The sequence below is a fragment of the Lampris incognitus genome, chromosome 4 (genome assembly GCF_029633865.1).
Source record: "Lampris incognitus isolate fLamInc1 chromosome 4, fLamInc1.hap2, whole genome shotgun sequence".
In the NCBI taxonomy this organism is placed as follows: domain Eukaryota; kingdom Metazoa; phylum Chordata; class Actinopteri; order Lampriformes; family Lampridae; genus Lampris; species Lampris incognitus.
Genome location: NC_079214.1, coordinates 25,512,153 through 25,573,052, shown reverse-complemented (window position 1 = coordinate 25,573,052; position 60,900 = coordinate 25,512,153). Strand labels below are relative to the sequence as shown.

The 60,900-nt window shown below is 42.0% G+C and overlaps 4 protein-coding genes and 1 long non-coding RNA gene across 6 annotated transcripts; 2 read left to right on the top strand and 3 right to left on the bottom strand.

Moving 5' to 3' along the window:
- Window positions 1-11,062: 11,062 nt before the first annotated feature.
- Window positions 11,063-13,740, bottom strand: mibp2 (muscle-specific beta 1 integrin binding protein 2). 2 transcript variants are annotated; one of them, XM_056278344.1, is made up of 8 exons: window positions 13,486-13,740; window positions 12,976-13,066; window positions 12,672-12,720; window positions 12,282-12,468; window positions 12,121-12,192; window positions 11,907-12,013; window positions 11,401-11,495; window positions 11,063-11,309 (listed from the first exon to the last, which is right to left on the bottom strand). In XM_056278344.1, the coding sequence occupies exons 1-7, from the start codon at window positions 13,509-13,511 to the stop codon at window positions 11,410-11,412; spliced, it is 618 nt and encodes a 205-aa protein (XP_056134319.1). In that variant the 5' UTR covers window positions 13,512-13,740; the 3' UTR covers window positions 11,063-11,309; window positions 11,401-11,409. The 2 variants fall into 2 exon arrangements, with proteins under 2 accessions (XP_056134319.1, XP_056134320.1); XM_056278345.1 differs by lacking the exon at window positions 12,672-12,720 and having other exon boundaries at window positions 13,486-13,534.
- Window positions 13,741-18,410: 4,670 nt separating this feature from the next.
- LOC130112003 (hyaluronan and proteoglycan link protein 3-like) lies at window positions 18,411-21,311 on the bottom strand. Its single transcript, XM_056279312.1, has 5 exons — window positions 21,176-21,311; window positions 20,571-20,793; window positions 20,193-20,338; window positions 19,439-19,741; window positions 18,411-18,694 (listed from the first exon to the last, which is right to left on the bottom strand). The coding sequence occupies exons 1-5, from the start codon at window positions 21,309-21,311 to the stop codon at window positions 18,411-18,413; spliced, it is 1,092 nt and encodes a 363-aa protein (XP_056135287.1).
- Window positions 21,312-21,817: 506 nt separating this feature from the next.
- LOC130111148 (uncharacterized) lies at window positions 21,818-24,469 on the top strand. The gene is made up of 3 exons (XR_008810146.1): window positions 21,818-21,916; window positions 24,012-24,145; window positions 24,399-24,469. It is a non-coding gene; the product is annotated as an uncharacterized LOC130111148 (long non-coding RNA).
- Window positions 24,470-26,046: 1,577 nt separating this feature from the next.
- LOC130111714 (lactadherin-like) lies at window positions 26,047-38,573 on the bottom strand. The gene is made up of 10 exons (XM_056278981.1): window positions 38,462-38,573; window positions 35,792-35,917; window positions 35,556-35,687; window positions 32,717-32,830; window positions 32,339-32,520; window positions 31,923-32,078; window positions 30,654-30,798; window positions 29,209-29,411; window positions 27,631-27,786; window positions 26,047-26,775 (listed from the first exon to the last, which is right to left on the bottom strand). The coding sequence occupies exons 1-10, from the start codon at window positions 38,535-38,537 to the stop codon at window positions 26,632-26,634; spliced, it is 1,434 nt and encodes a 477-aa protein (XP_056134956.1). The 5' UTR covers window positions 38,538-38,573; the 3' UTR covers window positions 26,047-26,631.
- Window positions 38,574-40,341: 1,768 nt separating this feature from the next.
- Window positions 40,342-57,277, top strand: LOC130111740 (monoacylglycerol lipase ABHD2). Its single transcript, XM_056279009.1, has 11 exons — window positions 40,342-40,402; window positions 41,744-41,815; window positions 42,654-42,869; window positions 46,718-46,893; window positions 47,490-47,657; window positions 47,856-48,039; window positions 49,355-49,447; window positions 49,666-49,767; window positions 50,685-50,754; window positions 52,100-52,184; window positions 56,344-57,277. The coding sequence occupies exons 3-11, from the start codon at window positions 42,661-42,663 to the stop codon at window positions 56,550-56,552; spliced, it is 1,296 nt and encodes a 431-aa protein (XP_056134984.1). The 5' UTR covers window positions 40,342-40,402; window positions 41,744-41,815; window positions 42,654-42,660; the 3' UTR covers window positions 56,553-57,277.
- Window positions 57,278-60,900: the final 3,623 nt, after the last annotated feature.

Below are 60,900 nucleotides of genomic sequence, written 5' to 3'. Positions count from 1 at the left end.
TTGGTGTCCCGATAATTCTTTACCCATAGTGTTTTAAAATATTGTTGAGTCTTTTATTTTTAATAGAATTGTCACAGGGCCAACTCACAACAAGAGCCACACCCTTGATCAGGAATCAGGAACATTTATTTGTCATGTACTTGTGTACATGAAATGAAACGAAATATCGTTTCCCCCAGCCCACAGCAGTGCAACACAGACAAAAAACACATATCCAAAACCTACAAGAACACATATATCCAAACTACATAAATTAAAATAAAAAAAAACCTACAAAAACACATATATCCAACGTAGCCAAAAAAAAAAATCCACTGTCCAACAGAGCGACTGCCAGTCAGGATGACTGTCGGAACTGCCGGTCTGCATGGGCTAGCAGTTAGCTTAGCCTGCCCCGCATCCTGTCAGACTGCCCTTTCTGTTTCCTTTTCATGTGAAGCCCCGGGCAGGCCATAGTACCTGGGCCCACTGGACGTGGCAGACCAGGCTCCCTCAGCCGATCCAATGCCAGCTCTCCCAGCCAGACACCCTTGACACACCTCTCCGTACTCCACATGAATTCACTAAAAACACAGTCAATGCTAGGCAAGGCTGCCGCCAGACTGCCCTCAGTGTTATCGGAACTGCCGGTCTGCATGGACCAGTTAGCTTAGCCTGCCCCGCTTCTGCATCCTGTCAGACCGCTCTTGGTGTTTCATCTTCAGGCACAGCTCTGGGCAGAGCCGCGGTCCACGGGCCCACAGGACGCAGCAGACCAAGCTCCCCCAGCCGATCCAGCGCCAGCTCTCCCAGCCATCAGACGCAGACGCAGACACAAACCCAGACGCAGACGCGGACAAAGACACTGCATGGACGGCACTGGGTGAGGCTGCTGCAAACGTAAGTTCACGCCGCCATCTTCCCACACTGGTACTGGGTGAGGCCGCTGCAAACGTGAGTTGGTGCCGCCATCATGTCCTTTCACATAATGTTGTCTTTACTACAGCGTAGAAACTGCAGCTATCCAACTAGCTAAACTTTCTTGCAGAATGATGACTTGAGTTGTAGTAAGCTTTACTCACTGTTTACTGTGGCTCTTTACACCATGTTACACAGACAGAGTGAAAACTTGAACAAAAACAGTATAAACAATCACCATTTTGTTGGTAGCATGCGTTTTTTCAAAGGTTAATACATGTAAATAAAACCCTTTTAATTACAAACAAATCAAATGCTTTTGCATGTAAATAACTTTTCAACATTAACTTATAAGTATAACAATGAAATTATTTACTTACAACACTGCCTCTGTGGCATTTACAGTGTGGGTTGTCTTGTATTTCCTTGGGTTTGTAACTAAACGAACACAAACTAGACAAATTCATCCGGCTTCCGCAACATGGCTGACAGGACGTTTAGACTCACACTTATCAAAATAAAAGTCTTGTCAAAATAAAAGTCCATCCATCATTATGCCTCAAAGGCAACACACTCCCTGCCTGGCCTCTGTGAGGTCACCACTTGACCTGTAAACTAAGTGGGTTTCTGAACATCAGTCTTTAGTCAGAAGTAAGACGACTTCAGAGATTGGTCCTTGATCCAAGGTCTTTAATTCCACCTTTCTCACTCTTCCATCTTCTCCAGGGAAGGTCTTTGTGATTATGGCCATTGGCCAGTTGTTGCGAGCAGCTTGAACGTCTTTGAGAAGGACAATGTGTCCTTCTTGCAGATTTTGGTGGGACTTGGTCCATTTCTTCCGCCTTGAAAGGTGTACAAGTACTCTCGACTCCAGCGGTCCCAGAATTTGCTGGCCAGAGCCTATACTTGTCTCCGCTGTTTGGTGAGCAGGTCTTTGTCTGTGAAGTCTCCTGTTTAGGCTTCTTTGGAGTGATGCAAAGCATTTGACTGCTTGTTCTTGGTTAGTAGGCAAGCGTCATCTTGACTGTCTAAATGGGAGTGGGGCTACCCAACAACGTGACTCATTCCTGTAGACTTCTTCATCCATCAGGTTCAAGAAGATTTCATCTTCAACTGAAGATGCCAGCTTGTTGTCATGTTCAGTGTGATTGAATACTGTTTGTCCCAATATATTTTCTGCAACCTTACTGGACTCTGAGATCCTGTCTTACACCTCCCTGCCATGATGAATCTTTCACCTCCCTGCCATGATGAATCTTTCCTTTGATATGTAAAAGGCTTGTGTAAGGTTAGGGGAGAGAGGGACGGACATAGTCCAGCACAGTTGTCTTAAAGGTGCTGACTGTTGGCTTGTGTGCGTTCCCCAAACAAACTTCTCCAACTAGCACCAAGACGTTGGGCGACGGGGGCATTGTGAGGACCATTGTCTTGTTCCCATACTTTGTGCACTCTAATTAGGTCTCAGCCAAGCAGCACGAGAATCTCAGCAGCAGGATCAAGCTCTGGGATGTGTTCTGCTACCTTCACAAGATGTGGGTGATGTAGAGCTGCATTCGGCATTGGGATTTCGGACCAATTGTTGAGTATGTCATTACACTCAATGAGTGGAGGCAGAGGGATTGTGACCTTTTCATTGAATGACTCAACCACATAGTCTTTAGCCCGTCGGTCAGATGTTTCCATTGTGCCAGAACACATTCTCAGAGAGTAAGATGTATGTTCACACTTGATGTTAGACAGCTCTAAAAAATTGTACCTTGCAAGTGACCAGTTACATTGGTCATCCAGGATGACATAGGCCTTGATAGCTTTGTCCAGTTGACTGTTTGGTATACTTTCAAAAGGCAAATCTTAGAACATGACCAGCTGAATTGTCCTGTTCAACAAACTTTGGTGCAGTTTGAGTCGACAACGGTTGTGACATTGTTGCTTTCTTCTCCCTCCCCGCCGTTGTGTGGTGCAGTTGAGGAAGCTTTGACTTGAGTTGCAGGGCCTGGATGCATAGCAGAGTCATTGTAGGCACGATCACACTGTATACTTAACTGCAGTAGCACCATTCTTCGCTAAGTGAGTGGTTGAGCCACAACACTTAAACCAGATTCCTCTTTCTTTGAGAAAGGTCTTTCTGTCCTCCAGATTTTTGGCTCTGAAGGCTTTATATAGCTTGAGGGGGTGTGGCTTGCCATGTATTGGGCAGCTTTTGTTTGGGTCGTTGACACTTCTCACAAGACTGTTTATGCTCGAACCTGGTGAGGAAACATTTGTGTTGTGAACCGAAATGGGGTTCCTTGTGCCTTGATAGACAGGGTTTTCAGGTAAGCCACTAGCACTTGGAAGAGCAAAATTGGGGTCATCCCTCCTCCATGCATCATAGCATACGAACCTGGTGAAGAATTCAAATGGTGGAAATTGTCCTCAATTTTCTTCTTTGTGCCTCAAACCAGCAGAAATCAAATTTTCTTGAAGCACATAGGATAGTTTCGCAACTATGGGTTCAATCCCGCGTGCAGTATCCAGGACAGGGCTGGGAGGTATCCATCCTCCTTGGCACATTGTAGCTCCATTACCTAGTCTGCTAGTTCCTGGGGCTTCATATGGTCTTTCCCTCTTAGGAAATTGTCAAGCCAGCTGAAAAGAGCCCTTTTGATTATTTCAGGTGCTGCATAACATTCCTGGAGACGTTCCCAGGCCTTTTTGAGTGCTATGACTGGAATTGCCACATGCACTGACCACAGATGTTTGACATGGTCGCTAGATTCTCTACTGAGCCATCTAGTCATCAAGTCTAATTCCTCATTAGCTGTGAGGCCTAACCCTTGAGTGGCATTAATGTATAATGATTCCCACGCACGATAGTTTTCAATCTGATCATCGAATTGATATAAACTTGAACTCACCAGGTCACGCTGAACTAAGTACTATGGTAGGTGTTCAGTTGTGGGTGCACCGTGGTTAGCTATTGGCATATGGAAGGGCTGTGCAGACTCATTCAAATCAGTGTGACACATTTTTGAAATTCTCCAATGGTCACTTTCTCCATGTGGAGCCTGATTTTCCACTTTGTTTGTTGATGGCACATACACATCATCAAAACTGTCTTGGGTTAGTGTAGGGTGGCTAGTGTTATTAGCATTATAATGGTTCATTTGGAAAAACAGAGGGCTGCCATCGTGAATGCAAAAGATTATTAGGACTTAATTGAAAGGGTTCATTTGCAGGGGGCTGGCATGTTGAGGGGTTAGCATTAATGGCTGATTGCGCTGGGGAGTCAGTAGGTGGATGGTTTTTCTGTGAGTGTGGGTCAAAATGAGACTGGACGAATTCAACTGTCTGTTCCATTTTGTCATCCTCTGATGGGCCTGTTTCATCCAATAAAGATCTCGCTACAAGAGGGAGAAGTGGCAGCCACACACGACACCAGCAGTACTCCCCGACTTAAACAGATATAAAAGGGGGCAAGAAAACAAAAAACAATAGCACTGCAGACATTGATTTTCTGTAGGGATTTACTGTCGTAGCCTATTCCTCTCCCGAGGTATCCACTAGACAGTGGCACTATTTAACCCATAGCTGGGGGCTGGTTCATGGGCATCAGGGAATATCCACACACTGGTGGGCCTGCGTAGGGGGCCAGACCTCCTCCGAGTCCCTTGTAGTTCAGCCAGGGTCCAAGGTGTAGCCAGTTACCGTCTGTCGCCACGAGGAGGCACTACATAGGGCTTGCTGTTAGAATGGCCGTGTACTGGCAGGGAGAGACTTACGTGCTCAGCTCTCCTGTTCGCATTTCTGCTAGCCAGCGGTTTGAGAGTGAGACGTGACAGGCACAGAACACTACACCAACACACTAGATGCTTCACAACAACCCGACTTCTTACAGAAGAATGCCAGGCACAATTCTAAATAATTTTAGTAATACCTGCGCCATGATCATGGACCAAATTGCACCATTTAAGCAGAGAAAACCCTTTAATGTTTTCCTGCCATGGAGGATGGACAGCATACGTGCCCTAAAAAGGGACTGTCGCAGGACAGAGCAGAAGTGGAAGACCTCTAAACTAACAGTACCTTGATATTTTAAAATATTCTATGAGAAATTTAATACAGAGGTTAAAAATTCCAGGACACAGTATTTTTCAGCCCTTATCGAAAAGAACCGACACAACTCCAGGAGAAGTATATGGATCTGTCAACCCCTATTCTCTACATAATCAACATGTCACTATTGACTGGTTCTGTCCCTGCTTATTTTAAGAATGTGATCGCTCACCCCCTTCTGAAAAAACTTCTCTTTTGACCCTATCGCTGGATAATTTCAGATCAATTTCCAAACTGCCCTTTATTTACAAGGTTCTTGAAAAGTTGTTGCTGAACAAATGATTTTTTTTAATAGAAATAAACTGTGAGATTTCAGTCAAGATTTAGGGCAAACCATAGTACAGGCACTGCACTCTTTAAAGTGATGAATGATCTGCTAGAAAAGCAATATATAAATGCAATCCATCTGTCCATCCATCTGCTGGTTGTCGCTGATGCTGGAAAATCTTCAGTTTAAGTTCTGTTAAATCTATGCGCTACATTTCACACTGTTTATCATTGATTTATTGGAATGTCTCAAACACTGGGTTGGTATCTCTGGTTGAGTTTTAATTTAGTTTTATTCATATTTGCAACATAGATCTTTTAGGGTAGCCATTGGCGAGTCACGGTCATCCTCTGTAAAGATGACTTGCGGGGTTCCCCAGGGGTCTGTCCTTGGACCATTCTTGTCCTCTCTCTGTGTTACCTCTGGGGCCACATTTGCGTGTATAATGTGAGCTTCCATTCCTATGCAGATGACACTCAATTGTACCTCTCTTTTAACCCTAATGATTTTAATGAAATTAATACATTCCATGACTGCATGCATGGCCTCAGATGCTGGATGACCCAGAACTTCCTGCAGCTTAAGACTGAAGTACTTATTATTGGCCTTGATAGTAGAATAGAATAGAATACACTTTATTTGTCATTTGTATATACATACAATGACATACACTCTCTGCATTTAACCCATCCTAGCTGTGTAGCTAGGAGCAGTGGGCAGCTGCCCTGCAGTGCCCGGAGAATGGTTTACCCTTGGTTTACCCTTTCCAGGTACTGACAGCTGGGTAGACTGTGCCCGGAGATTTGAATCTCCTAGCCTTTGCCTAAACAGGCATCAATCTACAAGGCAGCAGGTGGTTTTGTTGTCAGAGTGTTTCCTTTTCCTAGCCTTTGCCTAAAGAGGCATCAACACACAAGGCAGCAGTTGGATTTGAAATCAGAGTTCCCTTCTCCTATCCCAATGTGTTGGTTGGACTGGGCATTATGGGAAGTACCATACAGGTATGCAGGAGGACCAGATCTATCAGTAGGGACATCATCCTTAGCCAAAGGGCCCTTGCTTAGGTAAGGTGCTACCCCTCTACAGCCTGCAGTTGCAGTTTAGCATCTTAGTTTATGCTAATTCTTCACAAAAAGTTGAATCAGTTCATCTGGACACAACGTCTATTGGGAGAAATGTTTCATCGCTCATCCAAGTGACCTCTTCAGTCTCAGCTGACTGCAGGTATCCCCGCCCTTATAAAAAGCACAGTGGCATAATGACCGAAAACAACGATTGGTTTCATATGCAAATTGCTGTGACCATTAACTAGTTACAATGGCCACGTGTACTATTTACAGAGGATTGGGGAATAGTTGCAATCACAGAACTGTAAGATGACGACAGATGTACTCTTAACCCCCCCCCCCCACACACACACACACAGGCTGTTCAGGGATGGTCGTTCCCTCTTCAAATAGAGGGCCTCTTTGACTCCCCATTGAAACCAGCATTCCTCCCTGTCAAAGATGTGCACATCCTCATCCTTGAAAGAATGGCCACTGGTCTGTGGATGGGTGTAGACTGAGACGAGGAAGCTCTTTTGTGTTGTGCCATCCTCTTTGCCACTGACTGTTTAGTTTTCCCAATGTACAAGTCACGGCAATTGGCTGTCACCCAATCGAAGAGAGGAGAAGGACAACAGCTGCCTAAGTGTAAACTAGTGGTGATTACGTATGTGGTGGGAGAGTCGGAACAGTTGAGATGGGTATTTTCCAAACTCCGCGTCTTAGTTGCTTTCAAACCCCAAAACATGCTGTCCCACAGATTGGTCCACCCCAAGGATCGGGTCCCCTGGCGCAAACAGAGCAATATAATTTACACTGTTAAGTGCCACGAGGATTGCCATGCCTTGTACATCAGGGAAACTAAACAGATGATGGCCAAGAGGATGGCACAACACAGAAGAGCTAATGCATCAGGCCAGGACTCTGCAGTCTACACCTATCTACAGGCCGGTGGCCACTCTTTCAAGGATGAGGATGTGCACATCCTTGATAGGGAGGAAAACTGGTTTGAAGTCGGGGAGTCAAAGAGGCCATCTATCCCATACAGCAGCTGACAATGGACTGGATCCGTCCACAGTCCGACAGATCCGCATAGGAATCACATCCGCCCTTAGACCGCCCCCGCGCCAATTCCGGCAGATCATTATAGCAATCACATCTGCTCCTAGACTGCCCCACACCTCTGGCCAGAGTGTGACCTCCTTACAAAAGTCGGAACCCATTTTTAAATTAGGCCTTGTGCATCTAAAATGAGTCATGAGTCAGCCCCTGAATTCCCTATTTCTCACATATATTTTTTATAGAAACAGATTTCAGTGGACTGTTTAAGAGAAAGAACGCTTACAATCATTGAATATGCCGCTATGCATTTTTGTACCAGCGTCATGGCAGATCCGTTTTGTGGATCCGCCCCAGATGCTATGATACATCCGGCCCAGTTTCATTTTGCTGTCAGGGATGTGAAGAGGGAATGACCATCCCTGAACTGAGGGGGAGGCCTTAGAGTACATCGGTCACCATTCTACAAGCTGTTCCCCAGTCCTCAGTGAATAGTACACATGGTCATTCTAACTCTAGTTAATAGTCACAGCAATTTGCATATGAAACCCGTCGTTGTTTCAGTCATTATGCAACTGTGCTGTTTATAAGGGTGGGGATACCTGCAGTCAGTTGAGATTGAAGAAGTTACTTAGGTGAGTGATGGAATGTTTCTCTCAATAAACGTTGTGTCCAGATGAACTGATTCAATTTTCTGTGATTTCCTTACCTGGATTATTGAGCATGCATTAAAAAAAGATATGCTAAAATTCAAAATATCTGGGCACTCTGTCTCTGTCTCAAAATATAACCCAAAATTGTAAAAATCTTGGTGTTATCTTTGATAACCATTTCAGCTTGAACAAGCACGTTAACTCAGTTGTCCAGTCGTGTTTTTTGCAGCTCAGGAGACTCTCCAAGATCAGTTCAATTTTATCCAGTAGAAATTTTGAGACTGTCATACATGCTTTTATTTCCCCACGTTTGGATTACTGTAACTCCCTCTACACATGTCTGAGTCAATAGATTCTACATAAGTTACAGCTTGTCCAAAATGCAGCAGCCAGACTCATCAAAACTAAAAGAAGAGAGCATGTTACTCCTATTTTAGCTTCTCTTCATTGGCTCCTGGTAAATTTTAGAATTTATTATAAGATGTTATCATAACTTTCAAGGCCCACTCTGGACTCGCACCCATTTACATTTCAGATCTTCTGACACCATACATCAACATGACGGTCGCAACCTGAGGTCCTCAACCAGGGCTCTGCTAGCCATTCCACCATCCAGCCTGAGGACCAAACGTGACTGAGCTTCTTCTGTTAGGGCCTCTACACTCTGGAGCAACCTCTCTGAGATCACACCGACGAGCTCCTTATCCTCTTTTAAACGCCCTTTCAGGATTTGTGGTCTGAATTTATAATTTATATTTTATTAATATTTATTTAATTATTTTACATTGTTTTATTGTAATAAAATTAAGCCCTCCTGTTGTGCTCTCAACATCCTGCCTGTGAGATTTCTGAAAGAAGTATATGGATCTGTCAGCCCCTATTCTCTACATAATCATATCACTATTGACTGGTTCTATCCTTGCTTATTTCAAGTATGTGATCGTTCACCCCCTTCTGAAAAAACTTCTCTTTAGACCCTATCACTGGATAATTTCAGACCAATTTCCAAACTGCCCTTTCTTTACAAGGTTCTTGAAAAAGTTGTTACTGAACAATTGATTATTTAAAAAAAAATAGAAAAGAACTCTGAGACATTTCAGTCAGGATTTAGGGTAAACCACAGTACAGAGACTGTACTCCTAAAAGTAATGAATGATCTGCTAGAAAAGCATTATATAAATGCAATCCATCCATCCATCCATCTGCTGTTTGTCGCTGATGCTGGAAAATCTTCAGTTTAAGTTCTGTTAAATCTATGCGCTACATTTCACACTGTTTATCATTGATTTATTGGAATGTCTCAAACACTGGGTTGGTATCTCTGGTTGAGTTTTAATTTAGCTTTATTCATATTTGCAAGATAGATCTTTTAGGGTAGCCATTGGCGAGTCACGGTCATCCTCTGTAAAGATGACTTGCGGGGTTCCCCAGGGGTCTGTCCTTGGACCATTCTTGTCCTCTCTCTGTGTTACCTCTGGGGCCACATTCGCAGATATAATGTAAGCACCCATTCCTATGCAGATGACACTCAATTGTACCTCTCTTTTAACCCTAATGATTTTAATGAAATTAATACATTCCATGACTGCATGCATGGCCTCAGATGCTGGATGGCCCAGAACGTCCTGCAGCTTAAGACTGAAGTACTTATTATTAGCCTTGATAGTTTATGCTAATATTTCATTCATTCTATTCAGGATTTGTGGTCTGAAATTATCATGTATATTTTATTAATATTTATGTAATTATTTTACTTTGTTTTATTGTACTTTACTTTTCCTCATATTGTCCTCTTGCTTTTATATTTCCTTCCTAATGTTGCATAACTTTTAAACTGTTTTTACCATTTTTTATATTTTAATATAATTGGAGACGGAAATTAAACTTCAAGAAATTATGTGTTCATACAACCTTGAAGAGGTTGGTCATTTCAGTCTGTGGGGTAAAATTGTGCAACAGTCTGAACATGGAACTCAAACAAAGTACAAACATTACACAGCTCAAGAAGTACAAAGGGCTGATTATCAAGAGATATAGGGATGACGAAGAGTTGTGTTAACTGAGTTTATTTATCTCTAAACATTTCTAATTGCATTTTTTCCATTTCTCTTTCTGACCAAGTGGATATTTGGGTTGTACATAGCATTAAGATCTGTTTATTCTTGGTACATGACATTAGAATTTTTTTTTCTTTCTCTTTTTGTTGTTTGTATTGTGTAGCACAACTTGCATTTAAATTGAACTATGCAATACGGTGGGAATTCAGTTTGAAATGTATAGTAGCTGAATTGGTGAGAAGGGGTAGAAAAAAATGTGTATACTTCCTCCTACTCCAATCTGATGCATACGGAGATTTGTTCACTGAGTTTGATGTGTGGATTTGTTATCATTTCAGGTTATTGGTGGTATGTTATATCCAGCTTATTTACATGTTCGAAATAAATCATTATTCACTTTATTTTGGTCTTGTAAAGCACTTTGTAACTGTCTTAAAATATGTTATATAAATATCATTAAATAAAAGTGGTTTAAAATGTTTGATCTTGCAAGAGCTACCTGCTTTAAGACTTAGAAAGGGTGTCAATCTCCCTAAATATAGTAATCCTCAATGTTAATATTCCAGGGAACCTGTGGACTCATGGCAACTGGAACGAGTATCTGAATTTTCATAAACATTACTTATGCAGCTCGATTTGGGTGACCATCTTGGAGGGACGGGCTCCACTACAGAGGCCACAAGGTTGGGTCTCGTGATTCTGCCCTGCTATCGCTTACACCAACTGTTGCCTGGACTTAAGATAAGTAAAAGCTGTTGGCTTACTGTACTTGATAATTGCTCAGGACTTCAAGTGAAATGTAAAATACGAGTTGTACTTGTCTAGCATGTGGGGGATTTGGACTATGTAGATGCCAACAGTGTTAATGGTAGAACTGCAGCTTTTGGATTTATTATTCAGCAGATTTTATGCATTTAAATTCAGTGTCACACATTGGAAACCCCTTATCAACATACAAGCAAAAACCGCAAATCAGAGGTGGAAAAATTGGCAGGAAGATCATTTATTGATATGTGCAACCATCCTCAAAACTTTTCCATCAATTCATTCTAGCCTGATGAAGCAATAAATATGGCAGGTATAAAATCGTGGCAGCATTTGATGTTGCCAGGTTAATAATTTATGTATAGAAAAGTTTTAGCAGTCTGCTAAATAAGCTGCCAGGTATAAACAGTTAAGGCAAGCCGATCTTCCTTGAGCAGGCTGAATATATGCTCTTAGCCGATCATTTGACCTGCAACACAAAAAACAGTTGTTTAGAATCACATTGGTTTGCACATTGAAAACCCATTCATAACATGAAGATATATTGATAGGCCATGTACCTTTGTTGATCACAGACTTTCCTGGATGTGGTTCAGGATGTCTCCGTAGACAAAGTTGTACAATTGTTCCTTCGACTTAGTTCCGTCTAGCTGCACTGTAATAATATAAGATTTACATCAAGTTCATGGAGCTAAATATTATTCCATCAGGACGTCTCTGTTACAGGTGAATAATGACATAATAAGCAGGTACACATTACACATAAGATTAGATTTATTTTATTAATACCAAGATGGGGAAATTTAGGTGCTACAGCAGCAGAAAGAATTGAAAGAAAAATAAGAGTAGATGACAGAATTAAAACAACCATACAAGCACTAAATCCAACAGCATCAAAGTACAGTCGTACAATATTATTAATGATAGCAATAAATATCACTAATATTAATATAGTAAAAGTAGCAGTGTGTGAGACCAGCCTTAAAGTTATGCAGTTCCAGAATGGGGGGGGGGGTAAGTCATAAGTATTACAACACAATACTGAAAAGGACTGTAAATAACTTACCAACATCAACTTCTGACTCCTCCATGATGTTCTTGTGTTTCAAATACATGGGCCAGACATGGCCATCAAACAGACCGGGCGGGTCTGGCACCGTGTAGTTCCTGTAGCTGTTGGGAACAACAAAGACTAGATAAGATAGATATAAGGCGAGACACCGCTGACTTTCCTTCAACAGCCTCTAGTACAAACAGCGTTTCAACAACAACACACTTACCACCTCCTCTTTTTGCATTCTTCGTATGGAATGGAAATGAAATAACGTTGGTTCAGTACGTCGATCAAAGGTCTGCAAGAATGAGGTACAAATCAGTCTGACATATTAACTAGCCTCTCATCCCTTCATGTGAAAAAGCAAATTCAAATGCATCTCTTTACCCGTAGGTGTAAAGCAGGAAGCCTTCCACAATAAGGATGTGAGTCTCCTCCTCCTTACGGTCAGCCTCAGGAAGTATCTCGGTATCCAGGTTGTTGTTAATGCCATGCGATTTCTCAAACTTCACTGGGTTCTCCATCCAACCATAAATTGTACTCATCATGGCGTCCATGTCCAGAGCAGTAATGACTGAGATATAGGGAAAGGAAGGATAGAGAGGAGAGCACAAACAAATAGAGGGTAAGAAATGTGAAAAATGCCAACTGACGTCAACGGCGTTTAGGCCGTCTTGGATACAAAGCATGCAGAGTCCATACATAAAGGCGCCATATTACACACACACATACATACACATACATACACGAAACCCGTCCATAAAGACCCAGGCTTACCATCATACTGCTTATAGCCATCTTCACCAACTTCAATCTGATCTTGGGGCTGAAACATACATGGATAAGATGTACCCAGGTACATTCCACTAAAACTACACTCAGCCAAATGGAAGCCGTTGATAGGGATGCGAGTACTTTGTCACTCTTATGCAAGATACCATGTGTTTTTTTTTAACACTTAATACATATAATGTGAGTGTATCAAGCATTATAGCAGGTTTTAACACTTCACCATCTCAAGTTCTTGTCATCGGGAAAGACCATTTGCAAATTCATAGACAAGATTTATTTAGGAACTCACCTTGAAGAAGTCATCCTGATGTACCACACAACAGTTGGGCAAGTTCTTGATGAGCCTGTTGGTGAGGGTGGTTTTCCCTCCATTAGTTACCCTGCATGGGACAAGGAGATACCAGTCAGCAATGTTTAAACCCAGGGCTGGATGACTACGCCTATCGCAAAGGCAACCACTCGGCAAGGTTACGTAATCACTTTAACAATATGCATCTGTGCATTCACAATTACAAGATGACAAAGACATAACAGATTTCGTGCAGACAAAACCTATAGTAATAGTAATGTTGCGAAGATACCATACAAAACCTTACACAAGATTTTGTATGGTATCTTCCACATGATATTTTGACAGATATTTAATAAAATTTTAAAAATATACATTTTTTTGCACAGTCCAATGTGTTTAAATCAGTAAAATTAAAAGCGTATCGATAATTAGTCGATGACACGACCACCCTGTCCACGTGCGAGGCTGAGGGCCTACAAGGCATCGCCGCCCATTCATTGCACTCACCCGCCAATGCCGATGATGTACTTCATATTTCGGGAAAACTCAGAAAAAGGTCACGGAGAAAAATCGTATGAATAAAAACCAGAACCGGTCACTTCACTTCGGAGCACAGTGATCAGACGGAAGAAAGCTTAAAAAGAGAAGGTTGCAGGAAACGTCAACTACTTGATTCCTCCATTGCAGTGAGCGGTGTGAATGCAGAACGATCTCGCTCCGTCGCAGTCTTTCCACCAAGAGAGAGCCGTGAGACTGGTCTCCTTCAACACATACTGGAGCCTAGGATCTGATTGGCTATATAAAGCACTTTGCTCTACGGAAGCAACGCCCGGAAAACCAATCACGGGATGCTACGTCATCAACGCCCCCGCTCTAACCGCCCACGTACTTCTTTTTTAATGGAAGAAATTATAGATCCAAGGGAAATTGCACTGGCTGCGAACTTGTCTTGTTTTTTCTTCTTAGCTAATAGGGTATTGCCCGCCCTGCCTTTTTTCCCTCCCAAAATAAGTTCGGTTTTAATTGTGCTGTATTTTCAGAGAACATTGTCAGCCGTGGGTCGTTGTGTTAACCTATTGTAACACCGATGTGTAAATTGCAACAGTTCTCACACGTTGTGGTATGTGCCGCATGTTTCAAGGGCACTCAAAATGCCTTATATGTTTGTAATCTTTTTAAAGCTAAGACAAGACAAGATGAAACCTTTATATATGTCCGAGGAGAAATAAGTTGTCATTGCAGCCTTGAGAGAGTCAGCAGTTAACAGAAAAGGAACAAATAGAAATGGGTAAGAATAAAACGTTCTTCAAAAACAAAGTAGGCTATATGCAACCCATTATGATCCGTAAGTAGTAATATATGTACAAAATGTTTGGGAAATAATGACAAGTGTGAAAAATGTAAACATACACATATGTTTATTGATACCCGTTTTAACACACAACAACACAACTCAGTACATGGATATTGATCCACTCAGTAGAGAAAAGACAAAACTGAGAACAATAACAGCCACAAGGATGGCATGACAGCACAAGCACAGGCCACAGGCACAACAGTAATTAAGTCATCAGTGACAACAAGGGGTCTGATGCCAATTCTAAACCAAATCCAAGCCAACCTGGCACAAGACCCCAACAGGATCTTAAATGATGACTTGACCCATACTGACCCATCCACCCCCTCGATCAATTAATCAGCATGTAATCTTATGATAATTTACAAGATAAGGCTGCCAGAACTAACCATTTGCTTAGAGTATCTGACCTGCTGATTAGCTAAAGAATGTGCATCTGTTGTCAAGTTGGTATAGTATTTTTTCCAGCCCATGGTTGACCTCTCTCTGTTTTGTTTAGAGATTTCCCCGACCACTGCCATGACACAGTTTCCTGAGGTTACTCCAAAATATCACTTACGCTGCATTTTACACCCTGGAGAACCTCAACTATGTAGAGGAAACTGCCAAGAAATTCAGTTCTAACTTGTCAGATTTCTATATGTAGACTGGATCACTCTTGTCTTGTTCTCTGCCAATTATGTGTCTTGAGACTTTTTTTAAAAAATCTCTTTGAGTCTATAAAGACACTACCCCTGAGTGAAAAGCATAGGATGGAATTTGATTTATGACAGCAAAAACAACAACAAAGGTCATCCTACGATTGACATGCTTTTCTCTCTACCCATTTTATTCCAATGTGGTAGTGTGAACGTATTTTTAATTAAAGTGTAATATTGTAGCCTGGTTAATCACATTTTTGTGTTACCTGTGGGGGACTTCGTAAACTCTGTGGTATATGCATTTTAGTTGTTCTTGCACATATTCTTATGTAGTATACGGTTAAACCCTTTTGCCACTATGTTATCTCAAGGCTCTGGAGGAGACAAGATGTGAAAAGCTGAATCTGCCATACAGCCCATATTACCACACTGTTAGATGTCACATAAAATTGAGATAGTACACTGCCTACATTCCTTGGTACACTGTGTCCTTTGTGTGCTACGCTGTATTTTAAATTTCCCTTCGCCTTCAGTAATCCCATTTGTGTCATCCTACATTCTTCACTTTTAATGTGATTTTCATTTCCTTGGCTCAAGATACTTTGTTTTTGCATGTGGGCAGTTCTTTCACAACAATTCTAGGAAATTGAGGTAATATGGACCGGTATTTAAATTTAAGTTTGCAGAAGGTAAGATGCAAAGGTTATCTTTTTTTCAGTGGCATTAGCACATAAACCCAGAATAAAATGTACCCACATCCCAGGTTTCAAATCTAGAAATACGGCCTGTTTTGATGTGTCGTTGCATCCTGCATCTTGTGGCTGCTAAAATCCAGCAACTTTAGCTTTTGGGGACTAACTAAGAAAAAGTGGTTTACATTAGAAAGTTCTGCGGTCAATAAAACGTAGACACGGTACATTTTGTTCTTCTCTCAGTCATTCATTTGGTGTATCCTCAACACTCGTCTGCCACCTGCTGGTAGTTGTTGAATTTTCATTTGAACGATTAAGGAACGACTGGGCCACGATCCTGTTGGTTCTCTATCAGTTATGGGGTTCAGTATGAAGGTATTTTTTGTGTCTTTTTAATGCAATCATGTAAGGATGCTGAAACTGTTATACATCAGTTATACAACTCAACTTTATGCTCTCTATCCTCTCTCTCTCTTACCCTCCCTGAGTTCATTCCTTCCCTCTTTCTCTTTTGACACACACACGTACACGCAAGCAGACGAACACACAGACACGTCATCCTGTGATTTCACAGTTATCTTGTCAAAGGTTGCTCAAACTAATGATGTACCATGTAGAATTTTTAAAACGACACTGGTTTACTGATGGCATTTCATCTTTCTTTTGCCCCCTCTATTGGTTGAAAGCGTGTATTGCATTATTTCGGGTGCATGTACACTCAATGGCCACTTTATTAGGTACACCTTGCTAGTACCGGGTTGGACCCCCTTTTGCCTTCAGAACTGCCTTAATCCTTCGTGGCATAGATTCAACAAGGTACTGGAAACATTCCTCAGAGAGTTTGGTCCATATTGACATGATAGCATCACGCAGTTGCTGCAGATTTGTCGGCTGCACATCCATGATGCGAATCTCCCGGTCCACCACATCCCAAAGGTGCTCTATTGGATTGAGATCTGGTGACTGTGGAGGCCATTTGAGTACAGTGAACTCATTGTCATGTTCAAGAAACCAGCCTGAGATGATTCGAGCTTTATGACATGGCGCGTTATCCTGCTGGAAGTAGCCATCAGAAGATGGGAACACTGTGGTCATAAAGGGATGGACATGGTCAGCAACAATACTCAGGTAGGCTGTGGTGTTGACACGATGCTCAATTGGTACTAAGGGGCCCAAAGTGTGCCAAGAAAATATCCCCCACACCATTACACCACCACCAGCAGCCTGAACCGTTGATACAAGGCAGGATGGATCCATGCCTTCATGTTGTTGACGCCAAATTCTGACCCTACCATCCGAATGTCGCAGCAGAAATCGAGACTCATCAGACCAGGCAACGTTTTTCCAATCTTCTATTGTCCAATTTTGGTGAGCCTGTGTGAATTGTAGCCTCAGTTTCCTGTTCTTAGCTGACAGGAGTGGCACCCGGTGTGGTCTTCTGCTGCTGTAGCCCATCTGCCTCAAGGTTCGACGTGTTGTGCGTTCAGAGATGCTCTTCTGCATACCTCGGTTGTAATGAGTGGTTATTTGAGTTACTGTTGCCTTTCTGTCAGCTCGAACCAGTCTGGCCATTCTCTGACCTCTGGCATCAACAAGGCATTTTCGCCCACAGAACTGCCGCTCACTGGATATTTTCTCTTTTTCGGACCATTCTCTGTAAACCCTAGAGATGGTTGTGCGTGAAAATCCCAGTAGATCAGCAGTTTCTGAAATACTCAGACCAGCCGGTCTGGCACCAACAACCATGCCACGTTCAAAGTCACTTAAATCACCTTTCTTCCCCATTCTGATGCTCGGTTTGAACTGCAGCAGATCGTCTTGACCACGTCTACATGCCTAAATGCATTGAGTTGCTGCCATGTGATTGGCTGATTAGAAATTTGCGTTAACGAGCAGTTGGACGGGCGTGCCTAATAAAGTGGCCGGTGAGTGTACTTTGGAATCCATTGGCAGTCTAGTGTATTGAATTGTATGCTGTGTCTGTGTTGAAAATTGGTAGAGACACGGACCCTCTGCACACGTTTAAAAAGGCAAGGCAAGTTATTTGTTATACAAAAATAACTTATATTCCCAAAATCATTCCAATAATTCATCACCGACTACATTGGTGTCGAATTAACTGAGGTATATTGGTATGCAGTACAAATGTTTGTTGTGTCTGAGACACTGCTTTCGACAGGTTCTGTCAAGGAGGTGGTTCTTGTGTTGTACAAAAGTAGTTTACAGAAACAATACAGCAGATAGATACAATGAGGTATATAGTCAATGATTAAAAAAATATTACCGTAAACCAGTCACTTTTTTGTAATTTCATCATATATAGAATTACATGAAGATGCAGTGAGTGATGGAAGTGTAAAATATCCAGAAGACTAAATGATAATAAAAAAGGTATAATAATCCTCGAGGAGGACCTGTAGCTGTGGTTACAGCACACTGTCAGTAATTTGAACTGTTTTAATATAACAAATGCTTTTCATCTCTAACATCCTTCAAAGAAATGAGCCCTGTGCGAGATGCCCAGACACAGGGGGTCTTTGCTTTGGGTCTGGAATGCTGATGTATGTGAAATCAGTGACTGTTCCTCAGTGTGTTTATGAGGCTCTCAACCTGGCAAAAGACGACATTTTTCATGTCATGACGAAACGTAAGAGCACCGCTTACTGAAAGGAGCAACCACTGTGGAGAAATTCAAAATCCACTCTGCGTTGGTGACACTACTGAGCGATGGGGATCTTTCATTCATTCATCAGTTGACCTATAGCAATACACTCCATGCTTGTGTTGCGGAGGTGGAAAGCCAAAGCTACGGACTCCTGGCTCTGAGGGACCACAGTTTCTACGAGGCCTGGTGACGGGATAGCGAAGACTGCCATCAGCTAGCCAGCCGGCATCACAGTGGTCTAGCCCAGTGAGTTTCCAGGCAGCGTAGAGCTGGCCCACCTTGGCAATCTCAGCTCCATCCTCTTGACATGCCGCCCGAGCCTCAGTTAGGTTCAGCTTGAGATGAAGATAATAGACTTCCCCTGGAGAGGAGTGATATATGAAACCATTTGTAAGACGTTTAATGGGCGAGTCCAAATGCAACAGAAGCTGTCCACACTCAGTTGAGTCCAATGCATGCCACTGTGACCTGTTCTGTTTTTTTATTGACTCCAGTTTCTATTTCGTACACACAGGCACAGATGTGATGGTTATCCCCAATATATGGGCTTTGCATGTATCAAAATGTTTGAGTTTTTTATTCATAATTGCAGCAAAAATATCTAATATGACAGAGAAGAACAAAAAGAGCTTATGCTCTCCTGTTTGGCAAATCCAACATAAAATTATTATCATTATCATTATTATTATTACATCTATCCTAAAAAATCTGGGTGATCATATGTCATAAAAGGTGTATGTATTCAATTTGCAAACAAAAGTCCATAGACCTTTATCACCAACACCTTTTCTTTTTGGTTCAAGTACAAATCAAGTATTCATTCTCTTGTTAGAAGAAGCATGTTAATGGAGTATATTCAGTTGATCATGTATTGCCATAGACTGCAGGCTTTTAAAGGCACGACTAAAAACCGAACCAACGTGGACCAAAAAAAAAACAAAAAAAAAACAAAAACAGAGGCGTCTTATTTTGGATGGTTTATGCAGCTGACGGGCTGCTCACAGCAACGTGACCTGCATCAATAACAAGTAGACTGAGCTTTGCCAAACATTACAATTACTGTCAGGTAACGTAACCTGAGTCAGTTATTCAAGACTTGTCTTACCACGGAGTGAGGAGGAAAAGCAGAACACATCGTAGTAATGAAGGTGGCGGTGCCTTTTGCCATAGGTCCGGACCCCTGGGGCAATGCCGTGCCCCCCACAGGGCATTCTGGGCTGAGTAATTGGGTACTGGACTGTCTCATCAGCCAGCCAGCCTGCATTGCACCAGTCAAGGCCTTCTTTCCAGGCCTGGTAGAGCTGCTCGAAGGTGGCCAGGACGGAGTCCTGCTCCTCACAGGCCTGCTGGGCCCCCTGGAAATTCAGGTGGTAGCGTCCATGAGGTGGCTGGTAGGGAAATACCACACCTGTATGGGATGTCAATTACACATTGTCATGAAATTTATTGTTTTATCAATGTCAGTACAAGTTTCCCACTAGCTCAACCTAAGCTTCTCCTTAAAGAAAACTACAACTCCCATGGTTTCCACACTGAGCCCTCCCCTTCCTCCATGGTAATTGACACACCTTTGCCTGACCCTTTTGTTGTGAACGTATAAATACCAGTGTTGGCGCACAAAAGCTCTCTCTTTCTCCTGTCTCCCTGGCCAGAGGTAAATGTATGTCTTTTCTATCTCTAAATAAACCTTTCTGATCTGTTCATTAAGAAACTGGGCTCTTACTTCTTTTAAAATTCAACCACAACATCCAATATTATTTCAGAATAATGTTCGAAAAAGATTGCTCTCTTTGAAATTTTGATTATTTTTTTATGATTACAACTATTGTAATCTATCACATGATATCATCAGTAGTTACCTTGTAACTCAAGGTCAACCAAAGCGCTCTTATCCTCAAGTCCATCCACAACCTCACAGCGGTAGCGACCTGTATCATTCAGCTTGAGTTCATTCATGACAAGTGTAGCGTCCCCCGGGAAGTCCTGTCTGAGCAGCACACGGCCCCTAACCGACAGACACCCAGACGTTATCTAAAATTGTTAACAACAAACAAGTTGCATGTCTAGATTTGGAATTTAGTACTTCCACTTTTTAACACATAGTGCTATATTTTTGTTTTGTGACAGCTATGATGGAACGTGCAAAAGCCCTCCACTCCAGTCCACTTCATGAACAAATGCCACTAATGATTAAAAAAAAATCCATCATGGATTTTCTTCTTTATCCATCTAATAACCTGAAGTCTCCAAAGCTTCGATTGCGGTACCCAATAGCCACCAGTACGTCAGTCTCATGTCCACCAGTGGCAGGCAGCCAGGACCACTTGACCCGCACCTTCCTGGAGGAGCTCAGCTCAGGCTTGTACCAGTACCTACAAGGCAGGGTGGCATTACCCCCTCGGACAGCATACACAGGATGCTGAGTAGACTCCACATGGAGCTTCACACCGCTAAAATGGACTGGGGGAAGCAGAGAGATTAACCATGGAGTCCCATTCGTAAGCATTGAAAAAAAACCTATCAATTTGTTAAAGTAAGACAATACAAATAGTGTTGACTTACACAATACATAGACAACCATATGTGCCATAGAGTGTCAACAACAATATGCAGGGTTTGTGCGGGCGATTTCACACATTATGTCTGTCCTCTTTGGCTGACAGTGCGTTGGTCATTATAAATCAGCCTGCATATTCTTGGCACTCCATGGCACATACGGTTGTCTTTGTCTGACGCACACTAATTGATGTGAAAATATGACATCATCAAGATACACTTATTGTAGTTACAAGATCATTTATGAGAGAATCTAACATTTTGACCATACAGGTTGAGTGCCTACTCTCTCCATTGCCATTTCCTTCAAGGTAGTTGTGGTAGAAGAATCGGTTGGGGTCTCCAGAGGCAGCCTCGGCCAACCACGAGAGGAGAAGATGAACCCCGAAAATCAGATGAAAGTGAGGATAATTCAGCTTCATCCTGGGTGCTACTCTAATTATAGACGTTTTCTTTCCGTGTCACCGTAAATATCTTGACCCTGTTGCAAGAGATTTGATCAGCTCACCATCCGCAAAAAAAAGAAAAAAGAAAGAAAGAAAAAAAGAAAAAGAAAAGAAAAAACATGATCAAGTTAAGTCAAGTAAATTTAATAATATGGGTCCCATGTCTTTGCAACGTGTGACACACCCTGTCCTAGGAGCTTTGACTCAGATGAGGAAAAACACAGAAAATTGGAATAGCGCTGGAATAATAACATTTTTAACTGATTTCTTTTAAAAAGTGATATTGATATTCACCTGAATCACGTTAAAAAATTAGTCATAAAAAGTATTTCTATTTACATAATCCACGTTATTAGAGATCGTAACAACAACATGCCAGTAGAGGGCAGCATGACGTGATTCGTAATTACTACTACGGATCATTTAATTGAAGATTATTACTACTGGGCTACTTCCGCAATCATCCGGGCATCAGAAGAGGTCGCCTCTCTCATGTCGACCAATTCACACGATTTAGATGTAAAAACTACAATGCGTAAGTTATAGTGCGTTTTCGTTATGACAAGTGTCCTATTACCCAGGTGAGGGTACGCAATATTGATAACTTCTTCTTTCAGCTTGTTTGATAACAATCTAAAATCAATACCGTCAACTTTGCGTATTTGTCATATAAGCAGCGATGGACGCCGGATTAACCGGGAACCTGTAGTCATAACTCACGTGGGCGCCTGACGAGCGGGATGGAGAAAATGTTTAACAAAAAGCAAGTTGAGCAAGACTAATAACTCGTTATTATATATTCTATATAAACCTATTCGTTGTTCTTTACTTACCCCAGAACCTTTTTAGAGACGTGTTTTTTTGCCCCCCCCCCCCGCTCACTTCGAAAGCAGATCCTACAAACTGAGAGGACAGTGGCGTTGATGAGTCCCACTCACCGCAGGGAGACGATGGGCACGTCTGCGCCCTGCGCGGCCAAATAAGCAGCAAAACTCCTGCAAGACGTGACGCAAACCTGATGGTGGTCTCCGGGCCAAAGGCGCAAAAGTGCTCTGTTATTTTTGCACAAAGAGCTCGGTTGCATTACACATCCGCTGATTTGGTGTCTTGAGAAACTTCTCAAAAAATCACAAATTACCGCAGAAATGTAACACTTTCTCTCACTCACAAGCACATGATTTCGGATATTCTGTTACTGACCTGTGTTAAATTTGAACTAGGCTTTTTTTACAAAAATTTGAACGCACAATTTCAACAACTTAGAAAAAAACCCCACAGCTTGGAATTTCTTATAGGAAGGGAAATGATGATTAGGAGGTGTATAAATCATGTAATATGCTGTCACGCATGATAAAAACAGCATCTAAAGATATAGTTTTCATTTTTTTTAAAGTGCTCTGATGAAGTATTTTAGGGGGAAATACACAAACACATTGCCTTTTTTATTTCATCAAAGTCTTGGTGGAGAAAATTCCTTTAAATGCTATGCTGGCAGTCAAAAAGACACTAACCTTGTACAGTGTCTGTACAATAGCATGGACTCTGTCTACTGTAAGCATTAAAATAAGGAGCTGACGTAAGGCACGTACGGATGTAAAGGCTCAAACAACCCCCCCCCATTTCCTTGTAATCATTCTTTGGGAGACAAGTCACAAAAATTTATCAAAACACATTGGATAAATGACTATCAAGCATTTTAAGATTTCCTTACTATTTGGCTTGCTCTCGGTCCCATAGATGTCACTGACCAAATTATTATCTTTTATCACAACCCCACCAACCAAAACAATGAGCTCATTCTGGCCTGCTGCTGGGGTGGGGGTGGGTTATCTAGGGAGAAAGCAAAGAGGATGTTTTCTCTGAGGTGTCAGTCCTTAGCTCTTTTAAAGCAGACGTTTTTCAAGGAGTGTCCCCCTGATCACTCCAGTCAGCGCTGCGTTTTAGTGGACATACAAATATTTCATTGGAATCCAGCCATGTTGTGGAACACCCGTCTTCACGTAAAAATACACACCCACATAGGGTTGTACACAAACACATAAACGGACAAGCATGCACACACACACACACACACACACACACACACACACACACACACACACACACACACACACACACACACACACACACACACACACATAGTAATGATGGATGTATTAGAAATGCTCTTTGCTCAGTATATTCATTTCATAGAGATGAAAGCTGTTGCCAGAGGCTAGACATACCAGGACTATGTGCAAAACAGGGAGATGAGGGGGCTAACAGGGTGTAATTACCCCCATAAACAGCAGGCTGCAGAGCCAATAGTCCAACATGGAGAATGCGAACGCGCAGTAGGGTCTCTGTGCAACTTAATAGCTTTAGTGTTCACTTCATGAAACAAACAGTGTGACTAGACCTCAAGAATGCAAACGGATAGTGGTTTCACCTTTGAGAAAAGGGTTGTGGTTCTTTGGGCTGCTCGCTTAACTACAGGCACCGAGGAGATATTGTAGACTTAAAAGAGGAGAATTTGGTTTTATCTGCTCACCATCAACAAAGCAAACCCAAGGCCTTGCTTTCTTCTCATATCAGGTTACAGATGCTAATGGTCATGCATCTGGTAACATATACTATATATCTTGTTCGGGTGCATCAAAACGTCAGAGAACTACCCCCATATAAATCTCCCCACAGTGAGGGACAACATGGTGGGACATTTAAAGTACCACGACTGCGAAGCCGCGATCAACCAGATGTTTAGACACGGAGCTGTGTACTTCGTAGCGTGGTGCATGATGGGGCCTCAGAGTCATCTGTCCTCCCAACAGGTATCAACCATTTGGCTCCATTATTGTTTGTTATTTATGGTTTTTGTTGGCTTTGCTCTCCTCACTACATGTTGTATTTATTTGCCTTATGTGTTCTGTGGAGTGTTTGTGTGTTTGAATGTTGCTGCTGCTACACAACAATTGCCCCCTCTGGGGACAAATAAGAACCTACTTGACTTATCTACACTCACAGAGTCTGCTGATACAAGGCCTCACTAATATCACCAAACAATCTGGTTCCTCTTTTGTGCAGCCACCAGGCTTTCCTGCACTGCCATCCACACCCTCTCCGACATGGATACTATCCGGCCACTTGGGAATGGGCCCCTCAACAAAGCGGTGGGAGTAAACCTGTGAGTGTGACACATGACCTGTAAGACTTTGTACTTCTGTTTGCTGAGACATTTCTCAGCAAATCTCTTGACTGAAAAAAAGACATGTTTTTCTTTTAACTTTTAATAAATAATCTCTGTTCAAGACCAACATCATATTTTAAAAAAGACTAAAACCAAAACACTATCTTACCATTTAGTACTAATTCAACTAAGTATTTCACATTATGGAATGAAATCATCGATCAATAATAAAGTGATAGTTTAAATGAAGTGAAACCTAATAAAATTTGTAAAAAAAATGTTGATCTTAAGTGCAAAGCATTACAACACCGTGCAGGAGACCCCTGGTGGTTCATATTAACATTTTTTCTTTATATTCAAACCTGTTGGTACATGGGATCAACACAGACCTCTGTACTATAAATTTGTTGTCATATTCCAACAGACTTTGCTATCTGAGATATTCCAAAATGTATATTGCACAAGCCCTGCTTCAGAATAATAGTAAGTCCAAACAGTAAGTGAACAATCAGCGGAGACATTCTGGAGAGACACTCGATGATTTCCTTTGTCTCTCCTCCATGGACCTTAGTAACTGTTGAGAAATACCAGGGCTGTTCACTGGTGCAGGACCACAAAGCCAGGCCTACAGATAAGCTGCAGAAGTTACAGCATGGGGAGATATCCTGTTGGAGCTGGAAGTTAAGCTCTTAGTACAGTGTCTTGATGCATGCTCAACAATCCAGGTAAGAAAATCAAAGAAGGTTGAATCAGTTCATCTGGATACAACGTTTATTGACAGATATGTTTCATAACTCAACTGACATCTTCAGTCGAAACTGACTGCAGGTATCCCCCACCCCTTATAAACAATACAGTACGTATCTGTGAATGTTCTCATTCATCCAGGTCATAGTTATCCAGAGGAATTGAATCAAGTGCAACTGGACTTGGTTATATATCCGTGAAGACGTTTTGCCTCTCATCCAAGAGGCTTAGACGAGAGGCGAAACGTCTTCATGGATATATAACCAAGTCCAGTTGCACTTGATTCAATTCCTTTGGAATACAGTACATAATGACTATATTACATATAAACAATACAATGCATAACGACAGCATAACGACTGAAACTAATGACCAGTTTCATATGCAAATTTGGGTGTGACTATTGATCATGTACTACAATTCAGGGGATTAGGGATTGTTGCAGTCACAGCATTGTAAGATGGCGACAGATGCATAACGACCAAAACTGATGACCAGTTTCACACCCCTATTCACATGAAACTGGTCATTAGTTTCGGTCATTATGCAACTGTCGCCATCTCACAATGCTGTGATTGCAACATTCCCAAGTCCTCTGTGAATAGTACACATGGCAATTGAAACTAGTTAATGGTCACACCCATATTTGCTTATGAAACTGGTAATTGGTTTCGGTCGTTATGCAACTGTATTATACTGTATTGTTTATGATGGGTGGGGATACCTGCAGTCAGTTTAGACTGAAGATGTCACTTAGTTGAGTGATGAAACATATCTGTCAATAAACGTTGTATTCAGATGAACTGATTCAACCTTCTTTGACTCTTAGTACAGCGACAATAACACATTGCAAACTTTGGGAGAGCCACAAATCAGCATCGATTCATGGACGGAGCTAAATGAACTAAATCACATGGTAATATGCGTATATGGCAAAACCACTTGTAAAGATCCAAAGCTAACGGAGTTCAAAGCATGAACACTCAATAGAGGGCTCTCAGTAAGCAAATATGAACACTCAGTAGAGGGCTCTCAGTAAGCAAATCCAAAATGCAATGTCAACAGTCAAAGCATTGTCAATTAAAAAAAACGAAAACAAAACAAAACCTAATAGTGCTGCTAAAGAGGTTTGTAAACCTTGTAGTCTCAGCTATCCATCAAAAATAAGCCTAATCCATAATTGCATAGAGAAATGTACAGACAAGAGAATGAAACATCCACCGTCCCACTGCGAGGTGTATTCTATACATCTAACTTTCTCTGTCCTGGTGTCAGAGAAGAGTCAAAGGCGGCTTTAGCCCCAAATGCAGTCTCAGGTGTGGTTAAAAAAAAAGAGTAGTAGGTTAAATCAGGGCGGAGTATTGTGATCTGGGACTGACAGATCTAGTCATCGCATCCCAACAACTCCATGCGTAGGGTGATGCGTTCATGCCATTCCCATGGCACAACACGGACGTATCTGGCGTAGAATGATGGCTCAAACACATTCTTCTTATGAGTGTTGTTGTCAATGTTTCCTTGGAATATCTGCAAGTGAAATGTTTGTGAAATAATAGAATAAGATAAATATCTAATGGGACAAAACATATTGTTTATAGGACATGTTCTTTTTTTTTACCAGAGTCAGTTTTGCTAATAGCAGTGAAACAGGAGACAAGTGATATGGATGAGTGATTGTGGTCCTGTATAGCTGTAGAGCACTACTGCAAGAATTAGAAATCCAGTTCCCAATTGTGTTATAAATTCATAATAAATATGAACTTTCGGCTCTGTAAGACACTGGATAAAGCCAGAAAATTGCCTATGTTATGGCTGAGTAACAATCGGGGTCATGAATCTTGCAGAGCTGAGCCACAACAACCTGATGACTCAAATTCTACTAACCTCACCCTGTCATTCACACTATTTGGGGATGGCCCCTAGCGTGGTCCATAAAAAGATCAAAGGTTGTTTTGCAGCTTTTTTTCCCCCAATCATCTGGGGCCAGCTATTATAGGACCCAAGTAGCTGATTTTCTTTTAAAAGTGGCAGAGGACAAGTCTCACTTATCTCCTAGAATAAGGGCTATGCTTGGAAGTTGGCCGTTCACTGCTCCAGCATGGACAAACAGGGCAAGTGATGTTAAAGAGAGAGAGCGAGGGAAAACGGACAGAGTGAAAATATTTTTAGACCTGATAAGGTACTAGCCTTTGTCAAGAAAGTCTCCCTTGAGATGCAAAATTACATTAGTACAACAATCAACACAGAGAGGTATTTAAGGATCTCCGAACCAGACCACATATAAATTATCTTAACAGTAACTATTGGAAATAATCTGCAAAGGATGAGAGCCTTGTTTGATAAGATAGGTCAGAGATATTTTGGGATCCACGTTTGTCTAACCTTATCTTTTCCAGAGCTCTCTTCTTTCACTGTGGTCCAAGACTGCCCATCGTCACTGAAAGCCACTTTAAACATTGACACAAACTGCACCACCCCGAAGTCCTTGGCCCCCTGGGTGATAATGCCTGTAAGGCGCTTGGTCTTCTCTAGATCCACCTGGAGTAACAACACAGACAACAGTTAGACCTTGCAACTTCTGTTGGATGAACTATCAGAGGCAGGCTATGATCTTACTGCAAGAGTAAACCATGCTAATATCTGATCTTTTCTACTGGTCTAACGCTACACAAAATGTCAGCTACTTTAGGTATTATTGCAGATCCATCGTTACTAGTGAATTCATTCTGCCACCACATTGCCACTGCTAAAAATGTATGATGGCTAAATGGATATATGAGGATTATCCTCATATATCCATTTAGCCAAGAGGATTCTTTTTTTTTTTAATGAAAAAAAAATCCTCCTATTGTGCAATGGATGAATTAAATCAGTTCTTGAATGTAACTCGAGAAAAAAATAACTCTGGCTTTATTTCAAAAGTTATATCACTAAAATTTTGATATTATCATTGCAAAAAAAATGACCCTCATGTATGGGGGAGTTGGAAAGAGTTGTTGACCTGAAATCTCTGCCTTGCAAAACTTGCATTCCAGCCCAGTATCTTAATTTTGCTTGACACACCCCAGTAGGGGACGCCCCGCCCTTTAGAAATCCAGTGTCCATCTACAGGGGTCCCCACACATTCAGCTTACAGCATGATTCAACTTTCCAATATGGAGGTGGCAGCTTTGCAACATAAACTCGAAAGAATCCAAAAAGCCTTTTCATCTGGCAAAATGTTATGATAAATGCCACTCCAAAAGTAGAATAAATACAAGTTTCGCTTTTGAGAGGGGGCGAATTGTGACTACAAAGGCATAGAAACTCATCCCAAGCTGGCCATGCTACTGACGGATATGGTGCAGTGACTTACAAAATGAGTACCTCTTCACTTGACAGTTCTGCAGTATTTCTGCATTTGCTAGCTTGTAAAATTGTGAGACGTTATTAGCATTAGACTAGTTGTGTCATTTGCAGGCCACTGTAGCTCAAGTGGTCTAAATTTGCCGATGTCGCAATTCCTTCTGGGCGCCATTAGTGATCACTAGAGCGACATTTTTTTTGTACCAATTTTACCTTTTAAGCTGGAGTGCTGTGAATTGATAATAAGGGCTATAAATGTACCTGATGAACTTCAGTCACTTAAAGACATTGTTTCAAAGTTCTATAAATATAGGAAGGTATAAATATAGGGAGGTATGGATGTGTTTATGCTCTGCTGCATGATGAGGAACTCCATTTGACTACAGTGGAAAGTGTATATATTTGTCTAAAGAATTAAATGAGTATGTTTTTCTTTTAGAGTTTAGGTTTTTTAGGTTTGTCGACTTGATTAGTTACATCTGAAAATACATGCTGATATAAATTCATGCATGCATACATGTATGCAATACACCAAATACTTGTAGAAATATGGCTTTAAATATTAAATAAGAAAACTCTCAACAAATGCAATAAAAACAAAAATCGTTCCCTCACCTGGATCCACTCTGAGCGGTTGTTGGTGGCCGCGGACCAGGCATTGGTCTTTCCCTGCTTATCCAGTCGTGCATATTGAGGGTGCCATGTGAAGGTATCAATGCCCCATGTGCGGAAAGAGCTGGAGGCTGACAGCTGCCCATCAGAGATGAGGCGGGACTTCATTCCCGTTGGCTCAGAACAACCTGCCGTGTTTGAATAAACTGTAAATAAAAGAAAGCAAAGAAGGAGAACAAAGAATGGGGAAATGAACGGGACAGAAGAGGAAAGAGAAGACAGGACAGGGGTGGAGTAGAGATGAAAAGAACAATGATCACACCCAGAGAAAAGAGTGAACACAATTTCAAGAAAATGACGAGCATGCAGAATTCATCTGATGGATTAAATTCACTTCTTTATATACACACCAACAGCCAAGTGGAAAGAATGGAGGAAGCTCACCAGGTAGAGAAGTAACGGATACGTGAAGTGGATTGTGCAGCGATGTATGTGGCGTTTGAGTACAGAGTATTAAAGAAGACAGAGGACAAAAGGATGGGGGTGGAAACACACAAATATGCATTTATATGTACGTGTGTGTGCATGTGTGTGTGTGTGTGTGTCTGGAGTACTGTTATTGTTACATGGAAGGACCGTTGTCTATTGAATACCATTTTCAACGTAGCCTAACGAGCTAACTGCAATGTTGCCCAGTCATACAACAGAATTACAACCATGTTCCATCCATCCATTATCCAAACCGCTTATCCTGCTCTCAGGGTCGTGGGAATGCTGGAGCCTATCCCAGCAGTCATTGGACAGCAGGCGGGGAGACACCCTTGACAGGCCACCAGGCCATCATAGGCCCGACACACACATACACGTTCACACCTAGGGACAATTTAGTATGTCTGATTCATCTGAGCTACGTCTTTGGACTGGGGAGGAAACCGGAGCACCCGGAGGAAACCCATGCAGACACGAGGAGAACATACAAACTCCACACAGAGGACGACCCCCAAGGTTGGACTACCCCGGGGCTCGAACCCAGGACCTTCTTGCTGTGAGGCGACTGTGCTAACCACTGCGCCACCGTGCTGCCCTGCAACCATGTTATGCCTTTAAAATAAACCCTTCTCATTGTCTTCATGCTTGTCAGGGGAACCACAGCTAAATGAAACCAACTCAACAACAACAACAACAACAGAAACAGTTGGAAAAGTTGAACCAGAGAAGTTTTCCCCATTTCATCAGTTTTATTATATTCTTTAAATTCATGAGGGACAGGGGTTTTTTTGGATTTGAGTTGAATCTGGAGTTTGTTATCTTTTTCATCTACGTCAAAAAAAGGAAGAAAAAAAAGCCTTTCTGTCTCCCGTAAACTCGACAGGCTTGACTTTGTCACTTTCAAAGATAATATCGGTATATCTGCCACTAACTGTGTAGGATCGTTTCCAGGTGTTTACCATTAAGTTCACAGCCCACCAGCTCCATCCGCAGAGTGCAGGCCTTGCGGCACACCACAGGAATGATGCGGACGTACTGGCCGATGATAGGAGGGTCAAACATGTTGGTCTTCGTGCCATCATTGTCTGTATTGCCCACAAAGACCTGGAGAAAAAGGCAAAGGGAAATGAGTCAGGAGAAGCTCTATTTGGAACTTATTGTTGAGTTAGTGTAAAAACTGCCATTTCAATACTAAAGACTCAATGTAAGTTATGATATAATTCTCTTTTTTCACAATTCGAGTCTTATTTTTGTAGTTTTTGTCATTATGATCTTCAGTAATGATATCATTTTACTCATTTTGGAGATTTTGGACATGGTACCACTGCTGGACATATAGTTTTCACAATGGCATCTTGCAGGACAGCTGAACATGACCCTTAAACCTTACCTTTCAACAACAAGAAAGAAAGAAGAGAGAAAGCCACTTTATTTTGTCATTGTAGGTTAACATTGAATTTGTTCTCTGCATTTAACCCATCCTATTGTATAGGAACAATGGGCAGCTGCAATTCCCAGGGACCAACTCCAGTTCTTCTTTCCATTGCCTTGCTCAGGGACAGACCGGTGTATTAACCCTAACATGCATGTCTTTTTGATGGTGGGAGGAAAAAGAAGCACCCGGAAGAAACCCACACAGACAAAGGGAGAACATGTAAACTCCACACAGAAAGGACCTGCGACGGCCAGGGGTTCGAACACAGGACCTTCTTGGTGTGAGGCAACAGTGCTAACCACTGGGACACCGTGCCGCCCCAACAACAATGACAAAAAAAACATAGTGTCTTAGTTAGACTGTGTATATGATTTCCCATTATTTATAACTTCTCTATTACTCTGGCTGGGTATTTTATTGATGGTTAATACTACCTACGGCAAGTAAGATGGTCATTCCTGCAAATTTAACCAGTAAGTAACTCAGCAATGCAATCAACCATTGATAATATTGGACATATAGGGTATTATCTACATTATCTTTTAACTTACACTTTAGTTTTCACTTCCAAACATGTGTTTTAGATGATTGGGTTAAATTGGACTTGATGAAACATGTCTGATGCTCATGTTCTGATGCACCATAGGACACTGAGTCCAGCAGTGCTGCCATGTACAACATCTACAAAATGAAGTTGGTGCGTAAAATGATACCATAACTGATTTGCATGACGGTAAAAACTAAACTCAGGTTGGAAAAAAACCCCAATCATCTTTTCAGTGAACCCTCAAACCTTGTCCTTCCTCTGGCCATCCACTCTGTAGATGCTGTAGGTCTTTCCATCAAAGCTGGTTGCCACTTTGAAGGCTTTAATGTACTCAGCTGCGCCCATGCGACTAGCCCCCTGGGTGATGATGCCTGTCAGGCGCATCTTTTTCTGCATATTGACCTGATGAACCCTCCCACCAAAAGAGGAGCCCAGTTAGTTAATCTCAACACAATTTACCATTGGCTTTAAGCCAGAATCTGAATGGGAACATATATACAATAATGGGAACATATATACAATAACACTGGCCTAACAACACATCTTGCTTGCCCTTTTAAATGACCCCCCCCCCACACACACACAATATCACAATTCATGTTGTATCACTATATTGTCATTCCAAATTGTTGCTTTAATGTGAACAGGTATGTTTGACTTACTTCAATCCAGGGGTTCCTGTCATGGGCAGCAGAGGTCCAGGCATTGACTATGCCTTGGTTGTTGAGCCGAGCCAATTCTGGGCCCCAACGCTGAAGACCCAGAATGCCATAATGCACAGAGGAAGATGCAATCTGGGACTCCAGGATTCCCCCTCCCTCCATCCCCAGCAGAGAAATACAACCTATGACACAATGTCGAAATATTATCTTACTGAAATTGCAGTGCAATTTTAAAGTATTTTCTTAATTACAGCCAATAATCATTGATACACACATCGATGCTGCAAACATATTTTGCTAAGAGATAATATAAGTGTAATTTTTATTTTTGAATAAATTCATATATCACACGAATCAAACATTTTGGTGTGGACCTACGTAGCTGGCACTGCTTTCCAACATAGGGTGAAGGGCAGTGACAGGTGAAGTCTCCATCGAGATCCCTGCATATCCCTCCATTCTTGCAGGGCTGGTTAACACAGTCATTCACATCTGAATATATTAAAAAAAAATTGCAGACATGACCAACATTGTTTTACAAAATGTCAGTCTGAAAGTGGTGAAATAAATTCTGAAGCACAAAGATCACAACATGAAAATAATGGTCTGAGATTGTGTGCACGGCTGCTCGCAAATAGTTAAGGCAGCGCAATGGAGGTTTATGATGCAGGTGAAGGGCCACAATACCCTTACTGTGCTCCCAACCCACAGCAGGAGCTGAAGGGTCTCCCTTCGACCTCAGATGATGACAGAAGTGTCCCTGAGTGTAAAACCTGAGTGGAGGCAGGGGACACCTACCTATCCAATTTGTAGGGCAAGATGTAATAGAAGTTTGAGAGGCAGGCGGACTATCTGCTGTGGCTCTAGGAACATTGTAATTCTCCTGTTAACCCACATGGGAGCACCCTTGTTTTGGGCTGTGGATGTTCATAGCATTAAGAGCAGGAGGACAGGTGTGGTGTGGTGTGGTATGGTGTGGGTGTGTGTGTGTGTGTGTGTGTGTGTGTGTGTGTGTGTGTGTGTGTGTGTGTGTGTGTGTGTGTGTGTGTGCGTGTGTGTGTGTGTGTGTTCTCCTGGATCGCCACCTTGTCATGGGGTAGAAGCTTGCATGTACTAATAATCCCAAGAGCTATGCCGTCTCGAGCTTTGCTCCTGGTAGGATCACCCAAGGCGGATAGGTCGGGGGGGGGGGGGTTCCAGATGAAGTGCAATCCAACAAAGATCTCAACGGCAGAACGGGTGGAGGATGTCTCCAGGTCACGACAGTGAAGGCGAATGAAGGCTGCAACAGAGGGTGGTCCCCAATCGTCTTGGTTCTCCATGCCATTGGACTCTGGCCACCCCGTGTCAAGGACCGTGTGGTGACTGCAGGTGCATCAGCCACTCCACGTAAAAAGCTGTCACGTGCAGGCATCCTTCCGCAAGGATACCCACAAGGACCCAGAAGGACAGTCATACTTGACCCCGGGTGACCGCCGATGATGATGTGTTTTTGTGTGAGTGCATTGATTCAAATTTTATTGAATAAGAAATCAAACTGACACAACCTCTGCCACCCATAGGTAAGCAGGGGTCAGTAGGGTTCCACCTGTTTCACTGGCCCTGAAAAACTCCTCTAGGCTCCATGATAAAACACAGCCATCAAGTAGTGGGCCTCTTTAACTCCTGTTTCTGTTAACACTTAGAGAAACAGGAAATTATTAGAAACAGGAAACACTTCCAGAAACATAGAAAGTATTCCTCGAATTGCTGTTGAGAGACACACAGGGAGATGTATATTCAACAGCAAAGCTGGAAAAATCCACTCCAAAGCAATGTGTGAACATTTCTGTGTGTGCGTGCATGCGTGCATGTGTGTATGCATGCATATGTGCTGAGGGAAACGCTGTCAATCTCATCAACTGTGTCATTCATGGTAGGATTTAAAAATAAAACTTGACACACCAGCGGTTCAGCCATGAGCTTATGTCCTCATCCTGAAGCCATGTGAAGAGGTGGTTAGTCAGAAAGACACAGGGTTTTGCTCCAAATCCCACCGAACAAATCCATTACATTTCTTACTGAATATGCACAAAACTGATGGGAGTGGACATCCAGTCTGCCAAACTGACCACAGTTGGTGGCCAGGCAGGGATTTTGGAGGGTGAGTCGTATTTACCCAATAACATCTACATTAATAATAATGTCTGTCTTAGGCTTGGCTGCAGTAGGCGGCTAAGCTAGTGAGAGTAGAGTTTGAATAAACCTCCGCTTTCGTGTCATTAATAAGGAAATGTGCCATCAACTGAGTTAATATTCAACACTTGCACTAACAGTTCACCAAGTTACAGCCATTGTTTATAGAGGAGCTTCTGTTCCAGTGTGGATAAAAACAATAAAAAACTGACAGGAGACACTTCTGTAATCACTAAATGCATCTTCCTGTCCTGATTTTCACCCTTAAGCCCTTTATTCCAGTTTTGGCAGAGAGAAGACATACAGTGTTTACTGGTATGCATGACATCATTTGTATACAGCACAGAATAAAAACATCCTGCTAGACAAAAGCAAAAACACACCCACTCCTTTAAATTTAGAATATAGTAATAATGAAACTCTTTCCAGTCTTTTCTGGACCGGGACCTGTTTGTAGAAGAAGTTATTACTGGGATTTCCCTCTTTCCCTTGTTTTTTTTCTTCTTTTAGTTCACTTTGATCAATCTTAAAACTCTGCTCTAATTACAAACCTAATTGGTAATCCAGAGTTTTATCTTAAGAGGATATGATAGAGTACGCCGTCACTGACATTAAATTCTTTGCTTTATTAGGTCAAGCTAATGGCCGTATAGAGGACAAACCTACCCAATGTGGTGTGTAGAGAGGGCTGCTGCATGCCAAAAGTGTTTGAGTGGCCTTTTACTAATTAGCCAAAGGAAGAAACCACCAAGGCCTGCTGAATGGAGTTCTTTCACAAGACATAGAGATGACTACACATCGCTAACACCATTTGATGCTGTGACAGAGTGGAAAAACCCAGCTGTTTACACTTAAAAAGCTTTGAGAAAGTCTACCAGAGGTTCCATCCTATGCTGACCATATATCTCCTGATCTAATGCTCAGTAGTGTGCCACTCTGCGTGTGTGTGTGTGTGGGGGGGCTCTGTGTATGTGGGTGGGTGGAAGCACAGGCTAGGCAGGCGTGTTACAGTCATGAATCCAAGACAGTAGTTAGTACTTACTGATCTGACAGTGCACGCCCTCAAAGCCCGGCTGGCACTTGCAGATGTACTCATTGAAAACGTCTCCCCGTCTGGTCGGAGTAACGACCTCGCATAAGCCGTCGTTCCCACAGGGGTTTGGACTGCAAGGTCCTGAGAGTATTCATGAGCAAAGAAGGAAAAGATATCAGACTTAGTGTATGATTAAACCGTAATGATGAGGTATACTCAGAAAGCATCTTCTTTCTCTTATGTACCGGTCTCTGTCAGGTTGCAAGTGTCTCCACCGAAGCCATCGGCACAAATACAGATGAAGGGATCCTCCCCTATCCCCATCACACATGTTCCCCCATTATCGCAAAGATTCACCTCACAGTAGTCACCTGCAAGCCAGAGGGAGAAGGATCGATAAAGAAAGGTAAAAAAAAAAGTGCGAGAAAAGCACAAAATGACTTCAGCAATCAATTATTGTTGAAAACAGACAAATGAAATGGTGAAAACACATGTGCAAAACATGTTAGGGAATGTATTTCACACATAACCAGATCTTGACTTGCTTTTCATTAACTGTATTTAACTGTATTTCCTCTCTGTTGCCCTGTTCCTGGCGTGAGCAAGCATTAACACCAACACAAAGGAACAACAGTGATGGGGCCAATTTTGCCATGACGCCCAAAGTGCTGACTCATTGACTGGACCACAGAAATGATGGCTGAAGCCGGTGAGAGAGGTGGGGGACAGGTTTAGATGGTGTACACGTAGATGCCGACACAGTTGAGAGTTAACCCACACTCACTTCACTAATATTGTTTTTTTTTCAGATATTTGCTTTATAGATTATTCTTCTATTTATCCTGACATAAAATCACATACTTCTTAGGAAAAAACTATGTAAATCTGAGGTAAATAAACAATGTATAGAATTTATGTTTGTTTGTATGCGCTCCTGGCGTGTGTGTGTGTGTGTGTGTGTGTGTGTGTGTGTGTGTGTGTGTGTGTGTGTGTGTGTGTACAGACTCAGTATTTGTTTATTTTTTCTATTTTTGCATTACTGTATAACTAAGATGTTCATGGACACATAGTGCTGTGAATATGACATCAGTTGATTTTCGCAGTTTGTACACTCTTTTTGCCATGGTTAGCGGTTAGCCAAAAGCTGTTCCCTTCCTGTCCTTGAACCATACCCGCCCTGCTCTATGCAAGTCCGGCTGTTGCTGTAAAAGCTTTGCATAAGAGCTTTACAGTAATACTGACTAACAAGTTTCAGCATGAACGCCAGTTTACAAAGGGCCCTGTAGTGAGCCAGACGAAATGGAAAAAGTGAACATGTAGCCGAGCAGATCTTGTGGTCTTAAATAGAACTCGGATCTGAACAAACACTCGAAAGATGGTGCACTGGGAATAAATGATGATAATGCCACAACGGGGAACGGAAGTGGTCCGGCCTCAGAGAGACGGTGGCATTTTTCAGGTTCTTCTCTTTAAATACACTGTACTGTAACATCGCTGGTGTCAAACAGACCCTTCTGCAGTGATGCTATTGTGATCAGAGTTCCTTGCGTGAAAAGGAGAACATTCAATGTTTCCTGTTGCTTGGATACTGAAAAACAAATTCAGTAACAGACTTCCTCCTGAGGGCGAAATCTGAGAGAGAATGATTTCCAACACTTGATTTCAATTGACCCAAACACTTGATAACAGAACATGTTTATGTGCCGGATTAAGAGATTGCAGGATTAGCCAGGTTGGAGACAGGTATACATCGCTTTCAGGAATGACCAGTTACACAACATGACAGGGGGGAGCTCAGAGGGGCTTGAGACACGGATCCCACCTGATCCCTTTAACAAAGGGTGGGTGCGTGGAAAAGGAATAAGCTGGATGCACAAAAACGTCCGCTCAGGGTTACATAAACATGAAACATGTGCATAAAGATTAAGGGTTTTTCATCCCTTGAAGAAATAGAATCATTGCATTTATCCCAAGTACATTTCAACACCATTTCAAGTGATCTTTGATAGCAACTTGAGGCAAATGATCCTAAACCTTGCAGGCAATGCAAAAAAAGAAAGAAAAAAGAAAAAAGTTAAATTCCTCCTGGGGCTATGTGGCCATGTGTTTTTTCCATCTGCACCAACTCGGGAGACCAACAGGAGGCACTGAGCTGCAATGTCAGGGTCAATGGCGTGTCTTTTAACCCTCAAATTACAATAGTGAGGGCTTTATTTTTCTGCAAACCTACCGCTTATGGTAACCACCGAGTGTAATAATAGTGTGGGAACGTATCCTGCCCTCCAACAGGATGGTCATTCATTTATTCACTAATTATACTGTGATAATGATACGTTTGCTTCCCAGCTCCTTGGCATTAGGTTTCTCATTTGTATATAGGTGACTACACTTTGCCAGAATGGGCTTTGGACAAAAATTTATATTTTAACTGAATGTAAGATGGTGACATGCTCTTATGAATGACGAAAGAAAAGTAGCTCAAGATATGGTTAGAACTGGTAATGGCGAAAGTGCGAGTTTTGATTTGTTTGTACTGCCATACTTTTCTCCTCGCTATAGTAAGGAACAATACAGCCTGGTTACTATATTATAACACAAACGTGACAGTATGGAAACAAATGAAACACTGGTCAGAAACACTGCGAACCTTATAAGCACTATGGGAGTAAAAAAAACCCAAAACAAAAACAAATTTAGCGACTAGGTAAACTGGCACAATTCAGTGCCCAGTCATCCAATATGAGACTCAACAGAGACAACCTCCTATATTTTGGGAACATGGCCAAGTATGAGTCGACGCTGTAGAGCTAATCTGTGTAGCTAATCTATGCAATATACCGCTTCCACACTGCACTAACCTAATTTGGATACTTGCACAGGATATGCTGACTTGTCAAGACACTAAAAGTTCTTACCTTTCACAGAACACACACAAATGAGAAGTGCAAAGAATGTTAAATTAGAAGAAATGGAAGTCCGGATCCGTTTCATATTTTCTTGGATGGTTGTGTGCGTGTGTGTGTGTACTGCAACGTTATCTCAGCGAAGCAACACGGATTGATGGCGAACAGATTGACAGAGAGAGTGGGCGGGCCCTGGACCAGCTCAATGGATTAACAGCAGATCGCATCTGGACGCAAACACGCGTTGATTTAAAACGGTCGAGATTTCTTTTTTAGCGAATGCGACGCAAATTGGTAATCAGGAAAAGCAGCGACTCAAACCGACTGAGAGCCAAAGCATGCTTTGGAAAGGATCTGTGAGCTGATTTGAAGTATTAAAATCCTATCCCGAGGCTCAATGCAGATTTAAATTTGTATACTTTCCCACGCCCAGAGGATAGTAGACTCAAGGCAGGATTTTGTTTGTTTTGTTTTTTTGCAGTTTATTTTATTAGTTTCCCCTAACCAAAAAAAAACGCACTGAAATGTGCAGTTTGGTGTGACAATACAGATAACGCCGATTCAAATGAATAAAGGAGCACCGTAACTCTTATATCATCCCTGAGGGAGCCTTCTCCAAACCTTCAACATTTCTTAATGTCAGAAACATAGCCATTGTATATCCAATATACCAGTTCTAGACAGATCTGTCTCTACTTCTATTTTATACAAAAATGTGAAACGGTTCAATATTCAAATAGTTAGTGTCAGTTAAGCAAAAAAAATAGTCACATAATGGTTTATTATTATCACCGGTAGCCTACGATTTGAGTCAAAGGCAGGTAGTATGAGCGCTACCATTGTGTCACTGAGAAAATAGTGAGCTAATACGTATTAGTGCTGTGGTGTTCGGGTAGCCTATTAATTTATGAAATAATCCCGAGACTTCCAACGCCATCAAGTGGACGTTTTCCCTCGCGCTCTCATGGTTTTTTATTCCCAGTTTTGCCCCTAAACCATATGAACGAGTGTATTTCTTTAGCGCCTTTCCAGTTCTATTGCAAAGCAAACATGGGTGACACCAGTGGGAATCGAACCCTGACCCTGGCAGCGATGCCATGCTCAAGGGGTATATGCGGCTATATCACGATTGGTTGGACCACAATGAAACATCTTATATAGAAGAAAGACGTAATTAGGAAGAATAATACGTTTTGTTTAATGTAGGTGTGCACGCAAGCCCACAGCCTTTTTTTAACCTATAGACTGGCCGTGCTCTCAACACGTACTGCATGCAGTTATATTAAACGTCGAGCAGAAAATATGAAGGAAACAAACTTGGCAGTACAAAAGTTTTCATGGTATAAAAGGGCGAGGTCAGACCATATATAAATGTATACGAACCACTTGTTGCGACTTGTCTTTACAGTGGAAACCTATCCGTAATTTATATTCTTTGCTCATCGTGTTTTATGCAACCTGCAGTTTTAGGTTTCAACTCACGTTTCTCTCGCGTTCGGGAATAATCTTGTTTACCCTAAACTCTGCCCATGTACCCACCCACGTAACGATATAGTGTTTCTGCCATATCGTATCGGGGGAAAGGGGAGTCGGCTGATGGACGTTATCTTCTACAAACCTGGACTTCTGTGACATTGCGGTTTCTTTTCTTTTCTTGGGTAAAACAGATAATTGTCAATTGGCGTGAAGACTCAAGGGAGAGGGGGCGTAGATACCGGTGGGATATCGGACACTTCGTCAGAGACTCCCCTCATCCAATGAGACAGCCTGTATGCAAATAACTAATTCCTATAGGAAGTGAATTCCGAGATGTCAGTGTGCAAGCTAGCTAGGCTGGTGTCAGAATATTTGAGGGCGTCCTACACATCAGCGCCAGCAATGGTAACGACATAGAAAAATACGCACAGGACATTTACAGAAAACGCCCGCTACGTTTTCTCTTTTGAAGATAAGGTAAGGATCTTCTCTGCAGTGGTACCGCTTGTACCCCACCAGTCGGCCGAACAGCGGTTGATGATGCTGTCTCATTAGCTAGCTAGCTAGCTTGCTAACAGCAGTTAATAGAGTGCAGCTTGTGGTACCCGCCGCTTCTCCGATACTGACCTCATGAAACTAAAGGGACTAATGGGGGAAACCAATGCGACATTGACCAAACAGCTATAGGCCAGTTGTAGTTAAAATCCCCGTGTCTAAATTGAACAGAATAACTTCGAAGTTTGAAAACCAGCAAAAGACACTATCTTGCTCTCGTTTTCTAGACTAGTGCGAAGATGGGCGGACCATAGCGTGGAAGGCCCGCTGCTAGAGACGAATGTGACAAAAAGAGCGATTTCCGCTAATTGTCGTGTCTTTTTCAAGAAGCTAGCTCTTCTTATATACATCACGATTCATTTTCTAGTCTAGATAAACAGAAAGTACATGCCTGGTATTTCGAAAAGTCGGCTAATTTATTTTGCGAGTCATGACAAAAGGGAAGAAAAGCTCAGCGCTAGCTGCCCGCCTACAGTGCACGCCTGTCCGGATATTAAATTGGATAGCATCAATTAAATGACACCAATGGGGTGAAGGTAACGTTGTGATGAATCCTCTTGCTTTTGGTATCAGGCACTATTGTCAATCTCGAACAGACTTCGCTATAGATTGGTCTCATACAAGGAGGTAAAAGGAGGGCGTCCATAACTTAACCCCTGGAGCGATCATAGTTTTACACCCTGTGTGTATCATTGTAGCACGAATGAATTGGGCTACATCCGTGGATCAGAATTTGCATAATGATACAGTTAGGGTTTTGTCCTTTTAGATACCGCTAATACTGTGGAATACTGTATATGTGGATCAAAACAACACATTTATACGAGGAAATCTGTTGAGAAAGCCTACAAGGCAGCACTAGGTTGACTGTGACCAATACAGTCAAAATAAAGTATGTGAATCATATGTAGTATCTGTTTGTTCAGCATAGTTGTCGCCTGGATCTGACAACATTGCCACTTGTGAGAAGGTGCATACTGTTTACAGAGTGCTGCCATTCTTATTTGTTTATCTTGATGGTGGGAAGGGCGGCTCCATTTGAAGCATTCCGTATCCATACTTGTCTCCCTTGGTTATAAAGCTGATGGAGATGGTCGTACGTCACAGTTTATGGTGCATATGACCAGACACTTCACCTCCATCAGTAGCTTGAGGTTACTGGTTCGAGAAAAATGCATTTGGACTGCAGCACTGTGCAGGAAATGAGTGAATTGAGTGATATCAAGAGATTCCAAGCAATTTGTATTTTCTTCTACTCCATAGGTTTGACCAAATCACAGTGACTTCACCTGTTCATTATTTTTGACATTTGGACAGCAAGACATCAGTTGGAGGGTAATGTTAACATAGATTGTTAGTAGAATGATGTAGGTTGTTTTGAAAGGTGCATTTTTTTCTGCTTTTGTAATGTTATATGTAACAGTGGTTTGGAAAGTTTATTACACAACTTGCCAGTAGGTCTATCTTTACTTCCTCATTCACATTTCCATTTTGACATCCTTTGAGCTTTCTTTACAGGTGTTCCTAGTAATCTATCAGCTCAGAGCATCTTAATAAATATTTGGGAAATAGTGTATTTCAGCAGATAAACTCATTATTAATGGGCTGCTGAATTCAGTAGTGTAGGCCTATTTGAAATGCAGTCTCAAAACCCATATCCTAGTAATTTTCACATTTCTTCAAGGGACAAATTGAAGTCAGTCAACAGTTAGACTTAGTTCTACTTGAATTATGTGTTATCAGTTTTTTATTTGGTATGAGTCATGTCTGTATGTAAAGCAGTATCAACCTAATGACAGGAAGTTAAAGCGCAATTGAACTGAACCTTAAAAAATTTGCTGTGAACTCACACAGCTCCAGCAATCCACTGCTTATAAGCCTGTTCCTTTTACTCTATCGCTGACCCCTCATGTGTTGACATGAGGAACATTGAAAATGCATAACTTCCAGAATTGCTGGACTATTTGGTCATAATTCACAACCATGTCTGACATGGATAATGGTTGAATTTGCTCTTCAACATTGTGTTGTTTTTTGTTTTGTTTTGTTTTTTTGGAGCTGTTTTAAGCTTTCTAGTTATGTTTGTCTGCTACTTGCTAACCCTGTTCGACATTTAAACACTATCTACATTCAGATGAAAAACTGAAAAAAACATCTTTTATTTTTATTTCAGAGCAATTATGACTGCCCATGAGTCAAACGTGGACACCATCACTCCGGAGCTGCCGGCCATGTTTGATGGCATGAAGCTGGCGGCAGTGGCCACAGTGCTGTACATCATTGTCCGATGCCTAAATCTAAAGAGCCCCACCGCTCCCCCAGACCTTGTCTACCAAGATACAGCCCTCAACCGTTTCCTCCTGAAATCCTGTTCTCAGCTGACCAAAGAGTGAGTAGTGTGGGGAAAGTTGTCTGGCCCTTTTCTGTCACGTTATGGTTACCATGGAAATGCCAGTCTACCCCTGCTGGTCCATCTGGGGTTGCAGTGGTGGTCACAGTTTGTCTGGAGATGCTCCCATCTGTTGTCATAGTTTCTGTCTGAATTGCATGTCTGCGTTATGGATAGATGACTTTCCACTGAGCTTAGCAGAAATTTAAAACCTAGGCATTATTTCGGGGTCATCATAGACGTGGCGGATCAGACTTTTCACGCTTTAGATCATGGATGTGAAATTGTTCGAGGCATTTCTGAAGTTCCTAGCTAGCCCCCTAGGGCACTTCTCATGTCTAGTGTAATCTGAAACTTCCAACTCAGCTCTCAGCTGATGCAAATGAATGTTTCTTTTCCCCCTGCTGGTTGGTGTGGCACAATTATTTGCTAAAAGTAGGCAAAGAGAGGAGCAAGATTCATACATCTTGTTTTTTTGTGGGGAAAAAAGGGTAAACCTGCCCCTATTGTCCTTAACAAACTGCCAAGTCGTTCCCTGAATATTTGTCATGGTCCAGATCCTTGTACATGTTGAGCATTTTCTTGCTCTTGAGTGGGTGGTTGGGGGTGACTCCATGTAAGCCTTTCCCACAAGTGTATGCTTATGTAAGCCATCCGTTCAGAATCTCGACTTTAAACAACAATCTGAGAGTGTTTCAAAAGCTCAGTATGAAGTCAGTGTTTGTGTCAAGTTTGTAACCATGTGTACCCTTTGTAGTTTCCCCATTTGACTTTTGTAATTCGTAAGCGCTACTCTATAATTGGATTGCAATCACGGAAACCCTAGTTCCTGTTGTTGTTGATGGTTTACCCAATTGTCCAAATAGCTACATGTCATTGAGAGAGCATGTTTTGTAACACGAAATGACACCAGATGGAATCATACATATAACAGGAGTTTCTAGACCAGCTACTCCTATGGCAACAGAAATATCAATCCATTGCGACTTTGTCAACTGCACCCTGGTGAGGTAGTGTTCAGGAATGAGCCTTTTTTTAGTAGTCGAACATGGCTAGCATTCTTGCAGTCTTCCTCTCAGTCGTGCGCATACGCACACACAAAAAAGCAATGCAAAACAGAATTTGAATTACACCCATGTTGGGAGTTTATCATGTCCGTCTTACTGTTTGTCTGGTACCACTTTGCAATAAGACTACCCTTATAAAGGATTTATAAATGGTTTATAATTAGGTTATTAATTAGGTTGTAAATACTTTTCTAAATCATTGATAAACGATTATAAATAAGTTATAACGCAGTTTTCATACACCGACGTGGTCTCACTATTTGGCAAGCTCAAGTTGCTGCTGCACTTTTTATGTTACAACTCAGATCTTGCTAGTTGCTAGCTAAGTAACCAATGAGATCTGAGGCTTGACAGTACAGATAAATGTGGGCTCACTATTTGGCAAGCAACAGGTTACTGTTGCCCTTTTTATCCGATGTGTTATAACAGTTTATTAATGATTTATAGTGTTCACAACTTAATTATAAACCATTCATAAACCCTTTGTCATGGTAGTCTTATTGCAAAGTAGTACCGTTTGTCTTATTAGTCAGTAGATAGACATGGGTCAGGGCAGGAGCTGCAAGGCTTGTTTTTTTTAGCTTCACAGTGCAAATGGCCTGTGATATTTATCTATGCTGCAGATCTTTCAGTTGATATATCCATTATCGGACCAAACAAACCATTCTTGCTTCTGTTTCCTCTTTCTGAAGTCTCCCATCTCTCAAGGACACGCACACACTACATTACATATACACATGGACCTTGATTGGGCGTCGTCTCTTGAGCACTTTGTGACAGCTGTTTGCCCCAAGAGCATAATAGCTGAATGTTGAATACATTACATCACCAGTGAGGCATTCTGCAAACTAGTTACCCAAATAATCTGATAAGCTAATGGTAGAAGATATCTATATAGCAGGGAAAGGTCAGCTGGGCAACCAGTAGGTCACGGCTTGACTTGTCCGTTGCTTCCTACTGATGAACTCAACTACCCTCCCAGGTGCCTATCCTCTCAACCACATGACAACAGTGAGCTCATCCTCATCCCTCACTCATATTTAAGCCCACACAGAGAGCAAGACAAATCTTTGGAAAAGAGTGGTTCAGCTTGTTGTGATACTTTAATCTTCACCAGCCCTTAGAAAGACTGCTTGAGTTGGTTACATTATTGCCACATTGGAGCACCCCGGTGGCTCACCTGGTAGAGCGCGTACCACATAAGGCTGAGTCCTTACTGAAGCGGCCTGGGTTCGAATCTGGCCAGGACCCTTTGCTGCATGTCATCCCCTCTCTCTCCCCTGCCTTTCTTGTCTTTCTTTCTCGACTATCACTATCAAATAATGGCAGAAAATTACAAAAAAAAATAATAATAAAAAAATCTTTAGAAACATTATCACCACATGGTAGCAGCCATACTGGACTGCCTGAAATATCAGTAAATTTTGAGTGACAGTTTGATGACAAACCCTTATGTAATGAGTGCATCAACATGTGCAGCTGATTGTTGCAATAGCTGTCAGGGAAAATGGACAGAAGGATGAAAAGGTTGTGTAACCACAGACTTTGCTCTCTGCAACTGTTCAGTGTGTGTGTATGTTTGTGTGTTTGTGTGCATGTGCATGCATGTGTTCTTTAGGACATATTTCTGTATGGGTGTTATGGCTGACCTTTCATTTAAATTTGCAGATTTTAGTTATCTCTGCACGTGGGCTGAGATCTAGTCAGCTTTTCAACCAAGGGTGGGCAAGTCTTAGAGGAAGGATTCTTGAAGATATTATATAATCAATAGAAACTGAACTAAAGAGTATTTTAGTATTATCATTCAAATTTAGTATCAGTATTTCTTTAAACATAGGGCCTCATTTATTTAGGCGGAAATATTTTTCTTCTTTGTATTACCCAAGAGTAAAGCTAATTATTCCCAACAATAATTCCAAAACATTATAGACTTTCCTAAAGGCATGATAAAACAACAGGATCTCATATTTGCATACAACAGGTTTGGGCCACTGTTACCTTTTGATCTTACTAATGGAAAAATCCTAAACAGGAAAAATCTGGTTAACACAATAAGATGTAATAAGTAGTTTGTGTGCACTATTTACTGTTTAAAAATCGCAGTGCTTTTGATACTGCATAGCAACAATGATGTTGCCTACTATCTTAATATAAGCTATCAAATGCTCTCATATTTTTGCAGTTACTCGTCCAACCTTTGTTGATAGACTTGATAGATCCAAAGAAACCAATGGATGCTATCGGAGCTGTTCTGCGAATTTTTTGTTTTTATTTTTCATATATATTTTCAAGAGTGTCTTTAAGACATCAGCTGAGCAATGACACGGCAATTGTGTATACAGTGTAGAAGACACTGTATTGTAAAGTAGTGTAATTGAAGGAGAGAACTCCTACATAAGTAGTGGGTGTCATCAGGATTCCGTACACAGCCAAACAATATCTTCGTAGTGCTAACTCAGTGGAATCTCCTTAGCTTGCCAGTAACTTGAAAAACCCTGTTACCACTCCTTGATCCACTACACAAAATGGAAACTTCTTTTTCTGCATGCACAGAACAAGAAGTCAAAGCCTGTGTAAGGAATGTGACCGACTATAGCCAAACTATGGTGCATCCAGTTCACATAGTTCACACCTTTCATGGACATTGTGCAAAGGGAAAAGCAAACAGTAACATCAAGTTGATGTTGCTTTGCACTGATTTACATCATAAGTATTAGGTGACACTCTTCGAATTTTTAATGTCATTTTAAGACAAGTCTAATTTTATGTTTTGTTCTCCAGGTATATTCCTCCTCTGTTGTGGGGTAAGAGTGGTCATCTCCAAACAGCCCTTTATGGGAAGCTTGGCCGTGTGAGTTCTCCTCACCCCTGTGGAATCAGGAAGTACTTACCCATGCAGGACGGAGCCACTGCCACCTTTGACCTCTTTGAGCCACTGGGGGACCATCGAACAGGAGGTAATGCACGTTATCGGTAACTTTTTGCAATCATTGTTGCCAATGTACCTGTTATACAAGACCTGTTTTTGTTGCAGATCTTGTTCTTCCATAGAGGGGGGGAAAAAAACTAACCAAAAGCGTTAACTGTCTGAAGGTCTCAACATCCATTTCTTTTTGATTTCACGAGAAAATTTTACTGACATGCAGATCAATAAATGAGCTGTAACATTTTGATTATTATGCAGTCCCCTAACAACAGAGTTTTAAAAACATCCTTCACCTTAAATTTTTCCAGTTAGCACTCAATCGCCTCAACACTGATCTTTAAGTCCTAGTTTCCTCTTGTACTACTTAGAAACATACCTTATAACTTTTGTTTCCCAAGTGATGCTTCTATTTCCATCCTGATTTACTCCGTAATTGTTTGACTGACAAAACCAGATAATCCTCTGTTTTGGATTAGCTGCAGTGTAAGGCTTCCCCCAGATTATCTGCGTGCCCTGCAGTGATCGAGCTATGAGAAGCTTGTCATTCTTCTCCCATTAATGGCATTTACATATTTTTAGTTGGACCCGTATCTTGTTGATCCATCTATCTACTTTTTGTTCTAACAGGTGACATCACCATGGTTATATGCCCTGGCATCGGTAACCACAGTGAGAAGCACTACATCCGGACCTTTGTGGATTACTCCCAGAAGGAGGGCTATCGCTGCGCTGTGCTGAACCACCTTGGAGCACTACCGAATATTGAGCTCACCTCCCCACGCATGTTCACCTATGGTTAGATCAGAATTTAGGCTTCAAAATGCTGAGCTTGAGACATCACTCGAACTTACATAAACAATCTTTAAAAGAAAACATCTCTTTGAGACTTGCAGACAAGTGAATGTGATACTCTGTCTGCTAAGTTGCAGAAACAGCTCCTTCTTAAAGAGGTAGGATACACTGACCAGTGTCTGTGTACTGTTTTTCTTACAGGGTGCACATGGGAGTTTGCAGCAATGGTGGGATACATCAAGAGGATGTATCCACACACCCAGTTGATTGTGGTGGGCTTTAGTCTGGGTGGCAACATTGTGTGTAAATTCCTGGGAGAGAACAGAATCAACCAGGAGAGAGTGTTGTGTTGCGTCAGTGTCTGCCAGGGATACAGTGCTCTCAGGTGGGTGTATCACTGTCCTGGGTTGCCCAGTTTGGTCAGGGTTCACTTCCGGTGCTTCACAGTCACACAATAAGTCTAAAAAAACAAAAAACAAACACCATATATGTAACTACCGTAGCAGCTTTCTTTTGATTTTCATCAGACATAGGTAAAATGCATTGCTTAAGCTAATACATTGTACTTGAATAGACCTTGTGGTTCACTCATACCTATAATACACATATTCCACCACTGGGGGGGAAAAAAACTTACCATCATCCCCGTCAATCATATTCATTAAAATGGGGAAAAATGGAAGCTATAATCATGGAAGGACCATGTGTCTACCAAGCAGCCATCAACAGTTCTGTAAGCATCAAGTTGCACTTTTTGACATTATTAAACCCTTTGATGTGCAAAGATCTTTTACTTCGAATTTAGGCTGGGTTAATCTCACTTTTTTTAGGTTGAGCATCATCCCTGTTTATCCCTTCCATTTTATTTGTAAAAGTTAAACATTTTATTTGGTAAAGTTAGGGCCTGTGATTGTTGTGATGATGACTAACTTACTAGAAATAGAAATGTTTACCCCCCCCCCACCCCCCCACCCAAAAATATAGAGCCATGCTTGTGGAAAGCACATTTGAGAACAAAGCTGTATACAAGGATGGTGTTTGGGACGATTAGTTCTGGTAGTGGTTAGATAGGACTCTGTATCGGGTATGTGTACTTTGGCCTGAGCCACACCCTCTGAATTTGAAAAGCAGCCAGCCTGTGTTGGCAGTAACACTTTTTGCTCTGTCCAGAGCCGGCGGGCACAGGCTGGTTTAGAGTTTGGATGTTAATAGTGCATGGGCTGGGGTGTGGAGACTAGCCTTTTGTGAAATGGGATTACAGCTCTTTCTCTCTCACGCCAGTCGCTGTTCCCATCTGTGGCATAACCTAAAGGCAGCCCTTTTGAGAGTTGACTTTCATGATCAGGGGCTGGTGTTCCTTTCGAATAAAAAGTGTAACCTGTGATTATTAATGATTCCCCCCCCCCTCTTATTATAGCATGTAAACTACTGAAAAGAATGCTGTATTGGTTATCAGTTGTCGACCTCCTGCCTTTAATCTACTCTGTTGCTTCAAACTGTCTGTCTGTGAGCTGTATCCCAGATCCTAACACCAGGCCTTGACCTTGCTGGCCTGTTTTGTATGGTGGATAACAGCAATTCAGTGTGTTCGTTGGAATATAAATGGGCTCCATATAGCTGACTGTTTTATTTGTTGTTGTTTTTTTGTGTGTGTGTGTGTGTGTGTGTTTGTTTGTGTGTCTATTTATTCTTTCTCTCAGGGCCCAGGAAACCTTCCTACAATGGGACCAGTGTAGGCGCTTTTACAACTTCCTTATGGCAGACAACATGAAAAAAATCATCCTGTCACACAGGTCCGCCTTGGTACCATACGTGTACTGCAAACCATTTCCGTACATATTCTCTGCTGTAATCTTATTTTTACTTTATTTGGTGGTGAGGAAAAATAACATTACTCCAATTTGTATCAACAAAAATTCACATGGAGATGTCATGTGTTGCCACATGCTTTCTAAAAACTTTGTGTGCGTGTGTGTGTGTGTGTGTGTGTGTGTGTGTGTGTGTGTTACAGGAGCAGCCTATTTGGTGGATACTCGACTAAAATGGTTGATACAGATCTTAGCCGGCTTTACACAGCCACATCCCTCATGCAGATAGATGACAACATCATGAGGTATGTAATGGACAAAGTTGAGGTATGAATGCTGTTAAAGTCAGCACTAACCACAGAAAAGATATGAGCTCGCCTGCACTAAAAGTCACAACTATTAGGTTGACTGTAACTAGAATGCTTATAATATTTTCCTGTAATTTTCAGCACAGTTGACTCTACTTGGCATACGCTGTTCAGTATATCTGTTAGTGCTGAGAATGCAAAAGATTCAATGAAGAATATCTGGGATGTTCTTGTTTAACAAGTTTGTATCCATGAGAAATGTTGTAGGTAGGATAGACGCTTCCACTTCCAGCAACACAGCAGTCAGGTCTGATCCCAATGTATTATTATAAGAATGCACTGATAAAGGGAGAGGGAGAAGGCAGCAAAAAGTGTTGGAATGCATTGCCTCTGTGTAAAACAATCAGAATTCAGAATCTGTTTTATACACTTGTTTTTATTTGTGCATTACCCACTATGATCCCCAAACATACCACATCATTTGAGAAAATAAAGGGAAAGGTAATGAGTTTCTACATGTGTGTGTTGTATGGGAGCACAGGAGTTTGGCAATTGCAAGAACTGAATTGAAAGGAGCTGTCCCCTTCTCAAGGGCAGATAAAGTATCAAAATGAGTAAAAGCTTTATGGGCTATTCAGGCTTTAACTGTTAGAATTCGTCAGTAAACCTTGTCCTTTTTACTGCTGATTTTGTTAAACTACTGATGAAAAGAGACTATCATAAAGAACCTGATCTGATTCAGACACAGCATAGAGCATACATATGGAAGAACGACACAGTAGGCTTCGAATGTATGTATTTATTCCTGCAGAAAAGATTCTGGGTGTGCGCAAATTATTTTTTAAGTTTTTGTCTGATGTTTCTGAAACATTGTGTCTTGTGCAAGAACCCGATTTACTTTGTATTTTCAACAGGAAATTCCATGGCCACAGCTCTCTAAAAGAGTACTACGAGAAGGAGAGCTGTGTACATTATATCCACAATGTAAGAACCGTCTATCTGTTTGTCTGTCAGTTTCCACCCATCTCTCTGTCTTATATTGGTATGTTTTTATGTATGGACCGTGATCTCAGTATATGTTTGCAACTACATACACTACAGTTCAAAAGTTTGGGATCACCCAAACAATTTTGTGTTTTCCATGTAAAGTCACACTTATTCACCACCATATGTTGTGAAATGAATAGAAAATAGAGTCAAGACATTGACAAGGTTAGAAATAATGATTTGTATTTGAAATAAGATTTTTTTTACATCAAACTTTGCTTTCGTCAAAGAATCCTCCATTTGCAGCAATTACAGCATTGCAGACCTTTGGCATTCTAGCTGTTAATTTGTTGAGGTAATCTGGAGAAATTGCACCCCACGCTTCCAGAAGCAGCTCCCACAAGTTGGATTGGTTGGATGGGCACTTCTTTGAGCAGATTGAGTTTCTGGAGCATCACATTTGTGGGGTCAATTAAACGCTCAAAATGGCCAGAAAAAGAGAACTTTCATCTGAAACTCGACAGTCTATTCTTGTTCTTAGAAATGAAGGCTATTCCATGCGAGAAATTGCTAAGAAATTGAAGATTTCCTACACCGGTGTGTACTACTCCCTTCAGAGGACAGCACAAACAGGCTCTAACCAGAGTAGAAAAAGAAGTGGGAGGCCGCGTTGCACAACTGAGCAAGAAGATAAGTACATTAGAGTCTCTAGTTTGAGAAACAGACGCCTCACAGGTCCCCAACTGGCATCTTCATTAAATAGTACCTGTTAGAGCCTGTTTGTGCTGTCCTCTGAAGGGAGTAGTACACACCGGTGTAGGAAATCTTCAATTTCTTAGCAATTTCTCGCATGGAATAGCCTTCATTTCTAAGAACAAGAATAGACTGTCGAGTTTCAGATGAAAGTTCTCTTTTTCTGGCCATTTTGAGCGTTTAATTGACCCCACAAATGTGATGCTCCAGAAACTCAATCTGCTCAAAGAAGTGCCCATCCAACCAATCCAACTTGTGGGAGCTGCTTATGGAAGCGTGGGGTGCAATTTCTCCAGATTACCTCAACAAATTAACAGCTAGAATGCCAAAGGTCTGCAATGCTGTAATTGCTGCAAATGGAGGATTCTTTGACGAAAGCAAAGTTTGATGTAAAAAAAATCTTATTTCAAATAAAAATCATTATTTCTAACCTTGTCAATGTCTTGACTCTATTTTCTATTCATTTCACAACATATGGTGGTGAATAAGTGTGACTTTTCATGGAAAACACGAAATTGTTTGGGTGATCCCAAACTTTTGAACGGTAGTGTATATTAGATATAAATGTTAACCCAATTTCATCTTGTAGGTAAATGTGCCACTGCTGCTTGTGAACTCTGGAGACGATCCTCTGGTTCATGACTCACTGCTCACCATCCCTCGTACATTAGCAGGTAACCTACAGTCTGTCCCATGATAACAGCGACTGTACTTAAGTCCGCTGTTTTTCAGCTGGTACAACTGTTCTGACAGCTTTTCAGATATGTGACAGTTTTCATCAAACATGTATTTCTTATATTTTGTTTAAATACACACATCTCAGTTATCAGATGAACACAGCTCACCAAGTTCACTTTACTGTTTTATTGGCTTTACTGCTTTTTTTTTTTTGCAAAATGAATTTCTTTGTCCTGGGTCGTCCTCTGTGTGGAGTTTGCATGTTCTCCCCATGTCTTCGTGGGTTTCCTCCGGGTGCTCCGGTTTCCTCCCACAGTCCAAAGACATGTAGGTCAGGTGAATCAGCCGTACTTAGTTATTCAAATTGATAAAATTAATAAAACATAATAACTTACATTCTCCGTCGTTTCCACACAGAGGGCTACCCGGTACGGCCCCCAAGGTTGGACTACCCTGGGGCTCGAAATAAATGGTCCCTAGGTGTGAATGTGTGTGTGTCAGCCCTGTGATGGCCTGGTGGCCTGTCCAGGGTATCTCCCCGCCTGCTGCCCAATGACTGCTGGGATAGGCTCCAGCATCCCGCAACCCTGAGAGCTGGATAGGCGGTTTGGATAATGGATGGATTTTCTTTGGTTTTCTGGGTTCTAAAGCTGTAACGTACAAAGGAACTCTTACAGTGAGATATTTCTAGAACTCATGACATCACATCACAAAATGTTGTCCCGGTATTAAAACGCTATCTGAGACTTGACGGACTTGGCCTAGTGGACTCTATTTAATGTTGTCAAATAAGGACATTTTTGAAACACATCTTTTGCTACATACAGTACAAAACCCCTGCTCTAGATGAGTTTTTTTTTCCACACCAAAGGAATATTCTTTTAGGCTTGTTCTCTCTCATTGATTGACCATAGATGTGTCGTGGGGTTTAGTTTCCAAACACCATATCCGCAATATAGAAAGGCCCTCTTACTACTTGTCTCCAAGTAAGAGGGTTTGGAAGGGGGTGTGGTAGAGAGGCAAGTATCTTGCTGTGTCACACCAGTTAAAACACACACAGTTGTTTCTTTACTCACCTTTGTAACCATTAAACGTTTATAAATACAATTGTGGATGGGAGTTTCCAGTGAATTCACTCTGTTATCACACAAACGGAAGAGGAAGTGACTGTGAGATGCCTGGAGAAAGCAGTGACATCGACTTTAACTTGAGGTTCTGTCTGGTTTCCAGGTCCCCTTTAGCTGCACTTAGATTACATAGCGATTAAAGAGCTTTTTCTGTCCTGAGCCTACTCTTTATTTAAACTTACCAGACGCTTTTTTTTTTTTTGGAGAGCGAAGCTGCCTCACGTGTGTGTGCATGCGTGCGTTTGCGTGTGCGCATGTGTGCTTGTGCGTGCATACATGCGCGTGTCATCCCCTCTGTTGTTTCTGTATGAGGCTGAGGGGCTTGACGGGAAGTAGGATCCTATCCCAGATCCCTCTGTAGAGACGGTGTTGACTGATCTAACTTACCAGGTGGTAAGTCACTTCATCTGGTACACTGTGTAATGGTGACTGGAAAGGAGATCAGCCAGGCCATCTGTTGCCTCTGCCCTAGAATTTGTACTGTGACTCAGACATACTGACACACCTACCAGGAAGTGAGGTGACATAATCTTGGCCTATGTCGTAAAATAAAATCAAGTAATTTATGCATCTGCTGAGTTTGCAGGATTGGTGCTTTTTTTAAAATATACTAAAATAAGATGAGTCTGTTGTTGAGTCTTAACTTTAGAATAATTGGCAGCACAGCTAAAATGTGGTAGCGTTTTTGTTAGTGTCTGAAAGTTGCAGACAAGCTTTATTGATGCGAGACATTTACTACAATGCTCCGTTTCCACCAGCTGTCAGCACTTGGCATTACGGTGGCCTTCGGTCTGGATGTATCAATCCAGGGCAGCTCAGCAGCTGTCAGGAGCAGTGTGTGATGGCTAAAGCTGTGTGCTATCTTAATCAGCCAACTGCATCAGGGTCTCCCACTAACCCAGATAGGAGCATGAGAATGAAGAGATCCAGGCTAGTCCTTTTTGGGAATACCACTCCACTCTGGCTGGTCACAAGGTGGAGCACAGGCTCATTCTGCTGTGATTTATTTATTTATTTTCCCCTCCAACCTTGTGCAGGTGGCCTAATTCAAGGAGTTTGGATGTTGAAGTTAATGTGTGAGGTGAAAGATGTCTGTGAATGGATTCATGGTCATTTAGGTTGTGGCTAATAAAGCAGTATAGACTTTTCTGGTCTGCATATGTTGAATTGGCAGCATTAGGTTGGGCAGTGTTTCCACATTCAAAGACTTAACATTGCATACAGTCAAAGCCCACACTCTATTTTCCATGTCAGATGCTGTGTTTCAATCAGATTGAGTCTATAGCTCACCGTCAGGACATAATAAGCATTAAATGGACAGGGATTGCCATTGAGCGCTGAAGGTTATGGTTTCAACATCCTGGGCCTTGTCGGGTGCTGATTCGAGTGTTTTTCATTTGTATCCTCCAGAACATTTAACTTTTGGTTTACAACCTTGTATAGAAGGAGCTGCTGTCCTCTTAAGAGCAGAGAAATAGGGATAAGATGTTCCTACGCTTCCTGCTGCAGTTTGTCTCAAGTCAAGTTTATCTGTGTAGTCTTAAACACAGTAACAGTGTCGAGAGGGTTTTACACACAGTGAAAACCGGGTAGATGAAGTAAAAGACAATGGACAACACCCTCTATGCTTACAGTTCTCTTTCTCTGTCTCTCTCGTGTGTGTGTGTGTGTGTGTGTGTGTGTGTGTGTGTGTGTGTGTTCATATTATTGAGCATAATTAGCCTGGGAACCAGACGAATTCTTGCTGGTTAGCAAGTGTAAAACATGAGCTCTCAGATTCGTCTGGTTCCCAGGCTAGAGCTTAATCAGAACCCCACTATAATGTTGTTGAAATTACTTTGTCTATTCTATCTACAACACATCAATGCTGTGTCATGCTGTGTTATTGAAAGGTCAATTTTAGAGATATCTCACATTTTAGTGATTACAGAAGTTAGCGTATGGGTTTTTTCCCCTCTTTTTTTATCTAAGCCAAATTCCAGTCTATCAAATGTGAAACGATAGATCACTGTATCCTACTATCACAGTGACTGCGGGCTTCTCTTTCCTCTTGCATTCCTTACAGTAGGTGAGTAATGTAGTTATCTTTAATGACCCACAGTAGATGAGTAATGCAGTTATCTGTAATGACCACTAGAACACACTCAGGCAAGAAACATTTCCTCGTAAGCCCATTTTGCACATGTGGCTCATGTTGCCAGTCAAAGGCTGACTGATGAGTGTGCATTGTCCCAGGGACAATAACTAGATAACACAACCTCAGTGTCTGTGTCAGACACGGGATACTTTCCCTTTTCACCTATATTCCCCCTCAGTGACTAATGCAGTTTTTTCAATAATGATGGGTGCTCATGTCATTACGACACCCATTTTTTTCCTTGATTGACATCGACTCAAATGTATCATCACTCAACAGTTTTACTTTAGAAAGCATTATGAACCCCATTGAAACCCCACCTTTAGCAAATTCAAGATGTGGGAGAGGGCAACATTTGTACATTTGTCTGTACATTTGATATGTGTACCAATTTAATTTCTCTTATTTGATTACCTTGATTGACATGGTTACACAACGACACACATTGGTGGGTTGATTAGTTGTAGGCAGGTAGATTTACCCTTTTTTTTGGCAGCATGGTGGCCCAGTGGTTAGCGCTGTTGCCTCACAGCAAGACGGTCCTGGGTTCAAACTCCAGGCCATCCCATGCCCTTTCTGTGTGGAGTTTGTATGTTCTCTCCGTGTCTGTGTGGGTTTCCTCCGGATGCTCCAGTTTCCTCCCACCATCAAAAAGACATGTATGTTTGGGTTAATACTCCTGTCTGTGCCCCTGACCAAGGCAATGGAAAGAAGAACTGGAGTTGGTCCCCAGGTGCTGCAGCTGCCCACTGCTCCTATACAATAGGATGGTTTAAATGCAGAAGACAAATTTCATTGTAACCTGTACAATGACAAAATAAAGTGGCTTTCTTCTTCTGCTTCTTTTTAAATAAACCCTGTTGTCTATGTGTTCTCTGTGTGCCCCTCTAGAGAAAAAGCAGAACGTGATCTTTGCTCTGACGCTGCACGGAGGCCACCTGGGCTTCTTTGAAGGGGCTGTGCTCTTCCCTCAGCCCCTCACCTGGATGGACAAAGTGATCGTGGGTTATGCCAACACCATATGCCAATGGGAGAAACAGAAACCGTCGTGCCAAAGTGGGCACCTGAGCAAGAGCCCCTGCTCAGAGGAAAAAGCTTAACCTTTGACCACTCTCTCTATCTGTCCCACTCTCAACACCCCAACAATATCCCAGCACAGAGGAGATGCCTGAACCAGACCTGAAACTGATATCTCTTCATTGTTGTCTCCTTAGTGCACTGCTACAGTCCCGCTACCCCGTCACACACAGCCCCCCTGTATTCATGCCTTCACCACATTTGCCCCCCTCTCGAACCACCATCACGTTACGGTATGTGAAGGAATGAAAACAGCTAACTGCCTTTGTGCTCTTTTCGTTGTGTGGGATCCGAACACAGAATATGTGTATACACACACACACACACACACACACACACATACACACCGATCCCTGGCTAAGGATGCATTGACCAAATATAAAAAGGCAACTTGGCATCCAAGACCACAAAAACCGAGGGCACCATATTAGATGAGTTGTTCGGTGAAAACCTGAGCACAGAAGCCTCCACAAGGACTATGCTGCAGTCAGTGCCCATTTACTGTACCCGTATGGAGCTCACTGCTTATTACCACCAAGGCCATAGCCTAGTTTGCTGTCTTAACCAACATGGCCTCTTTGTACTATGTATGTAACTCACGGACACTGTTAACAGGCCAGTTTTGCGTTTGAGCACACCAGAGTGTGAATGTGTGTGAACGAGTGTGTAGACCAAGAGTGAAAGACTCGTGACTTGTCATTTGAGTGTCTGGTTGTTGATCCTTATTCTGTTTGATCGTTGATTGAAGGCCCTTAAATGTTCTTTAGGATGAGTTGCCCCCCCCCCACACACACACACCCACCCAATCTCTCAGTGGAAAATTCAATAATTACGCATTGCATTGGGATTTTCACATTGCTGTATCTTTATTTGGTATTCAGAGGGATATTGGCCTCGTGTCACTCAGAAAGCAGCGCAGACAGCTTGTTTGCTTACCAGACATGACTGGGGATCAACCTCAGGGGGATGCACATTCCTTCTGTCACATTCAGTCACTTTTATTCAGTGCACTTTATGCTACATTTTTCTTTCTTTCTTTTTTTGTTTTGCATAAGTCATATTTAAATGTAGATTAGAGATTGTTGGCGACTTAGGTTTAATTCTCTTTGTGACCGCCAGGCAGGATGAGAGGAAGAACTGTGGGGGGATAGAAGTCGATGATTCCCTAAATTACTCGACTCAGATGATCCCGTGTTCAGACCAGATCTTGCGATCCCCCTTTGTCGATTCCCTCTGAGCCCACCTACTCCTTCATTTGCCTTTGATCAGCTCCAGGTCAAGCTGAGACATACAGATGCTATATTACACACACACGCACACATACACGCACACACACACACACACACACACACAGCACAGATTTAGCCCAGTGCCAATGCACAGAAAACCCCTAGTGTCCAGTGACTAGTGACTTGTGCCTAAAACAAGCTATAACTAGTCAGTACCTGTATCATTTTGTTTTCACCTATTTGGACCTTTTCACTTGAGGCTGATGTATCTGTGGCATACCAGCTTGAACATGTGGTGTACAGATTGGTAATTGCACTACAGTTTCCTTCTTGGATGCCTCAAGAAAAGATCAGCAGCCTGATTTTTGGTTGTTGTTTTTTTTTTTCATTTTGAACTGCACTCTGGTGCAATGAGTTAGGACACCCATGATTTTCAAACCAAATGTTTCTTCTTCCTCAGTGGATCAGTTGAAGATTACTGACTAGAATAGAGATATTTGCACAGTCATTGAGAAAAGAGAAAGTCAAACTTAAAGGGAACATTTGTTTGTCAAAGAGAGCAGGTATATCCTTGGAAATCTTTTTGATTACGCTGAGAGTCATAGCGGCACATACCAGTGTGAGGAGGAGGACTGGAGTGTATTAACATGGGATGCATATAGAGCCTCAGTAATGTCAAGCTGACTGGTTAAAACGTGAGGGCACCTTGCTAGAGACACTGTCAGTACTGTCAAGTCTGCATTCCTCCGACTTCAGATCAATGTTGCCATCTGCAGGCAGTGTTGGCTCACTGCAGCTGCATAAATCCAAGCTAGTCTGTCACAGTACATCTTGTCAGCGATCTGTGGTGAGAGTTTATGTTCAGAACGTCAGAGAATACTTCATCACAGGTCAGATTTGTTTAAAAAAATGGTTGTCATGAATCCTGGCAAGTAGGGTCAGATAAATATTGACACACCAGCACAAACCTTGTTTTTGGCTACGATGCCACCAAAAACCGATGGTGTTCCTCCTTATAAATTTAGCCTCCCCTTAACATTGCACAAAAAATGCAGGGTTATGTGTATTACAACTTTTATTTTGTAGATTATTATGTTATGTTTTTTTTCTCTTTTTTTGTACTTTGTATTGTTTTTGTGACTTCTCGTGTTGTCATTTTCTTGTGCAAAAGCATCAGAGTGTGAGTGTTAATGAGTGGATGTGATAATGTTTTCTGCGTCCTACCACCATCTCTGGTTGATAAAACCAAAACATGTCTTCACTTTAATAAATAAAAAAAAGAAATGTAAAAAGCTATATATTCAAAGATTTAAAGGACCAGGGATAATGAGGAGAGACAATAACCTGTTATAGGGGAGGGGATTCTCTGACCATGTTCGATGTAAATGTGAGAGAGAACACAAGTTGTCGGTATTTTAAAACAAAAGATATTATATGCATAAAGTGAATTTTTTTTATGGCGAATGGGGTCTAAAGTGCTGATATTTTCCAGTTTGTAAGAAACTATTCCTCTGTATACATCCTAACCCCAGTGCATAAAAACCATTCGTTTTGTCAAGACTGTCACCTCATTTATTATTGTTCAAGTAATTTTAAAAGGTAAATGATTAGCTTGTTTACTGTGTTAACGTGTAAAGGTATTCAGAAAGAGTCGGGTTAAGCACTGGTCAATATCGTGTTCCCTTAAATGGAGTTCAGGTTGCCATCTTGCTCTTGCGTAACCATTTGGTCGAGGGAGCGGATGGGAGCTCATTGTACTGTCAACTGTTGTACACAGCACATTTCACTTAAATATTGTGGAGCTTTATTCTTGTGTTACACCATTTTAAATCTTCAATATGGTTTATGACATGGCCACATGAAGAGAGAACCGGCACACAAACAAAACCATACAATGTGATGAAAGCCTATCACGGGTGTTTTTTTTTTTTGTTTTTTTTTTAAGAAAAACAATGGTGTGCGATGTAATAATTTGAGGAATTATGGTTATTGTGTTTAAGAATAAATTATTTTCGCAAAAGAAATATGTGGTGTTTCATTATTGCTGTACATAACCAGCTGGAGCACAAATCCAAGAGGCTTAAACGTGGGAGAGTCCCCCCCCCCCCTTTCTCCCCAATTGTATCTGGCCAGGGCAGCATGGTGGTGCAGTGGTTAGTGCAGTCGCCTCACAGCAAGAAGGTCCTGGGTTTGAACCCCGAGATAGTCCAACCTTGGGGGTCCTCTGTGTGGAGTTTGCATGTTCTCCCCGTGTCTGCATGGGTTTCCTCCGGGTGTCCCGGTTTCCTCCCACAGTCCAAAGACATGCAGGTCAGGTGAATCGGCTGTACTAAATTATCCTAGGGGTGTGTGTGTGTGTGTGTGTGTGTGTGTGTGTGTGTGTGCCCTGTGATGGCCTGGCAGCCTGTCCAGGGTGTCTCCCCGCCTGCCGCCCAATGGCTGTTGGGATAGGCTCCAGCGACCCTCAGAGCAGGATAAGCAGTTTGGATAATGGATGATTTGATGGATAATGGATGATTTGATGTATCTGGCCAATTACCCCACTCTTCTGAGCTGTCCCAGTCACTGCCCCACCCCCTTCTACTGACCTGGGGAGGGCTGCAGACTACCACGTCTCCTCCAACACACGTGGAGTCGCCAGCCATGTCTTTTGACCTGACAGTGAGGAGTTTTGCCAGGGGTGCATAGCACGTGGGAGGATCACGTTATTCCCCCCAGTTACCCCTGCCCCCGAACAGGTGCCCCAACTGACCAGAGGAGGCGCTAGTGCAGCAACCAGGACACATAGCCACATCCGGCTTCCCACCCGCAGACACGGCCAATTGTGTCTGTAGGGATGCCCGACCAAGCTGGAGGCAACACAGGGATTCGAACCAGAATCTCCGTGTTGGTAGGCAACGGAATAGACCACTACGCTACCTGGATGCCCATTTTCTTTTACGCCTCTGGGTCCCTGTATCGTAAGAAACTGCATTTCAAACTGCATCTGATTTTTTGTTTCACTCCTCCGGGGCTCCTGCCGACGATGTTTGCAGGACATAGAACTGTGTGTGTGCAATTTATGAGACATCTCAACGCCACCTTAGAGAATGTCATCATGCACCATTGAAGGGACAGTTTATATAAAACTACAGAAAGGCAA

What these genes read in the sequence shown, in the direction of transcription:
- mibp2 (XM_056278344.1), bottom strand. Translation starts at nt 13,511, where the DNA reads ATGAAGTACATCATCGGCATTGGCGG. An exon ending in TACATCATCGGCATTGGCGG is followed by an intron (nt 13,067 to 13,485) that starts GTGAGTGCAATG and finishes TGTCCCATGCAG; the next exon opens with GGTAACTAATGGAGGGAAAA. An exon ending in TGGCTATAAGCAGTATGATG is followed by an intron (nt 12,469 to 12,671) that starts GTAAGCCTGGGT and finishes CCTATATCTCAG; the next exon opens with TCATTACTGCTCTGGACATG.
- LOC130112003 (XM_056279312.1), bottom strand. Translation starts at nt 21,311, where the DNA reads ATGAAGCTGAATTATCCTCACTTTCATCTGATTTTCGGGGTTCATCTT. An exon ending in GGTTGACCTTGAGTTACAAG is followed by an intron (nt 19,742 to 20,192) that starts GTAACTACTGAT and finishes CATCCCATACAG; the next exon opens with GTGTGGTATTTCCCTACCAG. An exon ending in CTTTTCCTCCTCACTCCGTG is followed by an intron (nt 18,695 to 19,438) that starts GTAAGACAAGTC and finishes ACTCCTCTCCAG; the next exon opens with GGGAAGTCTATTATCTTCAT.
- LOC130111714 (XM_056278981.1), bottom strand. Translation starts at nt 38,537, where the DNA reads ATGAAACGGATCCGGACTTCCATTTCTTCTAATTTAACATTCTTTGCA. An exon ending in TTGTGTGTGTTCTGTGAAAG is followed by an intron (nt 35,918 to 38,461) that starts GTAAGAACTTTT and finishes TCTGGCTTGCAG; the next exon opens with GTGACTACTGTGAGGTGAAT. An exon ending in ATGGCCAGAGGAAGGACAAG is followed by an intron (nt 30,799 to 31,922) that starts GTTTGAGGGTTC and finishes CTTTTTCTCCAG; the next exon opens with GTCTTTGTGGGCAATACAGA.
- LOC130111740 (XM_056279009.1), top strand. Translation starts at nt 42,661, where the DNA reads ATGACTGCCCATGAGTCAAACGTGGACACCATCACTCCGGAGCTGCCG. An exon ending in CCCACGCATGTTCACCTATG is followed by an intron (nt 47,658 to 47,855) that starts GTTAGATCAGAA and finishes TTTTTCTTACAG; the next exon opens with GGTGCACATGGGAGTTTGCA. An exon ending in AAAATCATCCTGTCACACAG is followed by an intron (nt 49,448 to 49,665) that starts GTCCGCCTTGGT and finishes TGTGTGTTACAG; the next exon opens with GAGCAGCCTATTTGGTGGAT.